This window comes from Triticum aestivum, chromosome 3A, assembly GCF_018294505.1.
Source record: "Triticum aestivum cultivar Chinese Spring chromosome 3A, IWGSC CS RefSeq v2.1, whole genome shotgun sequence".
Classification (NCBI taxonomy): Eukaryota; Viridiplantae; Streptophyta; class Magnoliopsida; order Poales; family Poaceae; genus Triticum; species Triticum aestivum.
In genome coordinates this window covers 736,086,159-736,158,247 of record NC_057800.1, presented here as the reverse complement: position 1 = coordinate 736,158,247, position 72,089 = coordinate 736,086,159, and the positions used below count along the sequence as shown (strand labels likewise).

The 72,089-nt window shown below is 46.1% G+C and overlaps 1 protein-coding gene across 2 annotated transcripts; it reads left to right on the top strand.

The window, feature by feature from the left end:
• Window positions 1-38,081: 38,081 nt before the first annotated feature.
• LOC123063614 (uncharacterized) lies at window positions 38,082-46,070 on the top strand. Of its 2 annotated transcripts, none has more exons than XM_044487472.1 (16): window positions 38,082-38,642; window positions 38,726-38,966; window positions 39,594-39,898; window positions 40,115-40,291; window positions 40,484-41,248; window positions 41,329-41,423; window positions 41,512-41,574; window positions 41,670-41,758; window positions 41,845-41,940; window positions 42,155-42,811; window positions 43,536-43,610; window positions 44,296-44,366; window positions 44,455-44,512; window positions 44,857-45,055; window positions 45,168-45,233; window positions 45,338-46,070. In XM_044487472.1, the coding sequence occupies exons 1-16, from the start codon at window positions 38,341-38,343 to the stop codon at window positions 45,832-45,834; spliced, it is 3,756 nt and encodes a 1,251-aa protein (XP_044343407.1). In that variant the 5' UTR covers window positions 38,082-38,340; the 3' UTR covers window positions 45,835-46,070. The 2 variants fall into 2 exon arrangements, with proteins under 2 accessions (XP_044343407.1, XP_044343408.1); XM_044487473.1 differs by having other exon boundaries at window positions 38,083-38,636.
• Window positions 46,071-72,089: the final 26,019 nt, after the last annotated feature.

Sequence of the window (72,089 nt, the reverse complement as noted above, 5' to 3'; positions counted from 1 at the left end):
AGACTCGCACTCGGGGGCTTAGCTGCAGCCCGGTGCTTGCCTAAGTGTTTAAAATCCTACCGAGTGGAGAGCAAACCTCCCACTCGGGGGCTTAGCTGCAGTCCAGCACTCGTCTAAGTTCTCTCACTTAGACACTTAGCTGCAGTACGGCACTCGCCTAAGTTTGAAAAAATCCTACCGAGTGAAGAGCGATCCTCCCACTCGGGGGCTTAGCTGCAGTCCAGCACTCGCCTAAGTTCTCTCACTTAGAGACTTAGCTGCAGTCCGGCACTCGCCTAAGTTTGAAAAAATCCTACCGAGTGGAGAGCGATCCTCCCACTCGGGGGCTTAGCTGCAGTCCAGCACTCGCCTAAGTTCTCTCACTTAGAGACTCAGCTGCAGTCCGGCACTCGCCTAAGTTTTAAAAAATCCTACCGAGTGGAGAGCGATCCTCCCACTCGGGGGCTTAGCTGCAGTCCAGCACTCGCCTAAGTTCTCTCACTTCGAGACTTAGCTGCAGTCCCGCACTCGCCTAAGTTTGAAAAAATCCTACCGAGTGGAGAGCGATCCTCCCACTCGGGGGCTTAGCTGCAGTCCAGCACTCGCCTAAGTTTGAAAAAATCCTACCGAGTGGAGAGGGATCCTCCCACTCGGGGGCTTAGCTGCAGTCCAGCACTCGCCTAAGTTCTCTCACTTAAAGACTTAGCTGCAGTCCGGCACTCGCCTAAGTTTGAAAAAATCCTACCGAGTGAAGAACGATCCTCCCACTCGGGGGCTTAGCTGCAGTCCAGCACTCGCCTAAGTTCTCTCACTTAGAGACTTAGCTACAGTCCGGCACTCGCCTAAGTTTGAAAAAATCCTACCGAGTGGAGAGCGATCCTCCCACTCGGGGGCTTAGCTGCAGTCCAGCACTCACCTAAGTTCTCTCACTTAGAGACTTAGCTACAGTCCGGCACTCGCCTAAGTTTGAAAAAATCCTACCGAGTGGAGAGCGATCCTCCCACTCGGGGGCTTAGCTGCAGTCCAGCACTCGCCTAAGTTCTCTCACTTAGAGACTTAGCTGCAGTCCGGCACTCGCCTAAGTTTGAAAAAATCCTACCGAGTGGAGAGCGATCCTCCCACTCGGGGGCTTAGCTGCAGTCCAGCACTCGCCTAAGTTCTCTCACTTAGAGACTCAGCTGCAGTCCGGCACTCGCCTAAGTTTTAAAAAATCCTACCGAGTGGAGAGCGATCCTCCCACTCGGGGGCTTAGCTGCAGTCCAGCACTCGCCTAAGTTCTCTCACTTCGAGACTTAGCTGCAGTCCCGCACTCGCCTAAGTTTGAAAAAATCCTACCGAGTGGAGAGCGATCCTCCCACTCGGGGGCTTAGCTGCAGTCCAGCACTCGCCTAAGTTTGAAAAAATCCTACCGAGTGGAGAGGGATCCTCCCACTCGGGGGCTTAGCTGCAGTCCAGCACTCGCCTAAGTTCTCTCACTTAAAGACTTAGCTGCAGTCCGGCACTCGCCTAAGTTTGAAAAAATCCTACCGAGTGAAGAGCGATCCTCCCACTCGGGGGCTTAGCTGCAGTCCAGCACTCGCCTAAGTTCTCTCACTTAGAGACTTAGCTGCAGTCCGGCACTCGCCTAAGTTTGAAAAAATCCTACCGAGTGAAGAACGATCCTCCCACTCGGGGGCTTAGCTGCAGTCCAGCACTCGCCTAAGTTCTCTCACTTAGAGACTTAGCTACAGTCCGGCACTCGCCTAAGTTTGAAAAATCCTACCGAGTGGAGAGCGATCCTCCCACTCGGGGGCTTAGCTGCAGTCCAGCACTCACCTAAGTTCTCTCACTTAGAGACTTAGCTACAGTCCGGCACTCGCCTAAGTTTGAAAAAATCCTACCGAGTGGAGAGCGATCCTCCCACTCGGGGGCTTAGCTGCAGTCCAGCACTCGCCTAAGTTCTCTCACTTAGAGACTCAGCTGCAGTCCGGCACTTGCCTAAGTTTGAAAAAATCCTACCGAGTGAAGAGCGATCCTCCCACTCGGGGGCTTAGCTGTAGTCCAGCACTCGCCTAAGTTCTCTCACTTAGAGACTTAGCTACAGTCCGGCACTCGCCTAAGTTTGAAAAAATCCTACCGAGTGGAGAGCGATCCTCCCACTCGGGGGCTTAGCTGCAGCCCAGCACTCGCCTAAGTGTTTAAAAATCCTACCGAGTGGAGAGCGATCCTCCCACTCGGGGGCTTAGCTGCAGCGCAGCGCTCGCCTAGGTGTTTAAAAATCCTACCGAGTGGAGAGCGATCCTCCCACTCGGGGGCTTAGCTACAGCCCAGCGCTCGCCTAAGTATTTAAAAATCCTACCGAGTGGAGAGCAACCCTCCCACTCGGGGGCTTAGCTGCAGCCCAGCGCTCGCCTAAGTGTTTAAAAATCCTACCGAGTGGAGAGCAAACCTCCCACTCGGGGGCTTAGCTGCAGCCCAACGCTCGCCTAGTGTTTAAAAATCCTACCGAGTGGAGAGCAAGCCTCTCACTCGGAGGCTTAGCTGCAGCCCAGTGCTCGCCTAAGTACAAGGCACAACCCAATCCGCGAGTCGACTGCTACCTTCCCCTTCGGAGCTGCGCCGCAAATACAAGGTTATTCCGAGTGAGGATCAAGATCCACTCGACGAATCAAACCATGAAGATATTCAACGAGAAATCAAGATTAGATAAAGCCTAAAAGGTCCCAGACCTCAGGCCAAAGTAATCGAACTCTCAGCTCGACGGAGTTTAACGATTACAAAATCCACTCGGCATTCCGAGGAAAATTTAAAGTGGAGCTTAAAAGTTTTTCACTCCTCAGGTGGAGGACTGGAAGGGGCGACGAACTCGTCCAAGTCGATCCCGTCTGCAATACGGGTGGCAGCAGCGATGAAAGTCTCCATGAAATCTTGAAAGTTGTGCTTCCTGGTATTGGCAACTTGGATAGCGGCCAGCTTCTCTTCTCGCGCCTCCTTGCAATGGCGTGGACCAGAGACAGAGCCACATCAGCACCACACCGAGCAGAAGACTTCTTCCACTCCTGCACTCGGTCAGGGATTCCGTTAAGTCGAGTCATCAAAGACTCGAGATCGTTTTGGAGCGTAGCCTCTGGCCAAAGTACCGGGTCGATCCGTGACATGGCAACCTTCAGTCGAGCCAAGTAGTCCACGACACCGTCAATGCGAGATTCCGGTCGAAGCAGATTCATGGCAGCTTCATCTTTCATGGGAGAGTTGATTGGATCCAAACCTGTTTCGATCCGCCCAGTCTCCTCTTCAAAGTTCTGGCAAAGCTCTACATACACGATCCAAGGATAAGTCAATTTTCATAGACTAAGTCGACACAAAAAAAACCAGTCGGAACTGAATGTGCACCTTCAAGCTTGATGTACAACTTCTTGGCGAGGCTCCTCAAGTAGCTCTCCAGGTCGTCCCTCCTGTGAGCGATGCCTTCCATCTTCTCGTTCAGGGTGAGGTTCTCCTTCTTCCAACGTGAACACTCCCTGTTGGCTTCATTCAGAGCGGTCTTCAGCTTGGTATTCTCTTCTTCTAAGTGGTCGACCGAAGCCATCTTCTGTACGGCCAGAGCGGTCTTGTCATCAGCCTCCTTACGGGCGGCAGCCTAGTCCTGATCCTTCTTCGCCAGAGCTTCGTTCAGTTTTTCTGCGAAGAAATGATGATTGAATCGGAAATAGCAGAAGGATACTCAAGCCTAAAAACTAACCAGTCGACAAAGTCATCTTACCTCCGGCGCCGTCTCTGACCTTCTGCAGCTCTGTTCTGGCCAGCTCTAGATCAAGGTTCAGTTGAATCTTCTGCTTCTCCAACTCAGTATAGCGAGCTACAAGTTCGCAGGATTTCTGTAAAAGAAAAATTAGTCGACAGACGTCCAAGATAAGTTGCTTCCGAGTAACTAAGGGACAATGACGACGTTTCTAAGACCACAGCCGAATCAAAAACATTCGACAGTAGTCTCGGGGACTACACCCAGTGGGTGCACTCAGCGTGCCCCCACTGGTTCGACCAAAAAAAAAGATCTTTGGGGAAAAACCGAGTGAAGAAATACAGCTACAGCAACACAATGTAAAGACTACAGTCGACTGCCAGCAGTCCACCGTAGTCTCGGGGACTACACCCAGTGGGTGCACTTAGCGTGCCCCCACTCGTCCAAGAATTGGCAGACACACCCAGTGGGTGTACAGATACAGATACAAAAGATCTTCGGAAAAGAGACTCTTCAAAAAGCAGATCATAACAGACCAAGTGTCGAGTCGACTGACCTGGACGTTGCTCTGAAGAGCCAAACTCGCGTCATAGGCTGCTTGGCTGGCCTCCCGAGCCATCTTCACTTGCTCCATCATGATCCCCGCCTGGCGTATAGCCTCCTTTGCAGCAGCCGCTTGGTCCTCAGGGATGGGGTACGCAGCAAAAAGCGAAGGTGGATCCGCAGTCGACGCCGAAGGCCGCACGCTCGTCAGAGGAATGGCGAAAGTCACAGAAGCCCGAGTGGTATCACCACCATCCCGAGCCATGGCCTCAGACGCCGGAGCAGGTTGGGGGGTCTTGTCAGCCGTCGACCTCTTGTTCCTCCTCATTCTCAGTGGTTCGTTGTCGTCGTCATTCGGGAGGTCAACAACATGAGGAGGGGCTACAAAGGAAACATTCAATCGACCAGGGTTGCAATAAATGTTTAGTCGACTCAAAGCGGAACGTCAGTAATCGTACCAGGGTTGGAGGTAACAGCATCCTCCATCTCTTGGTCATCGTCCTTGGTGGAGATCTCAGAAGTAGCAGCACTGCAAGCCTCGAAAGTCAGTCGGTTGGCTCAATGGATCGACCAAGGATCCGTCCACGATCGACAAAGGAAAACAAGTTTTATTATTACCCATAAATGGTGGGGACGGCCATCTTCATCTTGGGCAGAGCCTTGGGCGGCTTGGACGGCGCTGCGCGCGGGTGCTTGGGAGCCTTTCCAGTCGGCATAGGAGAAGAGGTCCGAGGGCGTTTCGACGACTGCCCAACAGGAGCAGTCGCACTACCACGCTCCCGCGCTGGATCATGTGTGAGCTTGGATCGCCCCTCCGGGCGGGGGGGTTCAACCTCCTCCTCCTCCTCTTCGCTGGAGTCGACGTTGTCGCCTCCCTCTCCTTCACCGTCGGACTCCCACTCGCCTTGATCGTCCCCGCTCTCACCTCCGCTCGCCTCCCCTTCCTTAATTGACCCCTGTGCCCCATTGGGCGTCGAGTACATCTCAGTAGTCGCCTGAAAAACAACAGACAAGGCAAAGGTCAATCGACCAACTCAAAGAAGACCAATGAAGAAAAACAAGATCTCAGTCGGGAGCATAGATACATACCTGGTCCACGTCGTACGAGTTGTCGAGTGGAATTACCCTCCTGGCTCCTCGGGGGTTGTCCTTGTTTCCTGTGATGCTCGACAGCCACCCCTCCAGCATCTCATCAGTGACCTCCTCCGGGTGGATCCGAGTGGTGTCGTCAAGACCCGAGTATAGCCACATCGGATGGTCACGAGCCTGGAGCGGTTGGATGCGCCTCCGGAGGAAGACCTCCAGCAAATCCATGCCCGTCACGCCCTCACGGACAAGCTCAACCACTCGACCGGCCAGCACTTTGACTTGGGCCCTTTCCTCCGGCGTCACTTTCAGAGAAGCAGGTTTTTCAGCTCGGTCGAGTGAGAAAGGGGGGAGACCAGTCGACTGTCCTGGGGTCGCCTGGTCCTGACAGTAGAACCAGGTCGCCTGCCAGCCACGGACCGACTCCGGGAAAGTAATGGATGGAAAACAGCTCTTCCCCCTCGTCTGGATCGCCAAGCCCCCGCACAACTGGATCACCTGCGTCCTCTCGTCACTCGACTTGGCCTTCTTGACCGATTGAGAACGGCAGGTAAAGATGTGCTTGAAAAGCCCCCAATGGGGGCGGCAACCCAAGAAAGCCTCACACATGGATATGAAAGCGGCAAGGTATACAATGGAGTTGGGAGTAAAGTGGTGGAGCTGCGCTCCGAAGAAGTTCAAGAAGCTCCGGAAAAAAGGATGGGGCGGCAGAGAAAACCGTCGGTCGATGTGGGTGGCTAGGAGCACGCACTCACCATCGCGGGGTTGAGGTTCGATCTCTCTCCCCGGAAGACGCGCAGCCTCGTGGGGAATGACTCCCCCCTCGACCATGTCATCGAGATCCTCTTGCCGGATCACTGACGGCATCCAATCGTCCTGGATCCATCCCTTGGGCAGAACGGACCTTGAGGAGGATCCGCCCCGAGCATATCTTTTCCCCTTCCCCTGCGCTGCCGCCTTCTTCACGCGCTCCAGAGCGGAGGACTTGCCCTTCGTCATCGTCGCCGGCGAAGTCTCGCGCGGGCCTGCTGCGCTGAGGCGAGAACGGAGGTGGCGGAAGGACTTGCAAAGGGAGAGAGGAAGAAGAAAGGAGGAGAAGAGAGTGCACTGCCTGGAAACCCTGAGCCGGCGATTTATAAGGGGCCGCTCCCGAGTGGCTGACTGGTAGGCCCAAACTATCCAGTCAAATCCCGCAGCGGACGCGCGCACAGTACATGGCGAAAAAGGCGACGCGGGGATCGAGGAGCTTCCGCTTTATTGCTTCCGATTACTGCGGCCGCTCCCGTCCCGTGCGCTTCCCAAAATCCAAAATCCCACGACATCCGCGGGCTGCAGAACAACTTGTCAAAACGGAAGACCCCGCCCGCGCCGACGCTCGGTATGTCACAAATAAAGAAATTCACTGGATGAAAGGCCTGGAATGGATCAAGGCGACTGAAAAAGGTTGGCAACGTCATCCGTGACGATTAACCCAAAACGAGGCGCTCACGTAGCCCAAAGAACCATTCGGAAAGATCTCCAACTCTTTCCCCACTCTAACCTCGATCCATTCGGGGGCTAATGATGAAACCATGTACCTAGGGTAGGGGCACGGACCTGTCCAAGGAGCCCTACCCTAGGACATCCCTAGGAGAAGTCACCTTTCAATCGACTTGAAGGTATCCCACTCGACGGATTCACTCGACCAGAAAGCTATCACTCGACCATGAAGCCAATCACTCGACCGCCAGGAGACCTATAGTCACTCCGCAGGCAAACGGTCAGCTGTTAAGTAGTCTTTATGATCATTATAGCACTTTATTAGGGGGGTTACCAGTAACGCCCGACCTTAAACGTACCTGAAAACCCTGCATTACTGAGGGCAGGAGGGGGCCGGCGAACTCTATATAAGCCACCCCCCTCCTCAGTATGAAGGGTTCGCACCCCTGTTATTCACACGCCAGTAATCCAGTCGACCGTCTTCGGGCACCGAGACGTAGGGCTGTTACTTCCTCCGTGAAGGGCCTGAACTCGTACATCTTGGTGTGTTTACAACTTCCCAATAGCTGAGATCTAGCCTCTCCATACATACCCCCCTACATCACTGTCAGAGTTAGAACCACGACATGCATGGCATGTCTCTTGCGTAATATTGATTGTACCTTGCTGAAATCATATTTTTATATACTTTCGTGTCAGGTGGTATCAAGCTTGATCATGAAATCTTGGAAAGTATAAACACCATTCTTGCATGTGTGTGAACTTACATGCAAACTCACCCAAGGTGCCAGGTACAATGATTTTTCACCAACCAGTTCAACGCCGCCTTCTTGACTGTTATTGGGAGTTTGGGACATATTCAGTACTAAAACCTAGATGAGTTCACATGCAGGTTTTTCTTTCAGATTGCTTTGTATGTGTTGACTTCTACCCAGCTGCTGGGATGAACTTCCATCCAAGACATTTCAACTTTTTATAAAGATGCATCAAATATATTTTCCCAAAAAGGTCTACCATCTGCTGCTATTCATGCATTAGTAGTAGTCGTAATTTAGTTCACCAACTTATAGGATTTGTGAAGCATTCTAACTAATTCACGAGTGCTCAGCCTTGCTCTGTTTCAATTTTCGAATCAAAAGTGTGTTAAATTTCCATTCCAATTAAGAGACATTTGCATGGATATGGGTAACCAATTGGTATATGTATGACAAGACAAAAACAGATCATATTGTTTGATTCATATAGCTGAATTGTTTTGGAGGGAAGTATTCTGGTGAGTCTGTAATCTACCTGTGAACATGTTGTTTAGTTATGCATATTTACTCACATGCGGTAGTACCCTAGGAGATAAAAAAGGAAAGAGATCAGGGCATATGCTGCGTTCTTTGATGGATTTGACATTAAGTTGGGCCTATAAAGATGAAGTAATCATTGAACTATCACACATGTTGCAAGGTGCTATATTATCCCAGGGAGTCAGGTACACAAGCTATAGGAAGAGGACATAGATTCATAATGAAATAATCTTCGTGATAACATTATTTGAGAGAGAGAACAAAGTTCAGTCAACAATAACAGGGTGCAATCATCAAGTGTGCTTATGCACCGCTCTACATGCAGCAATAAAATCTGTTGATTATTCAGCTCAATCGATTCTTGGTTTGTTACAGAACAATAACAATAGCTGCGAAGGATCATAATTTGTATGTACCTCTGGATTTCATATACTGTTGTTGATATTGACATGAACTATGTTCTGTGACGGGGTTTTTTATATATTTTTGCTACATGAGTTGGTATAAATTTTAAATCAGAACAGTCAGAAGTTAGCAGATGGAGGCAATATAGGTTATTTCTTTCGAGCATGGAGTTTTTGCACAAGAGTTTAAATGCTCCCTCATGTACTGTAAAATCAAAATAAATAGTACTAAAAAACAGGAAACACATAATTGTGCACGCCATGTTCTACTAAACTCCAGAATCTCTCTTATATCAAAAACTATATGAGCAGAAATGGCATGAAACTTATGGATTAATTTTCTTTTTGCATACATGCCGAGCTGGGAGTCATAGGGTATTAAACTGTATAATCCCTCTTATAAGAAAAAATATGAGCTGAAATGTCATGAACCTAATGGATTAATTTTCCTTTTGCATACATGGTGAGCTGAGAGATCATAGGGTCTTATAGGCCATTGATTGTTTGTATTCAGTCCAACTAGGACACATTTTTGCCATGTTATGGCCACTACTCACCTTCGCTAGCTCCTTCAAGGATGTTTTGACCTATACTCCTTTGTTATCTACAATGGGGTACTAATCCATCAGAGGCCATTCACTTTCCTTTCAATAAATTAAAAGGTGGATCTCACCTTATTTTCAACAAATGTCAAAATAGAGAATCTAAAAATAACTTGGTCAACATGAAAAAAAAATGAAAGGGTGCCTCATTCAGGTTTAACTATACTTTGTTGATATTCACACTGAACATTGTTGCCATTTAATTACAGTCCAAACCATCTGAATGATTTGTTGTTGTTGTTTAGGAAAAATAGCTAGCCCGTGCAAGTTGCACGAGAAGAAATAGTGGTATTGGTACTGGTGTGATCATCAATGGTAAGTACAGTTTGGGTTGAAGATTTGTAGCTGATGTAAGTACCTCGAGGAGGAGGTTGCGGGGGAATTGCTTGACGGAGAGCACGTCGGCGACGATGGTGTCGGGGCGGAGCTTGGCGACGGGGATGGCACGGATGACAGACTCCGTGGAGAGGATGGAGCTGCAAACCAGCAGCACGTCCGGCTGCTCCTCGCACAGTGCCTCCAAGCTTTTGTTGTTGTCAGCATTTCACAGCATGATCGATCGATCCCCTTGCAGTTGCATCCCGACCGGAATCGAAGAAAGATAGGTTCGTGGGTTGGCATGGCTGGTCACCCCAAGAAGCGAATCCTGTGGGCGGAGCAGTAGTCCGAGTAGTCGGATCTGGAGGTGGCCAGCACGGCGTGGCCCTGCCGCTGGATGCCCCTGGCGATGAACTGCCTGAAGTTGCCGAACCCGATGATTCCCACGCGCAGCGCCGCGGGATCTTGCGCCTCCGTCGAGGACACCGATGGTGACGGCGACGGCTCCTCATAGGCGCCGCGCCACGAGGAGGCGAGCTGCTGCTCCTGCTCGGTGGAGGTCGTGGCGTCTCTCGGGGGCTTGGCGCTGGCAGCGGCCGGCCTGACCCACAGTTAGGCCGGGGGAGGCAGGGGCGTAGCTACGTACAGCTAGCCGGTGTCACTGGCACCGGGTCCAATCTACACTTGCTTAGGATAATCCATTGATTTAGTGTGTGGGTCATTGGTTTTTTGATGTGTTCTTCTATGTGGACACCGGGTAATTTTCAGTCTGGGTCCGCCCCTGGGGGGAGGGCCAGCGACGGGGCGGGGGAGCGACGCGTCCGGCGACAGGGCGGGGGAGCGACGGGGCCGGCGACAGGGTGGCGAGGGAGGGCCGGCGACGGGGCGGGGGAGTGACGCGGCCGGCGACAGGGCGGGGGAGCGGCGGGGCCGGCGACAGGGTGGCGGCAGGCGAGCCTAGAGCGCCATCGACGGGGCTGTTCGGTGTGTGGATGAGATGCGAAGGTCGTTTTTTTACCTGGATGGGTGGGTAGAGAGAGGGAGGGGATAACCCCACAGTTTTTTTACCTAGAAAAAATAACCCCATCTATTTGCCATCTGCCAGCAGATGGCAAAGAATCTTTGCCGTCTGCTGGCAGATGGCAAAGTGGTGGGGCTGGTATGCCGTTACACGCTTGACGGTCACAGGATTTGCCAACCTCTTTGCCATCTGCTGGCAGATGGCAAAGAATCTTTGCCATCCACTAGCAGATGGCAAAGAATTGGCTGATGGCAATCATGTTCTTTGTCGTCTGTCAGTTCTTTGCCATCTGTTTTTTATAAGCAGATGGCAAAGACGTTCTTTGCCATCAGCTGGCAGATGGCAAAGAGTTGGCTGATGGCAAATTCTCTGTTTCCAGTAGTGATAGATATAGATAGATTTTTGGTGTTGCTAATTTGTTTTTTTTGTCAGATGCAAAATCAAAAAGAACAGCTCCGTCTATGCATTGGACTACAGAAATGAAATCTGTAAAATTTATTCCACTAACTTTTATTGAAAAATATATTCATGTTTAAGTGGCAAGGACACTACAACAGCCAAGAACAAATGATGTAAATAATACAAGATCAATCTATTGTACGACAGAAGTATAGAGTGTACAGCACAAACGACAACTCTACATGACTAGTACAATGCCCGTGCGTTGCCACGGGCAAAATACAGGAAAATAAATCAAACTGATGACTAAGTGACATGAGTGAAGTCCTACGAATATATATCATATTTTATGAATTTCTTTAGCAGATACTACAAGAGCAACTATGCATCGACCGCATGTTTTTTATCAGTACTAAAATTTGTGATCATTGTTTTCATCCTCCTCTTTGTCTTCCTCCTTCTGTCCCAATGACCCATCCTCCAACGCTGGTCGTGGTCGATGTCAATATCGCATCTTGTCGGAGGTAGTCTTGCCAACGCATGGTTTCGACTTTGATATGCGGTAGCATGTTTCCTTTTTCATTATTATCTTTTAACGGATGAAATGTGCTACAAATATTTGATGTTGTGTGTCTATGAATGCATACAACATTTACACAAAGAAGACATTATATAGGGGGAGATCGTTTTCTTTCTTCCGGTCCAAGAAAGAGGACCCTTTGGCTAGGGCTTCTTGTGCCTCCCACCGGTGCCGCCATCGGTCTACCTCATATCCTGTGGTCTTAGGGCCATGTAGGCGTGGTGGATCCTGGCCCTTGCCGACAGGAGGGCTCCATTTTTTTCTTGCTCTTTTGAGTTTTGTTAGGCTTTGTGTCTTACTCGGAGAGGTGAGGCGGCAGCAGCTCCCTGAAAATGGAATAAGGTTCTCCCCTCCTAGTCCCCGTCCTGTTGGTGTTTCTAGCATCGTCGGGTGGCGTGTGAAGATTTATCTTCGGCGGATCTCGTGGGATTCGGTCGGCCTTTGTCTTCAGTGGATCCATGTGGATCCTGTCTTCGCTCGTCTGTGTTCGTGTGTCTATAGGTTGGATCCTTCCGATCTACGCTTCCTTTCATCGACGACGATTGTTGTTCTGGTGCGCTGGTTCTATGGGGTCTTAGCACGACGACCTCCTGACTGTTTACTACAAAAAGGTCTGCCTGGCTCCAATGAGGGTGGGGCGAAGACGGCGGCACGCCTTCGACTCACTCAAGTGCTAGCAGATGTCGCTAGGTGGTCTATGGACGTATATCTACTTTGACAGTTGATGAATAAATCAAAATTTATCCTCACAAAAAGAAAGACATTGTTTCAAATATGTAAACAGTTAATGATGTATTTATGTTCGGATATAGGATACATCTACACACTTGTTGGGGAATGCAGTAATTTCAAAAAAATTCCTACGCACATGCAAGATCATGGTGATGCATAGCAACGAGAGGGGAGAGTGTTGTCTACGTACCTACGCAGACCGACTGCGGAAGCATTGACGCAACATAGAGGAAGTAGTCGTACGTCTTCCCGATCCGACTGATCCAAGCACCGTTACTCCGGCACCTCCGAGTTCTTAGCACACGTACAGCTCGATGACGATCCCCGGGCTCCGATCCAGCAAAGCGTCGGGGAGGAGTTCCGTCAGCACGACGGCGTGTTGACGATCTTGATGTTCTACTGTCGCAGGGCTTCGCCTAAGCACTGCTACAATATGATCGAGGTGGAATATGGTGGCAGGGGGCACCGCACACGGCTAAGGAACAATCTCAAGGATCAACTTGTGTGTGTGGAGGTGCCCCCTTGCCTCCGTATATAAAGGATCCAAGGGGAGGGGCTGGCAGGCCAAGGGGGGCGCACCAGGAGAGTCCTACTCCCTCTGGGAGTAGGATTCCCCCCCCCCCCAATCCTAGTTGGAATAGGACTCCTTGAGGGGGGGAAAGAGAGAGAGGGGGGCCGGCCACCTCTCCTAGTCCTAATAGGACTAGGGGAGGGGGAGGCGCGCGGCCACCTTGGGCTTCCCCTTTCTCCTTTCCACTAAATCCCACCAAGGCCCATATAGCTCCCGGGGGGTTCCGGTAACCTCTCGGTACTACGGTAAAATCTCGATTTCACCCGGAACACTTCCGATATCCAAATATAGGCTTCCAATATATCAATCTTTATGTCTCGACCATTTCGAGACTCCTCATCATGTCCGTGATCACATCCGGGACTCCGAACTAACTTCGGTACATCAAAATGCATAAACTCATAATAACTGTCATCGTAACGTTAAGCGTGCGGAGCCTACGGTTCAAGAACAATGTAGACATGACCGAGACACCTCTCCGGTCAATAACCAATAGCGGGACCTGGATGCCCATATTGGCTCCTACATATTCTACGAAGATCTTTATCGGTCAGACCGCATAACAACATACGTTGTTCCCTTTGTCATCGGTATGTTACTTGCCCGAGATTCGATCGTCGGTATCCAATACCTAGTTCAATCTCGTTATCGGCAAGTCTCTTCACTCGTTCTGTAATACATCATCCCGCAACTAACTCATTAGTTGCAATGTTTGCAAGGCTTATGTGATGTGCATTACCGAGAGGGCCCAGAGATACCTCTCCGACAATCAGAGTGACAAATCCTAATCTCAAAATACGCCAACCCAACATCTACCTTTGGAGACACCTGTAGAGCTCCTTTATAATCACCCAGTTACGTTGTGACGTTTGGTAGCACACAAAGTGTTCCTCCGGTAAACGGGAGTTGCATAATCTCATAGTCATAGGAACATGTATAAGTCATGAAGAAAGCAATAGCAACATACTAAACGATCGGGTGCTAAGCTAATGAAATGGGTCATGTCAATCAGATCATTCAACTAATGATGTGACCTCGTTAATCAAATAACAACACCTTGTTCATGGTTAGGAAACATAACCATCTTTGATTAACGAGCTAGTCAAGTAGAGGCATACTAGTGACACTAAGTTTGTCTATGTATTCACACATGTATTATGTTTCCGGTTAATACAATTCTAGCATGAATAATAAACATTTATCATGATATAAGGAAATAAATAATAACTTTATTATTGCCTCTAGGGCATATTTCCTTCAGTCTCCCACTTGCACTAGAGTCAATAATCTAGATTACACAGTAATGATTCTAACACCCATGGAGCCTTGGTGTTGATCATGTTTTGCTCGTGGAAGAGGCTTAGTCAACGGGTCTGCAACATTCAGATCCGTATGTATCTTGCAAATCTCTATGTCTCCCACCTGGACTAGATCCCGGATGGAATTGAAGCGTCTCTTGATGTGCTTGGTCCTCTTGTGAAATCTGGATTCCTTTGCCAAGGCAATTGCACCAGTATTGTCACAAAAGATTTTCATTGGACCCGATGCACTAGGTATGATACCTAGATCGGATATGAACACCTTCATCCAGACTCCTTCGTTCGCTGCTTCCGAAGCAGCTATGTACTCCGCTTCACATGTAGATCCCGCTACGACGCTTTGTTTAGAACTGCACCAACTGACAGCTCCACCGTTTAATGTAAACACGTATCCGGTTTGCGATTTAGAATCGTCCGGATCAGTGTCAAAGCTCGCATCAACGTAACCTTTTACGATGAGCTCTTTGTCACCTCCATATACAAGAAACATATCCTTAGTCCTTTTCAGGTATTTCAGGATGTTCTTGACCGCTGTCCAGTGATCCACTCCTGGATTACTTTGGTACCTCCCTGCTAACTTATAGCAAGGCACACATCAGGTCTGGTACACAGCATTGCATACATGATAGAGCCTATGGCTGAAGCATAGGGAACATCTTTCATTTTCTCTCTATCTTCTGCAGTGGTCGGGCATTGAGTCTGACTCAACTTCACACCTTGTAACACAGGCAAGAACCCTTTCTTTGCTTGATCCATTTTGAACTTCTTCAAAATCTTGTCAAGGTATGTGCTTTGTGAAAGTCCAATTAAGCGTCTTGATCTATCTCTATAGATCTTTATGCCTAATATGTAAGCAGCTTCACCGAGGTCTTTCATTGAAAAACTTTTATTCAAGTATCCCTTTATGCTATCCAGAAATTCTATATCATTTCCAATTAGTAATATGTCATCCACATATAATATCAGAAATGCTACAGAGCTCCCACTCACTTTCTTGTAAATACAGGCTTCTCCAAAAGTCTGTATAAAACCAAATGCTTTGATCACACTATCAAAGCGTTTATTCCAACTCCGAGAGGCTTGCACCAGTCCATAAATGGATCGCTGGAGCTTGCACACTTTGTTAGCTCCCTTTGGATCGACAAAACCTTCTGGTTGCATCATATACAACTCTTCTTCCAGAAATCCATTCAGGAATGCAGTTTTGACATCCATCTGCCAAATTTCATAATCATAAAATGCGGCAATTGCTAACATGATTCGGACAGACTTAAGCATCGCTACGGGTGAGAAGGTCTCATCGTAGTCAACCCCTTGAACTTGCCGAAAACCTTTTGCGACAAGTCGAGCTTTGTAGACAGTAACATTACCATCAGCGTCAGTCTTCTTCTTGAAGATCCATTTATTCTCAATTGCTTGCCGATCATCGGGCAAGTCAACCAAAGTCCATACTTTGTTCTCATACATGGATCCCATCTCAGATTTCATGGCTTCAAGCCACTTTGCGGAATCTGGGCTCACCATCGCTTCTTCATAGTTCGTAGGTTCATCATGATCTAGCAGCATGATTTCCAGAACAGGATTACCGTACCACTCTGGTGCGGATCTCGCTCTGGTTGATCTACGAGGTTCAGTAGTATCTTGTCCTGAAGTTTCATGATCATCATCATTAGCTTCCTCACTAATTGGTATAGGTGTCGCAGAAACAGTTTTCTGTGATGTACTACTTTCCAATAAGGGAGCAGGTACAGTTACCTCGTCAAGTTCTACTTTCCTCCCACTCACTTCTTTCGAGAGAAACTCCTTCTCTAGAAAGGATCCATTCTTAGCAACGAATGTCTTGCCTTCGGATCTGTGATAGAAGGTGTACCCAACAGTCTCCTTTGGGTATCCTATGAAGACACATTTCTCCGATTTGGGTTCGAGCTTATCAGGTTGAAGCTTTTTCACATAAGCATCGCAGCCCCAAACTTTAAGAAACGACAACTTTGGTTTCTTGCCAAACCACAGTTCATAAGGCGTCGTCTCAACGGATTTTGATGGTGCCCTATTTAACGTGAATGCGGCCGTCTCTAAAGCATAACCCCAAAACGATAGCGGTAAATCAGTAAGAGACATCATAGATCGCACCATATCTAGTAAAGTACGATTACGACGTTCGGAAACACCATTACGCTGTGGTGTTCCGGGTGGCGTGAGTTGCGAAACTATTCCACAATTTTTCAAATGTACACCAAACTCGTAACTCAAATATTCTCCTCCACGATCAGATCGTAGAAACTTTATTTTCTTGTTACGATGATTTTCAACTTCACTCTGAAATTCTTTGAACTTTTCAAATGTTTCAGACTTATGTTTCATTAAGTAGATATACCCATATCTGCTTAAGTCATCTGTGAAGGTGAGAAAATAACGATATCCGCCACGAGCCTCAATATTCATCGGACCACATACATCTGTATGTATGATCTCCAACAAATCTGTTGCTCTCTCCATAGTACCGGAGAACGGTGTTTTAGTCATCTTGCCCATGAGGCACGGTTCGCAAGTACCAAGTGATTCATAATCAAGTGGTTCCAAAAGTCCATCAGTATGGAGTTTCTTCATGCGCTTTATACCGATATGACCTAAACGGCAGTGCCACAAATAAGTTGCACTGTCATTATCAACTCTGCATCTTTTGGCTTTAACATTATGAATATGTGTGTTACTACTATCGAGATTCATCAAAAATAGACCACTCCTCAAAGGTGCATGACCATAAAAGATATTACTCATATAAATAGAACAACCATTATTCTCTGATTTAAATGAATAACCGTCTCGCATTAAACAAGATCCAGATATAATGTTCATGCTCAACGCTGGCACCAAATAACAATTATTTAGGTCTAATATTAATCCTGAAGGTAGATGTAGAGGTAGCGTGCCGACCGCGATCACATCGACCTTGGAACCGTTTCCCACGCGCATCGTCACCTCGTCCTTCGCCAGTGTTCGCTTAATCCGTAGTCCCTGTTTCGAGTTGCAAATATTAGCAACAGAACCAGTATCAAATACCCAGGTGCTACTGCGAGCTCTAGTAAGGTACACATCAATAACATGTATATCACATATACCTTTGTTCACCTTGCCATCCTTCTTATCCGCCAAATACTTGGGGCAGTTCCGCTTCCAGTGACCAGTCTGCTTGCAGTAGAAGCACTCAGTTTCAGGCTTAGGTCCAGACTTGGGTTTCTTCTCCTGAGCAGCAACTTGCTTGCTGTTCTTTTTGAAGTTCCCCTTCTTCTTCCCTTTGCCCTTTTTCTTGAAACTAGTGGTCTTGCTGACCATCAACACTTGATGCTCCTTTTTGATTTCTACCTCCGCAGCTTTCAGCATTGCGAAGAGCTCGGGAATAGTCTTGTTCATCCCTTGCATATTATAGTTCATCACGAAGCTCTTGTAGCTTGGTGGCAGTGATTGGAGAATTCTGTCAATGACGCAATCATCTGGAAGATTAACTCCCATCTGAATCAAGTGATTATTATACCCAGACATTTTGAGTATATGCTCACTGACAGAACTGTTCTCCTCCATCTTGCAGCTATAGAACTTATTGGAGACTTCATATCTCTCAATCCGGGCATTTGCTTGAAATATTAACTTCAACTCCTGGAACATCTCATATGCTCCATGACGTTCAAAACGTCGTTGAAGTCCCGATTCTAAGCCGTAAAGCATGGCACACTGAACTATCGAGTAGTCATCAGCTTTGCTCTGCCAGACGTTCATAACATCTGGTGTTGCTCCAGCAGCAGGCCTGGCACCCAGCGGTGCTTCCAGGACGTAATTCTTCTGAGCAGCAATGAGGATAATCCTCAAGTTACGGACCCAGTCCGTGTAATTGCTACCATCATCTTTCAACTTTGCTTTCTCAAGGAACGCATTAAAATTCAACGGAACAACAGCACGAGCCATCTATCTACAATCAACATAAACAAGCAAGATACTATCAGGTACTAAGTTCATGATAAGTTTAAGTTCAATTAATCAAATTACTTAAGAACTCCCACTTAGATAGACATCCCTCTAATCCTCTAAGTGATCACGTGATCCAAATCAACTAAACCATAACCGATCATCACGTGAGATGGAGTAGTTTTCAATGGTGAACATCGTTATGTTGATCATATCTACTATATGATTCACGCTCGACCTTTCGGTCTCTGTGTTCCGAGGCCATATCTGCATATGCTAGGCTCGTCAAGTTTAACCTGAGTATTCTGCGTGTGCAAAACTGGCTTGCACCCGTTGTAGATGGACGTAGAGCTTATCACACCCGATCATCACGTGGTGTCTGGGCACGACGAACTTTGGCAACGGTGCATACTCAGGGAGAACACTTCTTGATAATTTAGTGAGAGATCATCTTATAATGCTACCGTCAATCAAAGCAAGATAAGATGCATAAAAAGATAAACATCACATGCAATCAATATAAGTGATATGATATGGCCATCATCATCTTGTGCTTGTGATCTCCATCTCCTGAGCACCGTCATGATCACCATCGTCACCGGCGCGACACCTTGATCTCCATCGTAGCATCGTTGTCGTCTCGCCAATCTTATGCTTCCACGACTATCGCTACCGCTTAGTGATAAAGTAAAGCATTACATCGCGATTGCATTGCATACAATAAAGCGACAACCATATGGCTCCTGCCAGTTGCCGATAACTCGGTTACAAAACATGATCATCTCATACAATAAAATTCATCATCATGCCTTGACCATATCACATCACAACATGCCCTGCAAAAACAAGTTAGACGTCCTCTACTTTGTTGTTGCAAGTTTTACGTGGCTGCTACGGGCTTAAGCAAGAACCAATCTCACCTACGCATCAAAACCACAACAATAGTTTGTCAAATAGACTCCGTTTTAACCTTCGCAAGGACCGGGCGTAGCCACCCTCGGTTCAACTAAAGTTGGAGAGACTGTCGCCCGCAAGCCACCTATGTGCAAAGCACGTCGGGAGAACCGGTCTCGCGTAAGCGTACGCGTAATGTCGGTCCGGGTCGTCTCGTCCAACAATACCGCCGAACCAAAGTATGACATGCTGGTAGGCAGTATGACTTATATCGCCCACAACTCACTTGTGTTCTACTCGTGCATATAACATCAAACCATAAAACCTAGGCTCGGATGCCACTGTTGGGGAACGCAGTAATTTCAAAAAATTTCCTACGCACATGCAAGATCATGGTGATGCATAGCAACGAGAGGGGAGAGTGTTGTCTATGTACCTACGCAGACCGACTGCGGAAGCGTTGACGCAACGTAGAGGAAGTAGTCGTACGTCTTCCTGATCTGACCGATCCAAGCACCGTTACTCCGGCACCTCCGAGTTCTTAGCACACATACAGCTCGATGACGATCCCCGGGCTCCGATCCAGCAAAGCGTCAGGGAGGAGTTCCGTCAGCACGACGGCGTGGTGACGATCTTGATGTTCTACTGTCGCAGGGCTTCGCCTAAGCACTGCTACAATATGATCGAGGTGGAATATGGTGGCAGGGGGCACCGCACACGGCTAAGGAACGATCTCAAGGATCAACTTGTGTGTGTAGAGGTGCCCCCTTGCCTCCGTATATAAAGGATCCAAGGGGAGGGGCTGGCCGGCCAAGGGGGGCGCACCAGGAGAGTCCTACTCCCTCTGGGAGTAGGATTCCCCCCCCCCCAATCCTAGTTGGAATAGGACTCCTTGAGGGGGGGAAAGAGAGAGAGGGGGGCCGGCCACCTCTCCTAGTCCTAATAGGACTAGGGGAGGGGGGAGGCGCGCGGCCACCTTGGGCTTCCCCTTTCTCCTTTCCACTAAAGCCCACCAAGGCCCATATAGCTCCCGGGGGGTTTCGGTAACCTCCCGGTACTCCGGTAAAATCTCGATTTCACCCGGAACACTTCCGATATCCAAATATAGGCTTCCAATATATCAATCTTTATGTCTCGACCATTTCGAGACTCCTCGTCATGTCCGTGATCACATCCGGGACTCCGAACTAACTTCGGTACATCAAAATGCATAAACTCATAATAACTGTCATCGTAACGTTAAGCGTGCGGACCCTATGGTTCGAGAACAATGTAGACATGACCGAGACACGTCTCCGGTCAATAACCAATAGCGGGACCTGGATGCCCATATTGGCTCCTACATATTCTACGAAGATCTTTATCGGTCAGACCGCATAACAACATACGTTGTTCCCTTTGTCATCGGTATGTTACTTGCCCGAGATTCGATCGTCGGTATCCAATACCTAGTTCAATCTCGTTACCGGCAAGTCTCTTCACTCGTTCTGTAATACATCATCCCGCAACTAACTCATTAGTTGCAATGCTTGCAAGGCTTATGTGATGTGCATTACCGAGAGGGCCCAGAGATACCTCTCCGACAATCGGAGTGACAAATCCTAATCTCGAAATACGCCAACCCAACATCTACCTTTGGAGACACCTGTAGAGCTCCTTTATAATCACCCAGTTACGTTGTGACGTTTGGTAGCACACAAAGTGTTCCTCCGGTAAACGGGAGTTGCATAATCTCATAGTCATAGGAACATGTATAAGTCATGAAGAAAGCAATAGCAACATACTAAACGATCGGGTGCTAAGCTAATGAAATGGGTCATGTCAATCAGATCATTCAACTAATGATGTGACCTCGTTAATCAAATAACAACACCTTGTTCATGGTTAGGAAACATAACCATCTTTGATTAACGAGCTAGTCAAGTAGAGGCATACTAGTGACACTAAGTTTGTCTATGTATTCACACATGTATTATGTTTCCGGTTAATACAATTCTAGCATGAATAATAAACATTTATCATGATATAAGGAAATAAATAATAACTTTATTATTGCCTCTAGGGCATATTTCCTTCAACACTGCCTCCCATTCATTATCGCTCGATGCACCTTCATGTTTCTCAATATCAATTACACAAACACAACTTGTTGTTGACAAAGCGAAAGAAAATGGTTGTGAGTGAGGGCAGACATTAGGATATGTTGAGTGTGCCATCAAAGTTTAACCCTTGAATCGATCTAAAAAACCGTACACCAAATATTTCCATATGTTGAGTGTTGTCTTACACATGATAAGAAACCCTTTGGTACAATAAGACAAAAAAAATACTCACGTGTAGTTAATCATGAAAAGAGTAATGTGTGATTGCAAATACAACCAAGTCTAGTCCTATACACATCCCTTATTCTCTAGAATTTGCCACTAAACCTAATATGGGAAATCTTGAACTTCAAATAAAAGTATACATACATTTAAGATAAACTATTGTATACTCTTGAAACCTTCTTTTAGATAATTGTTAGATTCTACCTTTTAGCACCCGGACAAGATATGTAGGGATGTTAAAACGGGCCAAAGCACATTGATATACACTGTTCTCCATGAGTCCACAATTTTATCCACCAAGAGTTGTAGTTTTTCAATTTTAGTCTTCTTGGAACTAGGGAAATAAAATTTAGTGAAATGCTTTTGAAGAGATAACATATCAAAAATTGATTTAACTTTGTTAAAATAATCCAAACTAACTGTATTCACAATATGTCATGATGAGATCGAACTTTGTAATAATAATGTTATATTTTACTATTTTTATTAAGTGTAATAGAAAACTATACTGATGTGCCTTATCTAGGCCATGAAGCTCCTATTGATGTTGGGCGGATCGACTACTTTAATTTATCAAATGATACTATGAAATTCGAATATCAACATTTGGTATAGTGTAATCCGGGGCCAACCGTAGCACAAATATGCACTTCCGGCCGGATCTAGTCATATTAATAATTACCTTTCTTTTGACAATCCAGATTCAACCGTTGGAGCCTCTCGATTACTTCCCAAATTTCTAATGCTCATTTGCCGCCACAACCTCATCAGCCAAGAAAAAATTGGGAGCAGTCAGATATAGCACCTTCGTCTGTTCGATCACGATGAAGACGGACGAGAAGCGTTGCACCTCTTTGGTTGCAACAAAGATGAACTAGAGGCTGCACAGGAGGATGGTGTGCGCCACGGCGCCTCACCTCACCACAATCTGAGGTTATGGCTTCGCTTTCGTTTCCTAGTCAAATTATCAGGTTGTCAAACTGAGCATATGCTTAAAAATCTAGCCGGTACAAACGCAATTGAAGTGGTAAACGGAATAAGCTTTGCAGTCAATTAAAAAATTTAAAAAAACAAATTTACAAAAATATCCCACAATTGGAGAATTCAATGTACTTCATATTCAAACACAATTTCTTATTCAAAATGCATGTAACGTCTTGAAATATGTAATGTTTAGTGGTATATAAAAAGAAAATAATCATCACATTGAGATGTCAGGAAAATGTGAAACAATGTATATATCAACAAAAATAAAACAACTACTACCTACTTCCAGAGTAATAAAATATACTAACAAAAAGATTGACCATAAATGTTGATCTCAGACAAGTGCACATGGCTAGTTGGAGTGCACTTTGGCAGAAGTATCCCAGTTTGTATATCGTTCCAAGGAAGTGGGTAGGCGAGTGTTATGATGAATGTTTCTGTCACACTTGAGGTGTCACTAGTCTCGAGTGAATTGATAAGTATGGTATCCGCAAGACTTAAGATGGCCATGGTGAAAAGGTGTTTGTAATGGAAAGTAACAAAACAAGAGAATAGAGAATTGCAACTAAATAACATAAAAGTAAAAAAAGCATGAGGTAAACGGTGTTTCCTATAATGGAGAGGTTAGGTGTGGAGAGGTTCAGTTGATGGTAAATAGTGAAAGTGCGTTGTGTAACATTAATGTGGTGTTACCCTTCGTATTGAGTGTTCGATGATACGTCCATTTTGCATCACTCTTTCTTATTATATTTTCCTCTTTATTATTGATGTTTTGCCCATTATTCCTAAATTATAATGCCTTTCCCCTTTAAATTGTATGAACTACACGGAGAGGGAAATTACCGGAACACTCAAAAATAGGAGAAACATGATGGCAACAAAGAAAGCAAATTTCCAGAGCTCAGTAAATAGCAAACAAAACCCAAAAATCATTTCCGACGAAATACCCATGGAGCCAGAAGATGGGGCCAGTGGAGACCATGTAGTCATCCCCTGGTTACGTGGTGTCACTACAGCAAAACTGCCTAGCAGTGGCAGGCGCTAAAAGTTCATCAGTGGCGGGCAACACTGTTAGGGCACGAACGGGGGTCCATGTGGGACGCGGCCACCCTTGGTCGCGTGGTGTCACTAATATACAATTGTTTGTTCATCAATGGCGGGCAAAGCTGTCAGGGCGTCCGCTGCTGACTCCTGTAGGAGTTGTTGGGATTCCCCCAAAGAGGAAGGGTGTTGTAGAACAGCAGCAACACATTTGCCTTGGTTAGGGAACCAAGATTATCAATCCAATAGGAAGATCTGCTACTTGTAATAGGCGTTGGGATTCCCCAAAAAGGAAGTGTGAGGTAGTGTAGTAGAAAAAACTATTTCTCTCAATTAAGAACCAAGGTTTATCGAACCAATAGGGGACGTCACACAAACAAGATAAATGGTACCTGCACACACACCAAACAAATACTTGCACCCAACAACAGCAAGTGAGTTGTCAAACCCCTTGTTCTCGCCAATTGCAAGGATTAAATCTGATAGTGGTAAATAGATAAAATAAATAGGAAAATAAAAGTAAATAAATTGAAGCAAGTATTTTTAGGGTTTTAGTGTTGAAATATTAGGGTGGGCCTAGGGTCCATCTAACAATTTCAGAAAATCTACAAGGGCCCTCTGGATTATTGAAGGAAATATGCCCTAGAGGCAATAATAAAGTTATTATTTATTTCCTTATATCATGATAAAAGTTTATTATTCATGCTAGAATTGTATTAACCGGAAACATAATACATGTGTGAATACATAGACAAACAGAGTGTCACTAGTATGCCTCTACTTGACTAGCTCGTTAATCAAAGATGGTTATGTTTCCTAACCATGGACAAAGAGTTGTTATTTGATTAACGGGATCACATCATTAGTTGAATGATCTGATTGGCATGACCCATTCTATTAGCTTAGCACCCGATCGTTTAGTATGTTGCTATTGCTTTCTTCATGACTTATACATGTTCCTATGACTATGAGATTATGCAACTCCCGTTTGCCAGAAGAACACTTTGTGTGCTACCAAACGTCACAACGTAACTGGGTGATTATAAAGGAGCTCTACAGGTGTCTCCAAAGGTACATGTTGGGTTGGCGTATTTCGAGATTAGGATTTGTCACTCCGATTGTCGGAGAGGTATCTCTGGGCCCTCTCGGTAATGCACATCACTTAAGCCTTGCAAGCATTGCAACTAATGAGTTAGTTGCGGGATGATGTATTATAGAACGAGTAAAGAGACTTGCCGATAACGAGATTGAACTAGGTATTGAGATACCGATGATCGAATCTCGGGCAAGTAACATACCGATGACAAAGGGAACGACGTATGTTGTTATGCGGTCTGGCCGATAAAGATCTTCGTAGAATATGTAGGAGCCAATATGAGCATCCAGGTTCCGCTATTGGTTATTGACCGGAGACGTGTCTCGGTCATGTCTACATTGTTCTCGAACCCGTAGGGTCCACACGCTTAAGGTTTCGATGACAGTTATATTATGAGTTTATGAGTTTTGATGTACCGAAGTTAGTTCGGAGTCCCGGATGTGATCACGGACATGACGAGGAGTCTCGAAATGGTCGAGACATAAAGATTGATATATTGGACGGCTATATTCGGACACCGGAAGTGTTCCGGGGAAGTTTCGGATAAAACCGGAGCACCGGGGGGTTACCGGAACCCCCCGGGGGGTTAATGGGCCTCATGGGCCTAAAGTGGAGAAGAGGAGGGGCTGCGAGGGCAGGCCGCGCGCCCCCTCTCCCCCTAGTCTGAATTGGACAAGGAGGGAGGGGCGGCGCCCCCCCCCCTTTTCCTTCTCTCCTTCCCCCTATCCTACTTGGACAAGGAAAGGGAGGGGAGTCCTACTCCCGGTAGGAGTAGGACTCCTCCTGCGCGCCTCCTACTAGGGTCGGCCGCACCCCCCCCCCCTTGGATCCTTTATATACGGAGGCAAGGGGCACCCCTAGACACACAAGTTGATCCACGTGATAATATTCTTAGCCGTGTGCGGTGCCCCCTTCCACCATAGTCCTCGATAATATTGTAGCGGTGCTTAGGCGAAGCCCTGCGACGGTAGTACATCAAGATCGTCACCACGCCGTCGTGCTGACGGAACTCTTCCCTGACACTTTGCTGGATCGGAGTCCGGGGATCGTAGACAACACTCTCCCCCTCCTGTTGCTATGCCTCACCATGATCTTGCGTGTGCGTAGGAATTTTTTTGAAATTACTACGTTCCCCAACAGTGGCATCCGAGCCTAGGTTTTATATGTTGATGTTATATGCACGAGTAGAACACAAGTGAGTTGTGGGCGATACAAGTCATACTGCTTACCAGCATGTCATACTTTGGTTCGGCGGTATTCTTGGACGAAGCGGCCCGGACCGACATTATGCGTACGCTTACGCGAGACCGGTTCTCCCGACGTGCTTTGCACATAGGTGGCTTGCAGGTGACAGTTTCTCCAACTTTAGTTGAACCGAGTGTGGCTACGCCCGGTCCTTGCGAAGGTTAAAACAGCATCAACTTGACAAACTATCGTTGTGGTTTTGATGCGTAGGTAAGATTGGTTTTTTGCTTAAGCCCGTAGCAGCCATGTAAAACTTGCAACAACAAAGTAGAGGACGTCTAACTTGTTTTTGCAGGGCATGTTGTGATGTGATATGGTCAAGACATGATGCTAAATTTTATTGTATGAGATGATCATGTTTTGTAACCGAGTTATCGGCAACTGGCAGAAGCCATATGGTTGTCGATTTATTGTATGCAATGCAATTGCGATGTAATGCTTTACTTTATCACTAAGCGGTAGCGATAGTCGTGGAAGCATAAGATTGGTGAGACGACAACGATGCTACGATGGAGATCAATGTGTCGCGCCGGTGATGATGGTGATCATGACGGTGCTCAGGAGATGGAGATCACACGCACAAGATGATGATGGCCATATCATATCACTTATATTGATTGCATGTGATGTTTATCTTTTTATGCATCTTATCTTGCTTTGATTGACGGTAGCATTATAAGATGATCTCTCACTAAATTATCAAGAAGTGTTCTCCCTGAGTATGCACCGTTGCCAAAGTTCGTCGTGCCCAGACACCACGTGATGATCGGGTGTGATAAGCTCTACGTCCATCTACAACGGGTGCAAGCCAGCTTTGCACACGCAGAATACTCAGGTTAAACTTGACGAGCCTAGCATATGCAGATATGGCCTCGGAACACAGAGACCGAAAGGTCGAGCGTGAATCATATAGTAGATATGATCAACATAACGATGTTCACCATTGAAAACTATTCCATCTCACGTGATGATCGGTTATGGTTTAGTTGATTTGGATCACGTGATCACTTAGAGGATTAGAGGGATGTCTATCTAAGTGGGAGTTCTTAAGTAATTTGATTAATTGAACCTAAATTTATCATGAACTTAGTACCTGATAGTATCTTGCTTGTTTATGTATGATTGTAGATAAATGGCCCGTGCTGTTGTTCCGTTGAATTTTAATGCGTTCCTTGAGAAAGCAAAGTTGAAAGATGATGGTAGCAATTACACGGACTGGGTCCATAACTTGAGGATTATCCTCATTGCTGCACAGAAGAATTACGTCCTGGAAGCACCGCTGGGTGCCAAGCCTGCTGCTGGAGTAACACCAGATGCTGTGAACGTCTGGCAGAGCAAAGCTGATGATTACTCGATAGTTCAGTGTGCCATGCTTTGCGGCTTAGAACCGGGACTTCAACAACATTTTGAACGTCATGGAGCATATGAGATGTTCCAAGAGTTGAAGTTAATATTTCAAGCAAATGCCCGGATTGAGAGATATGAAGTCTCCAATAAGTTCTATAGCTGCAAGATGGAGGAGAACAGTTCTGTCAGTGAGCATATACTCAAAATGTCTGGGTATAATAATCACTTGATTCAAATGGGAGTTAATCTTCCAGATGATTGCGTCATTGACAGAATTCTCCAATCACTGCCACCAAGCTACAAGAGCTTCGTGATGAACTATAATATGCAAGGGATGAATAAGACTATTCCCGAGCTCTTCGCAATGCTGAAAGCTGCGGAGGTAGAAATCAAAAAGGAGCATCAAATGTTGATGGTCAACAAGACCACTAGTTTCAAGAAAAAGGGCAAAGGGAAGAAGAAGGGGAACTTCAAGAAGAACAGTAAGCAAGTTGCCGCTCAAGAATAAACCCAAGTCTGGACCTAAGCCTAAAACTAAGTGCTTCTACTGCAAGCAGACTGGTCACTGGAAGCGAAACTGCCCCAAGTATTTGGCGGATAAGAAGGATGGCAAGGTGAACAAAGGTATATGTGATATACATGTTATTGATGTGTACCTTACTAATGCTCGCAGTAGCACCTGGGTATTTGATACTGGTTCTGTTGCTAATATTTGCAACTCGAAACAGGGACTACGAATTAAGCGAAGATTGTCTAAGGACGAGGTGATGATGCGCGTGGGAAACGGTTCCAAAGTCGATGTGATCGCGGTCGGCACACTACCTCTACATCTACCTTCGGGATTAATATTAGATCTAAATAATTGTTATTTGGTGCCAGCGTTAAGCATGAACACTATATCTGGATCTTGTTTGATGCGAGACGGTTATTCATTTAAATCAGAGAATAATGGTTGTTCCATTTATATGAGTAATATCTTTTATGGTCATGCACCCTTGAAGAGTGGTCTATTCTTATTGAATCTCGATAGTATTAACACACATATTCATAATGTTGAAGCCAAAAGATGCAGAGTTGATAATGATAGTGCAACTTATTTGTGGCACTGCCGTTTAGGTCATATCGGTGTAAAGCACATGAAGAAACTCCATACTGATGGACTTTTGGAACCACTTGATTATGAATCACTTGGTACTTGCGAACCGTGCCTCATGGGCAAGATGACTAAAACGCCGTTCTCCGGTACTATGGAGAGAGCAACAGATTTGTTGGAAATCATACATACAGATGTATGTGGTCCGATGAATATTGAGGCTCGTGGCGAATATCGTTATTTTCTCACAGATGACTTAAGCAGATATGGGTATATCTACTTAATGAAACATAAGTCTGAAACATTTGAAAAGTTCAAAAAATTTCAGAGTGAAGTTGAAAATCATCGTAACAAGAAAATAAAGTTTCTACGATCTGATCGTGGAGGAGAATATTTGAGTTACGAGTTTGGTGTACATTTGAAACCAAGCGGAATAGTTTCGCAACTCACGCCACCCGGAACACCACAGCGTAATGGTGTGACCGAACGTCGTAATCGTACTTTACTAGATATGGTGCGATCTATGATGTCTCTTACTGATTTACCGCTATCGTTTTGGGGTTATGCCTTGGAGACGGCCGCATTCACGTTAAATAGGGCACCATCAAAATCCGTTGAGACGACGCCTTATGAACTATGGTTTGGCAAGAAACCGATGTTGTCGTTTCTGAAAGTTTGGGGCTGCGATGCTTATGTGAAAAAGCTTCAACCTGATAAGCTCGAACCCAAATCGGAGAAATGTGTCTTCATAGGATATCCAAAGGAGACTATTGGATACACCTTCTATCACAGATCCGAAGGCAAGACTTTTGTTGCTAAGTTTGGAAACTTTCTAGAGAAGGAGTTTCTCTCGAAAGAAGTGAGTGGGAGGAAAGTAGAACTTGATGAGGTAACTGTACCTGCTCCCTTATTGGAAAGTAGTGCATCACAGAAAACTGTTTCTGTGACACCTACACCAATTAGTGAGGAAGCTAATGATAATGATCATGAAACTTCAGAACAAGATACTACTGAACCTCGTAGATCAACCAGAGTGAGATCCGCCCCAGAGTGGTACGGTAATCCAGTTCTGGAAGTCATGCTACTAGATCATGATGAACCTACGAACTATGAAGAAGCGATGGTGAGCCCAGATTCCGCAAAATGGCTTGAAGCCATGAAATCTAAGATGGGATCCATGTATGAGAACAAAGTGTGGACTTTGGTTGACTTGCCCAATGATCGGCAAGCAATTGAGAATAAATGGATCTTCAAGAAGAAGACTGACGCCGACGGTAATATTACTATCTACAAAGCTTGACTTGTCGCAAAGGGTTTCGACAAGTTCAAGGGGTTGACTACGATGAGACCTTCTCACCCGTAGCGATGCTTAAGTCTGTCCGAATCATGTTAGCAATTGCCGCATTTTATGATTATGAAATTTGGCAGATGGATGTCAAAACTGCATTCCTGAATGGATTTCTGGAAGAAGAGTTGTATATGATGCAACCGGAAGGTTTTGTCGATCCAAAGGGAGCTAACAAAGTGTGCAAGCTTCAGCGATCCATTTATGGACTGGTGCAAGCCTCTCGGAGTTGGAATAAACGCTTTGATAGTGTGATCAAAGCATTTGGTTTTATACAGACTTTTGGAGAAGCCTGTATTTACAAGAAAGTGAGTGGGAGCTCTGTAGCATTTCTGATATTATATGTGGATGACATATTACTGATCGGAAATGATATAGAATTTCTGGATAGCATAAAGGGATACTTGAATAAGAGTTTTTCAATGAAAGACCTCGGTGAAGCTGCTTACATATTAGGCATAAAGATCTATAGAGATAGATCAAGACGTTTAATTGGACTTTCACAAAGCACATACCTTGACAAGATTTTGAAGAAGTTCAAAATGGATCAAGCAAAGAAAGGGTTCTTGCCTGTGTTACAAGGTGTGAAGTTGAGTCAGACTCAATGCCCGACCACTGCAGAAGATAGAGAGAAAATGAAAGATGTTCCCTATGCTTCAGCCATAGGCTCTATCATGTATGCAATGCTGTGTACCAGACCTGATGTGTGCCTTGCTATAAGTCTAGCAGGGAGGTACCAAAGTAATCCAGGAGTGGATCACTGGACAGCGGTCAAGAACATCCTGAAGTACCTGAAAAGGACTAAGGATATGTTTCTCGTATATGGAGGTGACAAAGAGCTCATCGTAAACGGTTACGTTGATGCAAGCTTTGACACTGATCCGGACGATTCTAAATCGCAAACCGGATACGTGTTTACATTAAACGGTGGAGCTGTCAGTTGGTGCAGTTCTAAACAAAGCGTCGTGGCGGGATCTACGTGTGAAGCGGAATACATAGCTGCTTCGGAAGCAGCAAATGAAGGAGTCTGGATGAAGGAGTTCATATCCGATCTAGGTGTCATACCTAGTGCATCGGGTCCAATGAAAATCTTTTGTGACAATACTGGTGCAATTGCCTTGGCGAAGGAATCCAGATTTCACAAGAGAACCAAGCACATCAAGAGACGCTTCAATTCCATCCGGGATCTAGTCCAGGTGGGAGACATAGAGATTTGCAAGATACATACGGATCTGAATGTTGCAGACCCGTTGACTAAGCCTCTTCCACGAGCAAAACATGATCAACACCAAGGCTCCATGGGTGTTAGAATCATTACTGTGTAATCTAGATTATTGACTCTAGTGCAAGTGGGAGACTGAAGGAAATATGCCCTAGAGGCAATAATAAAGTTATTATTTATTTCCTTATATCATGATAAAAGTTTATTATTCATGCTAGAATTGTATTAACCGGAAACATAATACATGTGTGAATACATAGACAAACAGAGTGTCACTAGTATGCCTCTACTTGACTAGCTCGTTAATCAAAGATGGTTATGTTTCCTAACCATGGACAAAGAGTTGTTATTTGATTAACGGGATCACATCATTAGTTGAATGATCTGATTGACATGACCCATTCCATTAGCTTAGCACCCGATCGTTTAGTATGTTGCTATTGCTTTCTTCATGACTTATACATGTTCCTATGACTATGAGATTATGCAACTCCCGTTTGCCAGAAGAACACTTTGTGTGCTACCAAACGTCACAACGTAACTGGGTGATTATAAAGGAGCTCTACAGGTGTCTCCAAAGGTACATGTTGGGTTGGCGTATTTCGAGATTAGGATTTGTCACTCCGATTGTCGGAGAGGTATCTCTGGGCCCTCTCGGTAATGCACATCACTTAAGCCTTGCAAGCATTGCAACTAATGAGTTAGTTGCGGGATGATGTATTATAGAACGAGTAAAGAGACTTGCCGGTAACGAGATTGAACTAGGTATTGAGATACCGACGATCGAATCTCGGGCAAGTAACATACCGATGACAAAGGGAACGACGTATGTTGTTATGCGGTCTGACCGATAAAGATCTTCGTAGAATATGTAGGAGCCAATATGAGCATCCAGGTTACGCTATTGGTTATTGACCGGAGACGTGTCTCGGTCATGTCTACATTGTTCTCGAACCCGTAGGGTCCGCACGCTTAAGGTTTCGATGACAGTTATATTATGAGTTTATGAGTTTTGATGTACCGAAGTTAGTTCGGAGTCCCGGATGTGATCACAGACATGACGAGGAGTCTCGAAATGGTCGAGACATAAAGATTGATATATTGGACGGCTATATTCAGACACCGGAAGTGTTCCGGGGAAGTTTCGGATAAAACCGGAGCACCGGGGGGTTACCGAAACCCCCCGGGGGGTTAATGGGCCTCATGGGCCTAAAGTGGAGAAGAGGAGGGGCTGCCAGGGCAGGCCGCGCGCCCCCTCTCCCCCTAGTCCGAATTGGACAAGGAGGGAGGGGCGGCACCCCCCTTTTCCTTCTCTCCTTCCCCCTATCCTACTTGGACAAGGAAAGGGAGGGGAGTCCTACTCCCGGTAGGAGTAGGACTCCTCCTGCGCGCCTCCTACTAGGGCCGGCCGCACCCCCCCCCTTGGATCCTTTATATACGGAGGCAAGGGGCACCCCTAGACACACAAGTTGATCCACGTGATCATATTCTTAGCCGTGTGCGGTGCCCCCTTCCACCATAGTCCTCGATAATATTGTAGCGGTGCTTAGGCGAAGCCCTGCGACGGTAGTACATCAAGATCGTCACCACGCCGTCGTGCTGATGGAACTCTTCCCCGACACTTTGCTGGATCGGAGTCCGGGGATTGTCATCGAGCTGAACGTGTGCTAGAACTCGGAGGTGCCGTAGTTTCGGTGCTTGATCGGTCGGGCCGTGGAGACGTACGACTACATCAACCAAGTTAACGCTTCCGTTGTCGATCTACAAGGGTACATAGATCACACTCTCCCCCTCTCGTTGCTATGCATCACCATGATCTTGCGTGTGCGTAGGAATTTTTTTGAAATTACTACGTTCCCCAACAATTATATGACAATGGGTGTGGTGGGAAGTTTAGTGTCATACCTCTAGTTGGAGAGAAGTTGGACCTCCTTATAAGGGTTTCTCTTCCACATGCTATTGGAGACGAGAAGTGGTTCCGGTGCGCTCCTCCTCCTCCACCCGCCTCACCACGCCTCGCCTCGCCTCATCATGACGCGTCGTGCCGCGGGGATGAGCTGAGCCAAGCTCACACCTATGCGCTTATTTTTGCCGGTTAGGAATGGAGAGACTTTGATATCCGGGCCATGATCTGAGACGCCAGATCGTGGCTGTCATCGACTCGGACTTAGGTCCAGCCCACGTCTCTCCACGCGGCCGTGCCTATATATTGGAGGCGCTGTGGCCAACCCTAGCCGCCACGTGAAACAGATCGCATCTGCCTCCATGCCCACTATCATTCCTTTTGCTGTTGTTGTCGCCGGTGATCCCATCCCGTCCACCGCGTACATAGTTGACGGGAGAGTAGGCCTTCGAAACCCCGTTTCTTTGGATCCTGTACGGGAGAGGGGCGATTAGGTTTTTGGGGAGCGTCTCCTACGCGACTACTCGCCGCCGCTGGTCCATGTCCGCGCCATCACCATGTCCACCGCCAACGGAGTCAACCGTGCCGCCGCTGAGAAGCTTGAAGCCGAGAAGAAGGCCACCGAGGATGTCGCTGCTGCCATTGCGGCCTCTGCATGGCCGATCGGAGGGTATAACTCGTTTATCCCTCTCTCTGTTTATTACTGTTTTAGTCGTACTAGTGATTTGTGTATATGCTTCTACTTTCTGTCTAGTACGCGTTAATATGATCAAATATTAGTATGTGCTTAGTACTGTTTACGCCATGCTCATGATTTATTCTTGGATTAATTTCATCGAAAAATTGCTTATTTCCTCAGCATTTAGTAAATATAAAGTGAATGGACCCGAGGGCCATAGGTTTGCTACCTCTTGAGCACTACGTTGGTTTTCCCTTAAAGAGGAAAGGGTGATGTAGTAAAGTAGCATAAGTATTTCCCTCAGTTTTTGAGAACCAAGGTATCAATCCAGTAGGAGATCACGCTCGAGTCACACGCACCTACACAAACAAATAAGAACCTCACAACCAACGCGATAAAAGGGGTTGTTAATCCCTTCACGGTCACTTACGAGAGTGAGATCTGATAGATATGATAAGATAATATTTTTGGTATTTTTATGATAAAGAGTAAGTAAAGATGCAAAGTAAAATAAACGGCAATAGAAATAGCTAAGTGTTGGAAGATTAATATGATGGAAAATAGACCCAGGGCCATAGGTTTCACTAGTGGCTTCTCTCAAGAGCATAAGTATTACGGTGGGTAAACGAATTACTGTCGAGCAATTGATAGAATTGAGCATAGTTATGAGAATATCTAGGTATGATCATGTATATATAGGCATCACGTCCACGACAATTAGACCGAAATGATTCTGCATCTACTACTATTACTCCACATCGACCGTTATCCAGCATCCATCTAGAGTATTAAGTTCATAAGAACAAAGTAATGCTTTAAGTAAGATGATATGATGTAGAGGGATAAACTCATGCAATATGATATAAACCCCATCTTTTTATCCTCGATGGCAAAAATACAATACGTGCCTTGCTGCCCCTGCTATCACTGGGAAAGGACACCGCAAGATTGAACCCAAAGCTAAGCACTTCTCTCATTGCAAGAAAGATCAATCTAGTAGGCCAAACCAAACTGATAATTCGAAGAGACTTGCAAAGATAACCAATCATACATAAAAGAATTCAGAGAAGATTCAAATATTGTTCATAGATAATCTTGATCATAAACCCACAATTCATCGGATCTCGACAAACACATCGCAAAAGAAGATTACATCGAATAGATCTCCAAGAAGATCGAGGAGAACTTTGTATTGAGATCCAAAGAGAGAGAAGAAGCCATCTAGCTAATAATTATGGACCCGAAGGTCTGAGGTAAACTACTCTCACATCATCGGAGAGGCTATGGTGTTGATGTAGAAGCCCTCTATGATCAATGCCCCCTCCGGCGGAGCGCCGGAAAAGGCCCCAAGATGGGATCTCACGGGTACAGAAGGTTGCGGCGGTGGAAGTAGGGTTTTGGCTCCGTATCTGATGTTTCCAGGGTATATGGGTATATATAGGAGGAAGAAGTACGTCGGTGGAGCAACGAGGGGCCCATGAGGGTGGAGGGCGCGCCTGGGGGAGGTGGGCGCGCCCCCCTACCTCATGCCTTCCTTGTTGATTGCTTTACGTAGACTCCAAGTCCTCTGGATCACGTTTTTTCTGAAAATCACATTCCCGAAGGTTTCATTCCATTTGGACTCCGTTTGATATCCTTTTCCTTCGAAACACTGAAATAGGCAAAAAAACAGCAATTTGGGCTGGGCCTCCGGTTAATAGGTTAGTCCCAAAAATAATATAAAAGTGTATAATAAAGCCCATTAAACATCCAAAATAGAATATAATATAGCATGAAACAATAAAAAATTATAGATACGTTGGAGACGTATCAAGGTTCACTAGAGGCATCTCTCTCATGAGCATAATACAGTGGGTAGACAAATTACTGTTGGACAATTAATAGAATAGCGCATAGTTATGATGATTCTTCATGGCATGATCACTATATAGGCATTACGTCCGAGACAAATAGAACAAAATCCATCTGTATCTACTACTATTAATCCACCTCTTGATTGCTATCCAGCATGCATCGCAAGGTATCAAGTTCATAATAAACAGAGTAATGCTTGAAGCATAATAGCATAATGTAGACACAACAAGATGTTACCTTTAGTAGCAACAATACAAATACATGTCTTGCAACTCGTTCTATCATAGAGTAAGGACACCGAGAGATTGAACCTACTACCAAGCACCTCTCCCACTGAAGATAAAATCAATCTAATTGGCCAAAGAAGATGGATAGATCGGAGAGAAATACAAGGCTATAAAATCACACACAAATAAATCTTAGAAAAGACTGAAATACTTTCAATGAATAATATGATCATAAACCTACAATTCATCGGATCCCAACAAACGCACCGCGAGAATTATATCAAATAGATCTTCGAAGAGATTATTGTATTTAAGATCAAAGAGAGAGAAAAAGCCATCTAACTACTGCTATGGACCCGTAGGTCTCGTGGGAAGTACTCACACATCATCATGGAGGCAGCAAAGTTGATGAAGATCGCCTCCCCAATGGTTTTCCCCTTCGGTAGAGTACCAACAATGGACTCCAGATGGGACTAGGGAATAACAGAGGCTTGCGGCAGTGGAGGAATTGTTTCGGGTCTTGCTCTAGGGGTTTCTGGATTTTAGGGAATTTATAGCGCTGTAATTAGGTCAAACGGGAACACGTGGGACCCATAAGCTCATAAGGCACGCCTCCCCCACTGCTTCCTTCTACCTTGAATGGTGTGTCAGCACACCAAATTATATGACTATATTCAATATGCCCTGATGTCCATAGTACCGTACTCAGACGACCCTACCCTTAAAGAATAGTAGGATTACATTTATCGTTCCAGCTGTAAAAACACAATTTCTAGTTTGACTGAATGAGATTCATGCAATAGGCATCAGTAGGGAGTGCGAAAGCAGGGCGTGCCACCTGAGCTTGTGCCTCCCTCGATCATCATCCGGTGCATCCCCGAACTTTGAGGGTTTCTTCTGGTTTAGAAAAAATCACCGTGAAGTTTGTCGTGCTTGGACATCATTTCGTATGTTTTTTCTGCGAAAAAAGAAATAGGGAAAAAATAGGAACTGACACTCACTAAGTTAATTGGTTAGTGCATAAAAATGATATAAAATGGCATATAAAGCATAGAAGATTGATAATATAATAAGATAAACTAAAAAAATAGATAAACCGGAGACTTATCAAGCTCCCTAGTTTCTTCTTCTTGGTGATAACCTAAATGTACTTATTTCGAGAATGAATCCAACATAAACGATTATGATCAATTCTTATGCTGCTAATTTCTTCCTCTTCTAAGTGTGTTGTCTTGATATAACTAACCATGCTCATTACATGGTTGGCGAAGTTTTCTCCTCAGCTCAGTAAACCCCTATGCATGCATGTATCCAAATGAAGAATCGTACATATTTTGCCAGAAGCTTTGACTGTCAAATTTAAGGAGGTTTTCTATTTGAAAGATGGGAATCTCTTGTTATCCATGGCAGCGGGATTGTTGATTTTTATTCCCCAAGGTAGGATGTCTACATCGATGAAACTAAGGAATACTTATAAATATCTTACTCATTTCCTCCGAATCATCTCAAGGATGAATCTATGTTCTTAACTTTTTAAAATTTTCCCTACTTGACATATTTTGGTCTCACTGGAAATGGAACTGCAAAATGTGGATATAAAAATGAAAACCCTTGTGGCATTGTTTGTGTATGTGCAATCCATCTCAAGCCTAGGGTAGTAGTTCAACACTATGTAGGCACTCCCCGTATTTATTCTAAAGATTTTTTTGTATGTCATTGTTTGTGTATGTGCAACCATCTCAACCCTAGGGTAGTAGTACATCACTATGTACACACTCCCATATTTGTTTTAAAGATTTTCTTATATGTCTTCTACATGTAATCTATTCGTTGTAGAAAGACATTAGTAGCTACTTGTATGGATCTAGGGTATCTTCACATAGATCACACGTGTAATGCATCTGTTGAGATCAAATATTATGATTGGTGTTTCATTGTAGATTTTTTCTTTTGCATGGTACAACTTTAGTACTCATTTGCTCTTAATCGTGCTATGGGACTTGCTAATTTTCTTTTATACTACTGACTTGGGGATTAGAAGGACGTAGGGTTGACGGGCAGAGTTCAGATTTGCAAGGCAATGGTTATTATGTGCATTGATTTCTCTTCATCCTCCCATTCCGCATGTTATCCTCCTTGACGTTTACCGATGCGTGTTCATTTTCCATTTTCGATCCCGCTCTCCATTGGTCCCCTCTACGTGTAACTCTAGCAAAGTTAAGTTGCGAAATGTGAGTGACCAGTTCTGCGGGATGCAGAGCGACGTGCTACTTTCAACGAAATTAATAAGCGATAAAGATGCGCTTGGACCCATTCCCGATCTAAACTCGTGGTTATTATGTGTAGTGATTTCCCTCGCCCCCTTTGTGTTATTCGCCTTAAATCCTCGATCCTCTTGAATAATTACCCCACACGACATTTTTATGTTCCATTTCGCCTCCAACTATCCACCTTATCCTCCACTAGCAGTAACTCCAACGAATTTAAGTAGCAACATAGGTGGTCAGTTTCGGGAGAGAGCGTGCGACTCATGATTGCCGCGAGAGAGCGTGGTTATTAAGTAGGGACATGGGTGGGCACGTGCACTCGTTTCCAACGAAATTAGTTACGGCTTGATATCATATTTTGGCTTTGAGGCCCAATAAATCGAAGAAAGTGAGCTTGAAAAAAACGTTTTGTTGTATAGAAAACCTAGGTTGTACTACACTACCCTTGAAAAAAATTGTACTACAAAAGAGAAATGAAATGATGATTGACCAAATTGACCCCGGGTCCAAGAGTGTCAGAATTTGCCCTCGTGCCTAAAAAGGACCGATCTTTCTCTCCCATCTGTACCCGCAACCCGGCCGAATTCCCCCACGCGCTCCCCCTCGCCGCCGGCGACCTCCGCTTCTAGGGTTTTGCCCCCCGGCCCGCCCCGAATTCCCCCAACCCGCGGGCCCCTCGATCCCCAATCCGGCTGATCCCGGCCGCTCGACGGCCGGATTGGCCGCCCTCGTCCGGCCGGTCGGCGGGATTCGTTCTTGACCTTGATGCAGTGCAGCTTCGGAGGGGGCTGACGACGAGGCGCGATGTCGGGAGGAGGAGGAGGAGGCTCGAGGCCCGCCGCCGCCGCGGGGGGCTTCCCCGCGAGGGGGGCGCCGGGGGCCGCGACGGAGCCGCCGTCGCTCGCGCAGTACATCTCGCTGGATCAGTTCCCCGTCGGCGAGCACCGGCACTCGCGCTCCGCGGAGCTGCGGCGGGCGCTGGCCGACTCGGCGGAGCAGCCGCTCGCCGCGCTGGCGCAGGGCAAGCCGCTCCCCCCCGCGGCCGCCGAGGAGCTCCGGCGGATCCGGGGCGGCGTCGCGGAGTCGTCGGCCAGGGCCAAGTACACGTTGCTCCTCGTATCTTTTCGCCGTGCTTTTCTTTCGCGTGCATTGCTGCTCCGGTGGGGCCTGAAATGGAATGGGGTTGCAGGGACAGGGTGAAGTCGTTGCAGGAGTCCATCCAGAAGCTGGACAAGTACAAGAACGTGGTCACGCGGCGCCGGCAGAGGAGCGACGGCGCGTCGGTGGATAGGTCGTCGGGGAACGTCGGCAGCTCTCTCAGGATCGGGGCTCAGAACAGCGGGGATAACCCCGCCCAGAGGCTCGAGGAGAGGGCTAAGAGCTCGACCATGAGCAAGCGTGTCCGGTCGTCGCTGACGGCAGATGCACGGGTTTGTACTTCTGCTACTTCACCGATGCTTTCAGTCAGCAATTCCATTTCGCTTGTATGCCATTGCTTCCACGGTTGTAGTTAGTTTGAGTTGGTACTTTGGGTTATGCGTTATGACATATTAGAGGTTCCGTTATTCCTCTTCTAAACAGATAAATTTGTGTGAACTGGTGGTTGGCATGGCATGTCAGTGTGCGTGCGCAAATCACATGGGACAACAGGTCATGGAAGTGATTTCATCTTAAATGACAAATCTTTGTATACTTCTATGATGCTGATAACTATGCGCTTAGGCCCAACTATTCCTTCAGTGTATCGAATTTCATGACTGAATTAAAACATTGTGGAGACAGAACCGTTAGGTCGATTAATCTTTGAGTGGACCAGTTCCCCTAGGTAGAGATGTGTCAAGATTGAGCAACACTTTAATACCATGTCTCTCTACCGAATTCCCTTTTGTTGCTCAGTGGTTGAGTTAAAGTCCCCACACTTATTTTTTTTGTGGCCTGTTCAATTGTTAGACAATAGTGCATTTTTACTTTTTTTTGACTATGAGTGCGTTCATCCTTATTATGTCTTCAAAGGCTACCATTTGCTTTTGTTTTGACTCTTTGGCCGCATATTTCAGTTGGAAGGGCGTGTTAGTGTTTCTACAAGGCAAGGAGGTCCTTTGGTTGATACTGAGAAAAACCCATCTTTGGAGAAGGACAAAAGCTCCGTTAGAATTGCCAATGCCACATCAGGGTTTTCTGAAGACAAATTACGAGGCCTAGCTCCTGGTGGTGAAGGATGGGAGAAAAAGATGAAACGTAAGCGTTCTGTTGGAACTATGCTCAATAGAGGCAGTGATGTAGACCGAGATGTTAAACCATCAGTTCAACATAGATCAAACAGTGAAGTACGTGGACGATCTAGTGATGCTATTCCATTTAGGTAATCTTCGTGCACTGTCATCAGCTTTGTTATGTATTTATAGTTTTTCCACATAAGCTTCAAATGGATCATTATGGAGATGCATTATGAGGTTAAGAATGCTATAGCTTCAGAGGTCCAACCTCAGATTATTGTCTTCAGGTTCATGACCATGGTGAGTCATCTCCGCATTCAGGGGCACTTATCTTATCCGTCCTTTTAATTGTTGTATGACAGACATGGAGCTTCTGCTGGAGCATCTGGAGGTAGCAAGATGGATGGAAGCTCTCAACTGAGTAGTTCTGGCTCACGGTATCTTCTGAAGACAGAGATGGATTCCACCCCTCTTCCAAATGAAAGACGAGAGCGCCATGGTGGGCTAGACAAAGAACGGGTTTTGGTGAAAGGAAACAAGTAAGCATTGATAGCTTGATGTCAATATTGTAGCAACACATTCTATAACATGATCAGACTGATTTGAATGGTTGAAACCTCTTTGTGCTGCTGTAGTTCATGTAGTTTCGAACTTTCAATTTTTTTTTGCAAAATATGAATAGTTATGTGCTTCTTCATTCTTCTGATGTTTTGTATCCATCGTGATTCCAGGGCACATATTTCCGAGGATATGCAACCAGGAACCTTAAGTCCTGTGACCAAGGGTAAAGCAACCAGAGCACCAAGAACCAGTTCGCTTGTCGGTATCCACTCATCATCTACTTTGCTACGCTCAGCTGGAGGAGTTGATGAATGGGAAGAAGCACCGTGCACAAATAAAGCCTCACCATTGGCAAGCACCACAAATCGCAAGCGTCCCATGGCTGCAACTGCCTCTTCACCTCCTGTTGCTTGGGTGGGTCAACGTCCACAGAAAATGTCACGGACAAGAAGAGCAAATGTTGTATCACCGGTGTCAAATTTTGATGAACCCGTATCTGAAGGATCACCAGTTGATGTTGCTGTTAGGCCAGCTTTAGAAACGCCTGGCCTTTCACTTCCAAGGGGTGCAGCTAGCAATAATTCACAAGCTGCATCTAGAATGGATAATGTTACATCTCCAGCTGGTCTATCAGAAAGTGAAGGGTCTGTTGCTACTGAACACAGGAATAAGGAAAAAGTCACAAACAGTGGCGACTTTGAGAATGAGGGGGCAAATTCAGCTCATATGGCATCAGACTTGATTTTCTCGTCCAAGAAAAGCAGGATTCCGTTGAAAGAAGAACTTGAAGATGGTAGTATTCGTCGTCAAGGAAGGAGTGGAAGAGGCACTATGCATGTTAAAGGGTGTTCATCCATACCAAAAGAGAAGTTGGACAGCACTGAAACGAGGAAGTTGGTAAAGAGCGTAAGACCTGCATCTGAAAAGAATGAAAGGTGCTTAATGACTGAATTCTAGCGAACACATGTATTGTATTTTGTATCTGAAACTTATGGTCTTCTTTAATTTGGTGCAGTAAGTTAGGCCGTCCTCCAACAAAGAAAGGCTCGGACCGCAAAGCATCATCTCGTCACCCAGAAATTCTGAATTGTGGGTCAATGGATACTACAGGTTTGCTGATAGACATTTTAATTTACCATTGAAGATCTTTGGTTTCTTTCTCTGAAAGTTGATCCTGATGCTAAGCTGTTTGTTGTAGGTGAATCTGAAGATGACCGAGAAGAACTTCTAGCTGCCGCAAATGCTGCCCGTGGTGCAATAGGTGTGCAATTGCACACATCGTAGTTATCTATTTGCCATGCAAAGAGCTGCAATTTCATGTCTCATGGTTGATGAATTCTTTATCCTTTTCTGCAGTTGGTGCATATGCTGGCCCTTTTTGGAAGAAAATAGAACCCATGCTTACTTTCATCAGCTCTGAAGATTTATCCTTCTTGAAAAACCAGGTTCGATTTTATTTTCCTTACAAGTTGGTATAATGGACCTGTTGCCTTGTTGGGATGAATCATCACTTACCGGAGTCTCTGGTCAGATAATATTCTTGGAAGAACTTGAGATGGGCATGTCTAATAAGCACGATGAAGATAAGTTAAATGCATCAGCTAACTACAATGGGCCACCATCAATGGTACTTTACCTTCTGCCACTCCTCTACTCTTATCGTGGAAGATGTTTTCAATAAATCCTCAACTTTTGTATTCCTTTATATGTCTACTCCCTACTCTTATCGTGCAAGATGTTTCCAGTAAAATCCTCAACTTCTGTATTCCTTTATTTGTCTACCCTGTACTGCAAAGATCTGAATTTGATACCCATGTTTTATATATTATTTTCATCTGTAGGTTGAGCATTCCTCCCAGGTTCTGCCTCCATCCAATTCTTCTTTGTTGCTGGATCAAGGGGAAGCAAATGGTGTTGGACCAAGGGAATCTGTTGACATTTTGTCTTATAATAATGGCGAGAATCATAACAACACATCTCAAAAGGCACAGGGGCAAGGAATATTTGGTGAAATGGCTCCCCTGACAAGTAGACTGCTCTCTGCCTTGATTGTAGAAGATGTTGATGACTTTCCCGAGTCCAATGGTGTCCAAGGAGATATACTTCTGGAATTCTCAAATGACTACCTTCCTCGTGCTGCCTCAGTTGAATTTGAAGCTACGGGGCTAGAATCCAGTTTTGGAATGTCTCCTGATTTCAAGCATTCAAACAGTAACCCAGCATATAACAGCATGTCCAATGGTTTCGCAGTTTCCAGTAATTTGAGGGGCTCATATAGTCAAAGTTCAGTTTGCAGTGAGAATCTATCAGATGGGATAAATGTTATAGGGTACCCAGAAAACGGCTCTTTGCATGGATCAGTACCGCAGATTACACAGCAGTATCAAACTCCCGGAAAAGATTTATCTTTACCATTATATGGATATCAGTATGCGCAGATGTCTTTGCATGATAGGACTTTGGTCGAGTTGCACAGTATTGACATTTTTCCAGAGATGGTATGGTTTCTAAAAGCCCGATTCATGATAAGTTGTCTATTTGAAGGTTATTTCTTTGTCATGTACTCCCTCTGTTCCATATTAGTTGTCGCTCAAACAGATGTATCTAGCATTGAAATACGTCCAGATACATCCGTTTCAGCGACAACTAATATGGAATGGAGGGAGTAGTTAGCTACAATTTTTATATGGAAATGCTAAAAATCTGATGTCAGGATGGCAAGTTATGTTGTCGCGAGGATGGCAATATCTTTTAGCAAGCATGGCAATTCCTGGCAAAAAACTGAACATGGCAAGGATTTGCCATGCTTGCTAAAGGAAATTGCTATCCTTTCTTATTTGATTCCATTTTTTGTTTCTTTTCGTTTTCTTGGGAACTGACAAGAGATTATCAGTACATTATGTACATGATATAAGCCAATTACTTTAACTAGATCAGACAAATTTTGGAAGTATGCCGTGATCAGGGCTGAAAGCAGGCTGTGAATTCGAAACCTTGAGGGGGTGTGGTTCAGTGGGTGTTGATCTGTCGTGAGAGTGTCGACCCTCATTTTGCATCGTATGTTCATTTAGGGTGAACCAACTGCAAACATATTTTGATGATCCTTGAGAAAACAGATGCATCATAGATCGTCACCTCATTGTTTTCAGTAATTGCGTGTTATTCCATATGTTTACTTATTAACTCAAATCATGGTCGTGGCGATATTTTTTCTGACTGCAGCCAGAGCTGGACGAGGGAGAGGATGAGGATATTAATAAAGTTATTTTGGAGCTGCAGAAAAGACTCTTTGATCAGGTGGGTATAGTCAGCATTCAATTTTGGTTAAACTCAAACGATCATTCGGATAATTAAAGTTATCAAGTCATCATTTCATCCTCTCTAGAGTTGACATGAAGTTACTGTGAAAACTTAGAGCATACTGAACTAGCATTGGTATTAGTAGTTCTAGAACTTGCATTTGAGGCTTCAAGCTTAAGTAGTGAGACTGATGAGAATATTATGGTGGAATTGCTTGATATGTTGAGTCTCATGTGACAAATTGATAGTACCTGAAACTAGTGAAATAGCAGGTCTCACCCACTTAGCAGATTTCAATAGATAAGTGGTTCGGTGAGAAAGTCACTTTTTTGGGCTGTTTGAATATGGCAATATTGCATAACTTGGAATTGTTTGAGTCAATTTGAAACGGTCCCACATAGGGAGCTTTAAACCAAATGAGATTATGCACCACACTTCAACTAATTCTAGCAGCCTTATCCTCATTTTTCACGTGTTGATGATTTCCTTTTGTCATTGGATTTACAGCAGTTCTATGCATTAAAAACATTAAAAAATGCATAATGCAAAAAATACCTCCCTGCACGTGTCCTTTTGACAACATTCAGTTTGGCATATTTCTTAGTACTTGCGCAACTTGCACATTTTTGTAGGAAAGGATATGCTTTTCTAATTAATATGTATGCTTCTCGACTTGTTTCAGGTGAATCAGAAGAAATGCCAATTAAATAAGCTAGAAAAAGCAATTCGAAATACTAAAAACATGGAGGAAAGGTATTAATGGTTCTACCTATGTCTATTTTTTATTAATGTAACTGAGTAGAAACTATTGCGGTGTCTAATTCCAAAATTTTGTTTGCAGGAGCCTGGAGCAACACGCAATGAACAAATTAGTAGAGAGGGCATACAAAAAATTGCTGGTACCTGAATACTTTATTAGTTGTATTACCACCTACTTTTTGTTAGCATTAAATTTTTTAAGGAATTGGACGATTAGGGCATTCTGCTTCCCATTTCGTGTCTTAACTGATTGCTGAACAACTGAGGTGGGTGATGTGATGCATGTTGGCCTGGCACCTTCATAGTGTAGTCTTGTTGATAGCAATGTTTGGCCTGGCACTCACTATTAGTCCATTCTGTATAACTAGGAAATATTTTATTGGTTGGTTTCCAGTGTTGCATGTTTCTTTCTATGCATGGTTTTTTTGTTTACCACTTCAGAAACCACTACAAGTAGTAACCTTAACCTTGATCTTTTTCACAGGGTGGTCGAGGTAGTTCTAGTCACAAGGGCGGTCTCAGTAAAGCAGCCAGTAAGGCTGCAAAACAGCTTGCATTGGCTTTTGCAAAGCGAACACTTGCCCGGTGCCAGAAATTTGAGGAAACAGAGAAAAGCTGCTTCAGGGAGCCTTTCCTTTGGAGTGTGCTGTCCGCGCCTTTGCCAAAGAGTGACCCAGTTGATGGTAATGCACATGCAATTGTGGATATCGAAATAAGCCACACAAACCCGCCTATTTATTTGACACTATAGTTGTAAGAACTTCCATATAATTAATCTGCCTTCTTATGCTCCAGGTGTCCCTCCAGGATCTGCAGATAGGCCAAAGGCCCTAAAGCTTGACAGAAGCCCATTGAGCCAAGGTATTTCTAGCACCCTTGAACAAATTTTACTTAACTTTGGCATGATGATTTTGTCAGAGATCCTTTTTCATGAGGTATCCCAACTTCTGCTGATCCTTTTGCAGGTAGCACAAAATTGAAAAAGGGCGAGAGAGAAAGGGACCAGAGCAGAGATGGGTCTGCCAAGAACTCCAGCTCGAAATCAGGCAGCGGCCGGAACTCGTCTGGCAGCGGCCGGAACGAGCGCAAGACCAAGATGAAGCCAAAGCAGAAGCTAGCGCAGCTATCAACATCTGGAAATGTCCTTGGCAGAGTCACAGAGCCATCCAACTCCAGCTTCCCATCACCGTCGCCGCGAGAATCCAACGAGTGGAACAACCCTCTGAGCACAAGACCTACCCAGCAACCAAGGAACAGCGCGGCCAACGTCGCTCCGGAGTCCCTGGACGCCCCCATGAACCTGCCACCGATGGACCCCATGGTGGACATCCTGGACGTGCCGGAGGGCAACGACATTAGTGCCTGGTTCACGGACGGCCTGGACGACTCGCTGCAAGACTTTGATTTCTCCGGAGGCCTGGAGATCCCGGACGACGATCTCACCCAGCTAGGGTTCATGTGAGATGAGAGCTATAGTAAATATCATTATATATATGTGCATATAATTGGATGATTCTTGATGCTGTGTTAGCAAGCGCTACCTTGCTGGTTTGCCGCACTAACCACCTTAGCTGATGTAACTAACCCCAATTGGTATTGGTGAGCATCATGAGGTGACAGCATCTATTAATCTGCAGTTTCAGTCTTGAGCATCATGTGAAGACTATATATATGCTTCACGGAAAGTAATTTTGGCAATTTTTCTTTTCTTTTTTGCGGTGAAATTTTGGCAACAAGTTGCCCATGCTCCCCATGTTTCATCTCTATTTTTGTTTTTCGAGTTTTGAATATTGTTCACAAATTTAATGGGTGCAAGTGGAGTACTATATAATTTGCATATTAAAAAAGTCATAACAAAAATACTCGGTATAAAATAATGTGAACTGTACAAAAAGAAACACTGCATGTTATTATTAGTGAACTTGGCACTGTTCATCTGAGTATTTGTCCTTTTTTGTGTAGTCACAAATGGTTATATTATTGGATGAATTGTTACAAGTGCACAACTGCATGGCATTACTAACATCTACAGTATGCATCATTTCACATTTGATAGATACTAGAATATGGGTTTGCAATGGCGAATAGTTTGCACAACTTTTCTACCTTACAGTCAGGCGATTGTGCTGATCAATGTACATTATATAAATTTAGTATCACTTAGTCCAACACTACAAAAGAGTGACTGCAGTTTGAAAACGTAAATATGACATTGTCATAATTCTTTTTTCTAAACAGAGTCCAATGACTTGCTTTCTTAATCAATTAATCACAAGAGAGTTGTCCAGTTAATCAACGAAAAGATAGGCGAAAATCATTACAGACACGACCACATGCAGACTACTCCCAAAGCATGAAACCCTGCGACCGCAAAGGCGGCTCCTCAAACACTAGCAACGTGCTAAAACTGCAAGCCATCAACATAAAGAACAAAACATCACATATGAACCCTAGCGAGAACCATTTGAGCAAAACTTCGGGCAGCAGCAAAATCACCGTGACAACTAAAACCATGAAAATATGCAGAGAATAAGGTCATCCGTCAACATTTGGATCGAATAAAGCTGACTAGACAACCTTAATTTGCATGTAACCAGCATAGGGAAGACAACGCGCCCTTCACCATAGAGAAGAGGCGTGAACGCGAAGGATGACTTTATGTGCAAGTCAGCACCGTCACCATCCCATGTCCCAACCGTAATCACCAAGGAATCCCCTGCCGACACCACCATGACAAGACGCGAGAGCTCGAGCACGCCATCCTCCCCGACTGTGATGGCGGTGCCAGACACGTTGTTGTCGAAAATCACAATCTTCATCTGTCAACAACAACAAGAAGGTCCTTTTCTGGTTTCCATCTCGAGGACCTTGTAACACCCCGGATGTGACTTCCCAATTTGTACTCCAACTCTTGCCGTTTCCGGCGTTAAGTTATTTTATTTTCTCGGGTTCGGGTTTTTGTCTTCGTGTGTTGTTATCGTTGTCATGCATCTCATATCATGTCATCATGTGCATTGCATTTGTATACGTGTTCATCTCTTGCGTTCGAGCATTTTCCCCGTTGTCCGTTTTGCATTCCGGCGCTTCGTTCTCCTCCGGCGGTCATTTCTACCTTTCTTTCGTGTGTGGGAATTAAACATTTCCAGATTGGACCGAGACTTGCCAAGCGGCCTTGGTTTACTACCGGTAGACCGCCTGTCAAGTTTCGTACCATTTGGACTTCGTTTGATACTCCAACGGTTAACCGAGGGACCGAAAAGGCCTCGTGTGCGTTGCAGCCCAACACCCCTCCAATTTGGCCCAAAACCCACCTAAACCCTCTCCATCATCTAGAGCGTTCGATCACGATCACGTGGCCAAAAACCGCACCTCATTTGGACACTCCTAGCTCCCTCTATGCCTATTTAAAGACACCCCCGAATTTCTCCTTCCCCTTCCTCCCGAAAACCTAGATCCAAATCATCATCGTCGCCCGCCGGACAAAACTCCCACACCGACGGACGTGTCCGGTCCGCCCCGCCACCACCACGTGGCAAGCCGCCACTCGCCGCCACCTTCTCTCTCCGCGCCGGCCCGGGAGGCCCAGGCGAGGCCCCCGCGGCCCGGATCCGCCGCGCCGCCCCGCGCGTCGCCCCGCCGCCGCCTTCTCCAGCTTCGGGCACCGAGCCGCCGCGCCTCCGCGCCGGCCGCAGCCCTCGTCGCCGGCCGGAGCAAGCCGGCACCGCCCGCTCCTGCTACGGCGGCCGGGCCTGCCTCGCCGGCCACCGGCATCGCTACCGCTGCCCCGGACGTCTTCCCCTCCTCCGGCGTTGTAACGCCCGGATAATTAAGCTACAGTGATCCCATGCTAATGGTGCCACGTCACCACGGTTACTGCTACTAATTTATCGTTAGAACAAAAACCGGTCCTAAATTCAAATTCAAATTAATGATAACAATAAAAGTTTTCAAAAATTAAAATAAAAATGTTTGGTTTGTACTAAATATTACAAATGTAATTATGGTGCAACAAACCCATTTTTATAAAATGTCTAAATAATTTAAAATGAGTTAAAACAGAAAATAAAATAAATAAAAGAAAAGAGATAAAACAGAAAAACAAAAGATAAAAAAAAATAGAAGAGAAACCCCCCCGGGCTTCGGCCCAGCTGACCACAGGCCCAACTGGGCCAAACCCCCCCCCCCCCCAGGCCCAGCCGGCCACCCACCCCCTCACCTTATCCGCTCCCCCTCACCCCCGAAACCCTAACCATCCACCCACTCGCCCCCCCCCACTCGCTCCCCCTCCCGATCCAGATCGGATCGGGACCGAACCACCCCGACCCCCCTGCCATCGCCGCCACACGCCTCGCCGGCGTCGCCTGTCCCCGCCGCCACCAGACGCCACCGCGTCGGCCCCCCCTGCGCCCCTCGCCGCCGCCCGGATCGAACCCCATCGTCGCCCCGAGCACCGTCGTCGGCCGGCTCCCCGCGCACCCGTCGCCGCTCGCTGCGCCTGACGCCGCCCGGAGCTCGTCCTCGCCGGCGCCCCTCCCCACCGGCCTGCCTCCTCTACGACGTCGTCACCGTCCTCCTCCTCGCCCCCCGTTGCCCCGAACCCCACGAACCCCCCTGTGAGCACCCCCGTTCTTCTCCTCCGCCTCGCCCCGCACGCGTTCAGCAGCGCCGTCCCGACGCCCGCAGCGTCGCGCCCGCACGCGCGGCACCCGCGCCGTGGCCGGCTCCCTGCTCATGACCGCGCCCGTGGACGCACCCCCGGCCTCCTCTTCTCTCCCCGACTCCGTCGTCCGTTCCGTCGCGTCGACGGGATTGCCGAACGGCACCACGGCCACCGCACCGCCTTCCCCCTCCTCCCGCTCGCTCGCACGCCCATGGTCGCGCGCCCGCGCCGACCGCAGCTGCGGCTGCCCTTCCCCGCCCCCCTGTGTGCCCGCGCGCCTCGCCGCGGCCTCGTCCCCTGGCTGCGCTCAGCGCTCCCTGCCGACGCCCGTCCGCGCGGCCCCACTCCGGCGTCGCCTCCGGCTGCCGCGCGCACCACCGCGGCCTCGCCCCGCTCCGGCCATGGCCACGCCGTGGCCACCGGCCTCCCCTGTTCCCGTACCCTCCCGGGTCTGCCTGCACCTGGGCGTGCGCCCGTTCGGGTCGTGCGTTGCGCCCGCAACCACTAGCGACCAGACCCGCTAGGCCCTCTGGGGCCAATGACATGGGGGCCCCAGCCCCAGAACGATTAAAAAAAAGAATTAAAAGAGAATTAAAAAAATATATAATAAATAAATTAATAATAAAATTAATTAATTAATTAATTAATTAATTAACTAATTAATTAACTAATTAATTAACTTATCTAATCTTGTTTAGTTTAACTAATTAAGATTAATTAACCTAATAACTAATTAACCTAATTAACTACTGTTAATTAAACTTAATTAGGTTAATTAGTTAACAGTGTATGACGAACGGGACCCACCTGTCAGGGTTGACTCAGTCAACCCCTGTTGACTGCTGACGTCAGCATGACATCATGCTGACGTCATAAATACATTTTTCGAATTAATTAAATAAATAATTAAATTCCAAAATTGTTAAAATCTTTTAAAAATCATATCTTTTAATCCGTAACTCGGATTAAAATATTTTCAACATGAAAGTTGCTCAGAACGACGAGACGATTCCGGATACGCAGTCCGTTCGTCCACCACACCCCCCTAACCTATCGAACCCGCAACTTTCCCCCTCCGGCTCCTCTGCCCGAAAACACGAAACACCGGGAATACTTTCCCGGATGATTCCCCCTTGACCAGTACCACCTTATACCACGTTAGGGCACACCTAGCATCGTTACCTGTCATGTCATGCCTCGATATGCATCTGTTTACTTGGTATTCATTGTTTCTTCCCCCTCTTCTCTCCGGTAGACTACGAGACCGACGCTGCTGCTGCCCAGTTCGACTACGGAGTTGACGACCCCTCTCTCTTGCCAGAGCAACCAGGCAAGCCCCCCCCCTTGATCACCAGATATCGCCTATTCTTCTCTATACTGCTTGCATTAGAGTAGTGTAGCATGTTACTGCTTTCTGTTATACCTATTCTGATGCATAGCCTGACATTGTGCTACACCTGTTGATACCTTACCTGCAATCCTAAATGCTTAGTATAGGATGCTAGTTTATCATCATTGGCCCTACATTCTTGTCAGTCTGCCTTGCTATACTATCGGGCCGTGATCACCTGGGAGGTGATCACGGGTATATACTATACATACATACATACTATACAGATGGTGACTAAAGTCGGGTCAGCTCGAAGAGTACCCGCGAGTGATTCACGGATTGGGGGCTGAAAGGACCTTTGTCCCGACGGCCCTCTGTGTGGATCTTTGGGCGGAGCGACAGGGCAGGTTGAGACCGCCTAGGAGAGAGGTGGGCCTGGCCCTGTTCGGCGTTCGCGGACACTTAACACGCTTAACGAGATCTTGGTATTTGATCTGAGTCTGGCTACGAGCCTATACGCACTAACCATCTACGTGGGAGTAGTTATGGGTATCCCGACGTCGTGGTATCAGCCGAAGCACTTCAGACGTCAGCGACGGAGCGGCGCGCGCCGAATTGGACTGGAACGCCACTAGGCTAGGTCTGCTTTCGGCCGCCCTCGCAACGTGCAGGTGTGCTCAGGGCGATGGGCCCAGACCCCTGCGCGCTTAGGTTTAGACCGGCGTGCTGGCCTCTCTGTTTTGCCTAGGTGGGGCTGCGACGTGTTGATCTTCCGAGGCCGGGCATGACCCAGGAAAGTGTGTCCGGCCAAATGGGATCGAGCGTGTTGGGCTATGTGGTGCACCCCTGCAGGGAAGTTAATCTATTCGAATAGCCGTGATCTTCGGTAACAGGACGACTTGGAGTTGTACCTTGACCTTATGACAACTAGAACCGGATACTTAATAAAACACACCCTTCCAAGTGCCAGATACAACCCGGTGATCGCTTTTCCGCAGGGCGACGAGGAGAGGATCGCCGGGTAGGATTATGCTACTCGAGATGCTACTTGGAGATGTTACTTGGAGATGCTACTTGGAGGACTTCCATCTACTCTCTTCTACATGCTGCAAGACGGAGGCTGCCAGAAGCGTAGTCTTCGATAGGACTAGCTATCCCCCTCTTATTCTGGCATTCTGCAGTTCAGTCCACTGATATGGCCTCCTTACACATATACCCATGCATATGTAGTGTAGTTCCTTGCTTGCGAGTACTTTGGATGAGTACTCACGGTTGCTTTCTCCCCCCTTTTCCCCCTTTCCTTTCTTTCTGGTTGTCGCAACCAGATGCTGGAGTCCAGGAGCCAGACGCCACCGTCGACGACGACCCCTACTACACCGGAGGTGCCTACTACTACGTGCAGCCCGCTGACGACGACCAGGAGTAGTTTAGGAGGATCCCAGGCAGGAGGCCTGCGCCTCTTTCGATCTGTATCCCAGTTTGTGCTAGCCTTCTTAAGGCAAACTTGTTTAACTTATGTCTGTACTCAGATATTGTTGTTTCCGCTGACTCGTCTATGATCGAGCACTTGTATTCGAGCCCTCGAGGCCCCTGGCTTGTATTATGATGCTTGTATGACTTATTTTATTTGTAGAGTTGTGTTGTGATATCTTCCCGTGAGTCCCTGATCTTGATCGTACACATTTGCGTGCATGATTAGTGTACGGTCAAATCGGGGGCGTCACAAGTTGGTATCAGAGCCGACTGCCTGTAGGAATCCCCATTCCACACTCCTTGGCCGAAGTCGAGTCTAGACATTGCAAAACTTTTACTAACATGGCTGTGCGGCCCATGGGCCCACGTCGCCATTGGGTGGTACTAGGATCTTTTACTCCTCGACCTTTACTCTGGGATTCTGAACTCTCTTCTATTCGGGTTAAACGATTTTTACAAAAATCTAACTTTAGGTTCTCGAAAATACTTTCTCCCGGAGAGGCCCTTCAGTCCAGATGATCACCGACTGCACCAGAAGATTTCGAAGATACTCTCCGATTTTCTCTTGAGACCTTGTGCCCGTTGCCTTTGCAATTCCCTACCACTGAAATATCCCTATGGATAAATACTTACACCTGTCGTGCTTACTTTTATTCTCAGTCGATCTTGTTATTACAAGATACCCTGAGAATATTTTGTGCCTACTGCCTTGCAGTTCTTTGCCACCTGAATACCCCTAAGAATAACTTCTCGCACCTTCCGAGTATCCGCTCATCCCCAGTTGTTCTTGTGTTTCACAAAAGTCTTCAAAATAATATTCGATCTTCCGAAAATCCTCTGGAGCCTTTGGCTCTTGAAATTCTTGCTTGCTTGCATTATGGTTAATCCCATAACTCTCGTAGTCTTATTGACATTCCTTGTCATTATCTTTTTTGAGTCTGTTGACTCAATATGTTTGCGAATACACGCAATCATCTTTGATCCTTATAAGTTACTTTTCCGGCTGAGCTGCCATTCTTTTAACTGGAATTGGTTCTCGACCAATCCAATTGTCGTCGATTGTACCCCTAAGTCTATTCAGCTTATCCATCCTTGATCAGAGCATTTGCTCCTGATCCCTCGATTTGAAAATCATAATTACTTCGCTAATTAAGCGTTGAACTATTCAGATGTTCTATAAACCGATGCATTTGCAATCTTTCTTCCTCTGATTGGGTATCGATACTCATATCAGCCCCATTTTGGATCGCCATATCCACTGTTGGATTATTACCCGACAGTGTCCTTCATAATTAATCACTTTGTGAGTTCTTTCTCCGATACATAATGCCTTTGGTAAATTGTATCCTTTCCTTTTGTCAACCATGCTCTGCTTTCGGGCTGATGATATTTACTCTTGAAGCTTATGGTATATGTTCGTAAGAAGCCCCGATGGGATTGAACCAACGCCTTCCCTCATCGGTGTGAACCCGGAAGTTTTCACGAGTCATACTCATCTGGTATTTCACCAGGTAAAACTTTCAACACTAATGCCTTTATCAAAGCGAATAGTGAATGGAAGGTTATACATTGAAGAAGTGGGAGTCGACCTTGAACCTTGCGTTCATGCCCAGGGACACGATGTATAACTTATCATGGAAGCTGCTCGTAAAAATAATTATTCCTTTGGTATAAGTTCATCTTATATCTAGGATCTGGCCTTTTGCAACCGTGGTTCCGACCATGATTGTTCTTCTTTGTTCTCCTTTCTCGGACAAGTCAAAATAATTGTCTTCTATGGATCAATACACCAGTCCAACCTTTACTTTGATCTTGTGTCGAGTATTACCCCCCTGGTATCTCGAGATTATCATGGAACTGCATAACTTTTTATGAGTTCTTCATCAAGTGCTACCTTCCCACTGATTCCAATTTTTCGCGGGCTCTGAGTTATTGAACACTCAAAGACACCGATAACTGAACCGAGTCCGCTTTACGGTTCAACAACTCTTCCGTAAGCTTCTATAAGTACGAGTTTGTACCCAATGGCGTGATCATTTTAACTGTGCTACCCGGTCCTTCTTCTCGGAGCACAATTTTCGACGATGAACTAACCTTACGTCGATCCTCATCGTCATATCATTTCGCCTTGAACAACAAGCTTGAGTTCGAGTTTGTGTCTTACCCATGGTTCCAATAACCTTTCGCTTCATCACCCCTTTCAACTTGATGTCATCGCCGATCGATTACATCTTCATGAGATCTCTTGACAAATGTGTCGTGATCATCATGAGCATTATGAGCTCTTCCAGGATATCGATTGAATTCATGATGAGAAATACCATCCTTGCCCTCGGTGATCTGTATTATCATCGACCACTTTATTGACTTCCCTCCAACACAAACTTGTCGTGTTTTGTGTTATACCTTGAGTTCCTTGCTATCCAGCATCTGTTCTTCTTTACCTTGGAGTATTACCCTTTACATGTCAAGAGTGTGGCAAGAAATTCACCACCCTTAAGAATTCTTGACACAAGGGATACTTATTAACATCACCATTCTTTCCTTGGTCCTCGTGTTGTTTCTAACCGGAAAACCGACAAATGGTCTGTGAGGTGTAAATTCTAAACTTCTAGCAACCCTATTGCTTTGAAGTTTATTACTTATTGAATCATCATTCGAACATTGATCGTGCTACCTAGTCCAGATTCCTGGGTACACCCTTCTATCATTGTTCAGTTGTGTATGTTTCCCTCGAGCATACATCATTACATCGTTTGATCCGCCAAATGATTATCTCCTTGTTCACGTAATTGTGGAAATCCATCTTTTTGGAATTCTCGGTGAATGGTCGCTGAGTCCATCATCCACATCCTCATCTTCTCCTTGGTTAATGATGAACTATTGTTTCGAAACTTGCTTCTATAGTTCATTTCCCGAGAATCTTACAATGTCATCTCGCCAATTGTGTTACACCTTTTCTTCTCAGACATCCTGAGTCTGACATATCCTAACACCAATCAGATCTGAATCTCGGTCAGATATGATGGTTGGGACATGTTTCCAAGAGTTATAACAATGGTCTTTATTCGTGCCTAGCACACCTGACCGGAGGCCCTATTGTTATAGATTCCTTTTAGCAAGGTTATCCATTCTTCCATGAGGAAATTGTAAGACTTATCCTATAAGTTGTTTCCGATGAATCCATTGAGTATCTAAAGTCTGACCTTGATTGAAGACCTTGTCAATGCTATCTCGAAGCATGTCTGTGGTACTCCGATTTTCAATAAGAACCTTTGAAGCACAAATGCTAAGTTTTCCTTATTAATTACCCCAACACCGTTGTATGGGTAATGTCATAAATTTCTTCCCCCTTTACTAAAGAGTTTTCTACATTATATCCTATCATGGATATCATGCTCTGCTTGTCCTTGGGAAGGATATAATCTTGAAATGTGTGTTTAAACACGTTTTCCTTTCCATTGTTCTGTTTAAATCTGATAACCATATTTTCCTTTCCATTGGTTGGTTTAATGTTTCTTGTGATCTATATGATCTAAGCAGTAATATTCTCCTGCATATGTAAACACCTCGGTGTACAATTCTGTCAGTAAGACCCTGTTACTATTGTTGATGACATTCCGGTAACCACCGATGGATGAGAACCTTGCCTATTGGTCCGCCTCGTTCAACAAGCAGGAAAATGGCTCTCTTCGTCCCTCGCCCTTGGTGCCGATGTTATTGCCGACATAATCGACAGGTTACCCTCTGACATGCCTTGCTATCATGACCATGTAAGATGTCACCAGTCCTCCTAATTTTATCCCACATGGTGGGCCCATAACCCACAGTCCCACAGGATCGAAACCTGACTCTCTTGTACACCCTGTTGCCCAAGTTATTCCTCACGCTTGGCTTCGTATGTAATTCACGAGCCACCTTCCGTGTGATCCTCAATTCTGGTATTAAACACAATACTTATTTCCGTTGTTTTGAACCCCCTTCACACTCTGTTTTAGGCAACGAACGATTGCCTATCCGCTTGAAACTTCTCATGGTACCTCCTTACTTGCTCTCGATATTTTCTTAAGTTTTAGTTCGAGAGTTACTTTCCGCCACCTTCCCCGATGTTAGCTACCAGGTAGCAACCTTGTAGAGGTCTGATCTTTTGAAGCTACCCCTTACCCTTTTCGTAAGTACGATGGAGATCCCAAAGAAAGGACGTTGACATCACCATGATGACCTAAAGCGGAGAAATGAAGATGTCAATGTAATGGATCGACCTCTTCAAGAAGAGCAACCAAGACTCAGAAGATTCGTTAGGATTTCATAACCAGACCTTTCCCCCTTAGTCCCCCTCTTAAATCTCGGGACGAGATTTCTTGTAGTGGAGGAGATTTGTAACGCCCGGATAATTAAGCTACAGTGATCCCATGCTAATGGTGCCACGTCACCACGGTTACTGCTACTAATTTATCGTTAGAACAAAAACCGGTCCTAAATTCAAATTCAAATTAATGATAACAATAAAAGTTTTCAAAAATTAAAATAAAAATGTTTGGTTTGTACTAAATATTACAAATGTAATTATGGTGCAACAAACCCATTTTTATAAAATGTCTAAATAATTTAAAATGAGTTAAAACAGAAAATAAAATAAATAAAAGAAAAGAGATAAAACAGAAAAACAAAAGATAAAAAAAAATAGAAGAGAAACCCCCCCGGGCTTCGGCCCAGCTGACCACAGGCCCAACTGGGCCAAACCCCCCCCCCCCCAGGCCCAGCCGGCCACCCACCCCCTCACCTTATCCGCTCCCCCTCACCCCCGAAACCCTAACCATCCACCCACTCGCCCCCCCCCCCACTCGCTCCCCCTCCCGATCCAGATCGGATCGGGACCGAACCACCCCGACCCCCCTGCCATCGCCGCCACACGCCTCGCCGGCGTCGCCTGTCCCCGCCGCCACCAGACGCCACCGCGTCGGCCCCCCCTGCGCCCCTCGCCGCCGCCCGGATCGAACCCCATCGTCGCCCCGAGCACCGTCGTCGGCCGGCTCCCCGCGCACCCGTCGCCGCTCGCTGCGCCTGACGCCGCCCGGAGCTCGTCCTCGCCGGCGCCCCTCCCCACCGGCCTGCCTCCTCTACGACGTCGTCACCGTCCTCCTCCTCGCCCCCCCGTTGCCCCGAACCCCACGAACCCCCCTGTGAGCACCCCCGTTCTTCTCCTCCGCCTCGCCCCGCACGCGTTCAGCAGCGCCGTCCCGACGCCCGCAGCGTCGCGCCCGCACGCGCGGCACCCGCGCCGTGGCCGGCTCCCTGCTCATGACCGCGCCCGTGGACGCACCCCCGGCCTCCTCTTCTCTCCCCGACTCCGTCGTCCGTTCCGTCGCGTCGACGGGATTGCCGAACGGCACCACGGCCACCGCACCGCCTTCCCCCTCCTCCCGCTCGCTCGCACGCCCATGGTCGCGCGCCCGCGCCGACCGCAGCTGCGGCTGCCCTTCCCCGCCCCCCTGTGTGCCCGCGCGCCTCGCCGCGGCCTCGTCCCCTGGCTGCGCTCAGCGCTCCCTGCCGACGCCCGTCCGCGCGGCCCCACTCCGGCGTCGCCTCCGGCTGCCGCGCGCACCACCGCGGCCTCGCCCCGCTCCGGCCATGGCCACGCCGTGGCCACCGGCCTCCCCTGTTCCCGTACCCTCCCGGGTCTGCCTGCACCTGGGCGTGCGCCCGTTCGGGTCGTGCGTTGCGCCCGCAACCACTAGCGACCAGACCCGCTAGGCCCTCTGGGGCCAATGACATGGGGGCCCCAGCCCCAGAACGATTAAAAAAAAGAATTAAAAGAGAATTAAAAAAATATATAATAAATAAATTAATAATAAAATTAATTAATTAATTAATTAATTAATTAACTAATTAATTAACTAATTAATTAACTTATCTAATCTTGTTTAGTTTAACTAATTAAGATTAATTAACCTAATAACTAATTAACCTAATTAACTACTGTTAATTAAACTTAATTAGGTTAATTAGTTAACAGTGTATGACGAACGGGACCCACCTGTCAGGGTTGACTCAGTCAACCCCTGTTGACTGCTGACGTCAGCATGACATCATGCTGACGTCATAAATACATTTTTCGAATTAATTAAATAAATAATTAAATTCCAAAATTGTTAAAATCTTTTAAAAATCATATCTTTTAATCCGTAACTCGGATTAAAATATTTTCAACATGAAAGTTGCTCAGAACGACGAGACGATTCCGGATACGCAGTCCGTTCGTCCACCACACCCCCCTAACCTATCGAACCCGCAACTTTCCCCCTCCGGCTCCTCTGCCCGAAAACACGAAACACCGGGAATACTTTCCCGGATGATTCCCCCTTGACCAGTACCACCTTATACCACGTTAGGGCACACCTAGCATCGCTTCCTTGTCATGTCATGCCTCGATATGCATCTGTTTACTTGGTATTCATTGTTTCTTCCCCCTCTTCTCTCCGGTAGACTACGAGACCGACGCTGCTGCTGCCCAGTTCGACTACGGAGTTGACGACCCCTCTCTCTTGCCAGAGCAACCAGGCAAGCCCCCCCCCCTTGATCACCAGATATCGCCTATTCTTCTCTATACTGCTTGCATTAGAGTAGTGTAGCATGTTACTGCTTTCTGTTATACCTATTCTGATGCATAGCCTGACATTGTTGCTACACCTGTTGATACCTTACCTGCAATCCTAAATGCTTAGTATAGGATGCTAGTTTATCATCATTGGCCCTACATTCTTGTCAGTCTGCCTTGCTATACTATCGGGCCGTGATCACCTGGGAGGTGATCACGGGTATATACTATACATACATACATACTATACAGATGGTGACTAAAGTCGGGTCAGCTCGAAGAGTACCCGCGAGTGATTCACGGATTGGGGGCTGAAAGGACCTTTGTCCCGACGGCCCTCTGTGTGGATCTTTGTGGCGGAGCGACAGGGCAGGTTGAGACCGCCTAGGAGAGAGGTGGGCCTGGCCCTGTTCGGCGTTCGCGGACACTTAACACGCTTAACGAGATCTTGGTATTTGATCTGAGTCTGGCTACGAGCCTATACGCACTAACCATCTACGTGGGAGTAGTTATGGGTATCCCGACGTCGTGGTATCAGCCGAAGCACTTCAGACGTCAGCGACGGAGCGGCGCGCGCCGAATTGGACTGGAACGCCACTAGGCTAGGTCTGCTTTCGGCCGCCCTCGCAACGTGCAGGTGTGCTCAGGGCGATGGGCCCAGACCCCTGCGCGCTTAGGTTTAGACCGGCGTGCTGGCCTCTCTGTTTTGCCTAGGTGGGGCTGCGACGTGTTGATCTTCCGAGGCCGGGCATGACCCAGGAAAGTGTGTCCGGCCAAATGGGATCGAGCGTGTTGGGCTATGTGGTGCACCCCTGCAGGGAAGTTAATCTATTCGAATAGCCGTGATCTTCGGTAACAGGACGACTTGGAGTTGTACCTTGACCTTATGACAACTAGAACCGGATACTTAATAAAACACACCCTTCCAAGTGCCAGATACAACCCGGTGATCGCTTTTCCGCAGGGCGACGAGGAGAGGATCGCCGGGTAGGATTATGCTACTCGAGATGCTACTTGGAGATGTTACTTGGAGATGCTACTTGGAGGACTTCCATCTACTCTCTTCTACATGCTGCAAGACGGAGGCTGCCAGAAGCGTAGTCTTCGATAGGACTAGCTATCCCCCTCTTATTCTGGCATTCTGCAGTTCAGTCCACTGATATGGCCTCCTTACACATATACCCATGCATATGTAGTGTAGTTCCTTGCTTGCGAGTACTTTGGATGAGTACTCACGGTTGCTTTCTCCCCCCTTTTCCCCCTTTCCTTTTCTTTCTGGTTGTCGCAACCAGATGCTGGAGTCCAGGAGCCAGACGCCACCGTCGACGACGACCCCTACTACACCGGAGGTGCCTACTACTACGTGCAGCCCGCTGACGACGACCAGGAGTAGTTTAGGAGGATCCCGGGCAGGAGGCCTGCGCCTCTTTCGATCTGTATCCCAGTTTGTGCTAGCCTTCTTAAGGCAAACTTGTTTAACTTATGTCTGTACTCAGATATTGTTGTTTCCGCTGACTCGTCTATGATCGAGCACTTGTATTCGAGCCCTCGAGGCCCCTGGCTTGTATTATGATGCTTGTATGACTTATTTTATTTGTAGAGTTGTGTTGTGATATCTTCCCGTGAGTCCCTGATCTTGATCGTACACATTTGCGTGCATGATTAGTGTACGGTCAAATCGGGGGCGTCACAGGCGTGCCTCCTCCCAACTCCGGCGAGCTCCAAGTTCCCCCGGCGATCCTCGAAGTCCGTGCATGAACAGTAACTCCGGCGAGATCCGGATCTGGATCTGAGATCCACCTCGGTTGACTTTTTGCCCGAAACCCTAGCTCATGTGCTCCTGTTCATTGCATCGTAATTTTGCATCCGTAACTCCGTTTTGGGCATATAGCATATAAAAATGTTCGTCTCAGAGAGTGCATCGTTTCATTCCATTGCATCATTTTCATTTGAGTTCATCTTGATGCCCGAAATGCTGTTAGAAGAGTGCTACTTGGGATAATTGTCAGATCTGCTGCTCCATTTAGATATTTGTCATTTTTGCCATGATTACTGTGTGCATGATATGCCCATGAGCTCTACATATGTTTTGTTAAGGGTTTTGCCATCTTTCCAGAGGTGTAACCCATGTATTTTTGTGATGTGTGTGGTGACTAGCACAAGCTTGCAAAGTGAGGCACTTGGTAATGCTGATTTCAGGGACTTAGCATTTCCACCAAGTCCTTGACCTGTTTATCTCATATTGCCATATGTTCATGATGTTTTCTAGTGATCCGTGCCTCTTTTGAGGATGATCAGTAAGGATGTTTTATTAATCTTGTAGTGCTCTATCCATCCATGTCTTTGTTTGCAATTTTGGAGCACCCTAGCTTGAGTCAATCGAGCTCTACTTTTGCTACTTCGTGAATCTGGGCAGATTGTCTACTTGTTAGCGATTTTGCCGATGATGTTGTAGTTGACCCGTGCATGCTATGCTATTGTTCTTGCCATGTCTAGCTTGCATTTTGTGTATTCTTGATGGGTGCATGCTTATATCGTCATGACTTGCTCCGTAGTGAGTGCATCGAGCTCGTAAACATGCCTACTTGAGATCTGTTTCAGCATGTGCCAGTTTTCACTAAGTCTGAAAACTGATTATGCTTTTGCTATGTTCACATGCTTGCTAGTATGTTTTCTGATCCCTTTTGGCTCAAGGTCACTAAGGGACTTTTGTTAAGCTTTTTGAGTAGCTCCATGCCATGTTTTACTTTGCCATGTTCAGGTCCTGTAGCATGTAGTTTTGTTGCTCCGAAGTGTGCTACCTGATCTAAAATTCCAGACAAGTGTTAATTTCACTAAGTCTGAGATCTGTTTACCATATGCATTTTTGCCATGCTTGTTTGAACCTGTTAATGGATGAATTGGCCGTAGCTCAGTGCTAGACTTTTGTTAAGCATCTTGAATGCATCCCTGCCATGTATTTTGTTGCCATGTTTGGGTGCTGTAGCATGTTCATCTCTTTGCATTTAGATGGCTACTTGCTGTAAATCACAAACCGATGTCATATTTGAATTGCTTGCCATTTCCAAACCGTAACTCCGATTCCGGCGTTCTTTATATCGTTTTCAAGTGATTTCATCTCATCTTTCCAGTGGCACACTTGGATTTCCAAGTTGAGGCCAGGTTCTTGCATCTCTTGTCAAATCTTGCATATGCATCCCGCATCGCATCCCGCATAGCATACCATGTTTGCATCATATTGTATGAGCCTTGCACGTGGTTGATTGTGTCCTTGTTGCTTGTTTGTCTTGTTTGGGTAGAGCCGGGAGACGAGTTCGCTAATGAGGAGCCCGCTGAGTTTGCTTTCGAGGATCCAGTCAACTCTGACAACTTTGCAGGCAAGATGATCATACCCTCAAAATCACTACTATCTTTGCTATGCTAGATTGCTCGCTCTTTTGCTATGCCAATGCTACGATGCCTACCACTTGTTTTCAAGCCTCCCAAATTGCCATGTCAAACCTCTAACCCACCATGTCCTAGCAAACCGTTGATTGGCTATGTTACCGCTTTGCTCAGCCCCTCTTATAGCGTTGCTAGTTGCAGGTGAAGATTGGAGACCGTTCCTTGTTGGAACATTTATTTACTTATTGGGATATCATTATATTATCTTGTTATCTTAATGCATCTATACACTTGGTAAAGGGTGGAAGGCTCGGCCTCTCGCCTAGTGTTTTGTTCCACTCTTGCCGCCCTAGTTTTCGTCATATCGGTGTTATGTTCCCGGATTTTGCGTTCCTTACGCGGTTGGGTTATAATGGGAACCGCTTGATAGTTCGCCTTGATTAAAGCTTTTCCAGCAATGCCCAACCTTGGTTTTACCATTTGCCACCTAGCCTCTTTTTCCCTTGGGTTTCCGGAGCCCGAGGGTCATCTTATTTAAACCCACCCCCCCCCCGGGCCAGTGCTCCTCTGAGTGTTGGTCCGACTGAGCTGCCTGCGGGGCCACCTCGGAGAAACTTGAGGGTTGGTTTTACTCGTAGCTAGTCTCATCTGAGTGTGCCCTGAGAACGAGATATGTGCAGCTCCTATCGGGATTTGTCGGCACATTCGGGCGGTGTTGCTGGTCTTGTTTTAACCTGTCGAAGTGTCTTGAAGAACCGAGATACCAAGTCTGATCGAAACGTCTCGGGAGGAGGTCTATTCCTTCGTTGACCGTAAGAGCTTGTCATGGGCTAAGTTGGGACTCCCCTGCAGGAATTTGAACTTTCGAAAACCGTGCCCGCGGTTATGGGCAGATGGGAATTTGTTAATGTCCGGTTGTAGATAACTTGAACCTTAACTTAATTAAAATGAATCAACTAAGTGTGTTACCGTGATGGCCTCTTCTCGGCGGAGTCCGGAAAGTGGACACGGTGTTGGAGTAATGCTTGCGCAGGTTGCTCTCTAGTTTCTCGCTCGCGCTTTGCCTCCTCTTCCCGCTCTCTTTTGCGAACAGGATAGTCACCATATATGCTAGTCGCTTGCTGCAACTCCACATATATTTACCTTGCCTTACCTATAAGCTTAAATAGTCTTGATCGCGAGGGTGCGAGATTGCTGAGTCCCTGTGGCTCACAGATTACTATTACACCAAATGCAGGGCCTGATAATTCCGCTCCAGGTGACGCGCTCGAGCTCAAGTGGGAGTTCGACGAGGACTCTCAACGATACTATGTTTTCTTTCCTGATGATCAGTAGTGGTGCCCAGTTGGGGGTGATCGGGACCGTGTCGCATGTTGGGTTATCTTTTATTTTGGCGCCGTAGTCGGGCCATGAGTGTTTGGATGATGTAATGTTATTTATGTATCTTGATTGACGTGGCGAGTGTAAGCCAATTATGTTCTCTCCCCTTTATTATTTATATTACATGGAATGTTGTGAAGATTACCTAACTTGCGACATATGCCTTCAATGCGATTATGTCTCTAAGTCGTGCCTCGACACGTGGGAGCTATAGTCGCATCGAGGGACCTGGATCTCGACGGTGCACTCATCACGCTCCGGACTATTGAATTCATGCTTCAGCCAACTCATTCAAAAGTCCAAACTGACGGAGGGAAGCGGGCCGCATGATCTTTTTATTTTAATACTGCGTCGGCATGGTCTTGAACTCAAGACCTTTTGGCTCTAATATCATATTGAATTCATGCTTCAGCCAACTCATTCAAAAGTCCGAACTAATGGAGGAAGCCAGACGATATATTTCAACATGGACCGCCGCGTAGCGCAGCTCGACGACGCTTGTAGGAGGAACGCCTCGTGCTCAGTCTCCGCCAGCATCTTGAGCTTTACCCCTGACATGTCCGCCACCATAGATTTGAGGTGGAACGTCTCCATGTGAAAAGGGGTCACTCGGCCACTAATGGCAGCTGCCACCGCCGCGTCATTCCTCAAAATGGGCATATTTGAAGGACCCATCGGCAACTGGAAGGCCGGGTTGTTGATCTTCCTCCTCAACACCATCATCGTTCGGGCTAATCTGCTCTGCCTCCGCTCCCGTAGTGATGTCCTTCATGATCTGATCGACGTTCAAGTCCACAACCGTCCGTCAGCCGTCCGTCTTCTCCTCGAGAAGCCCGAGGCGCTCTACGCGGCCTCTCAACACCAGCAAGGTCTCGCTCTGCCGAGGGCAAAGCTCTTTCGACGGGTGCTCCAAAGGCCAAGCTTCTCGACGATTTCCTTCAGGTAGGTCCGCCAGCCTTGGAGTTCTGCCAGCAGCTGTGCCTTGCTATGGATGCACTTGTCGTCTGCCCAGCGGCCGCAGAGGCAGTCCGTGCTGCTCCTTATCCACGCCATGAAGCTCCCGTCGCCGTTGGAGGCCGCCATTGATACCCTATCTCCGGCTCTCCGCGACAATGATCAAGGGCGAGTTTTTGGGGATTGCTCACCTTTTATATTGAAAATCACCAGAATCGGTCGATACGATGAGTCCCACCTAACACTTAATAACACAGCCCAGTTTAACGTACACGAAGAGGTAATCACCTCATGATCAGACCCATCTAAAAAATAATTTGACCTTGCGATGTACTCTATGGAATCGAAATTAGTATCCTTGGGAGCTCGTACCCAGGAATATATATAAAAATAATTGTTGAGAGTACACTTCTCTACTTATTATCTTGGCCTTTCCCTCTATTTTTTACTTTACAATTTCTTTTGAACTTTTTATTATATTAGGTTTATTCTTTGTTTTCATTTTGTTGTTATTCCTTTTCCTCACTTTGTAATGTGTGTTTTTCTTTTAGTTGTTTTTCTTTTATTTTACATGAATGTTTTTTCTAAAATACTAAGCCTTTTCTTTTGGAAGCCCCGAACCTTAATTTTTGAATACCCTAAAAAATACAAGCAAGCATGTATACACATCCTTCTAACCAGCTAGCTAGATATCAGGAGGAAGAAGCCACATGCTATCATATCGACAATCTTCCATGAAGTAACCTACCGATCTGATCTTGAAATAGTCGGCAATGCTCTTGATGTAATGTTCCTTGTGATACTTAAGGTCGCCATCGCTTTGCGAGATCGTCAAGAACACCTCATCACCATTGACTGTATTGCTTAGACGTAGGTAGCGGCGGTTGCAGTAGTAGATGTGATTTCTCTCTATGTCGCCAAGCCTATCTGCTGGCATGTGCACCACCTTGGAAAATTTCTGTCCCAAGAATAAGGCATGGTCGCCCAAGCTGGTCACCTCAGACCAAGTGGTAGCGTCGATGAGCTCGAACATCCTAAAGAAAGGCCTTGGGGAAAAGCACCGCCGGTTAATCATCACAATCGTACACTTCCCATGTAGATCCACGATGTAACATGCGTACTCATTGCAAGTGCTCCACGGTGATGGACGGTCTACTCTAAGCATGTTTATCCGGTACTTTTCGGTGACCACCGGAGCGACATCCTTCTTCACACGGATCACAAATTTGATGAGTTTATCGCAACCCGGTTGAATGCCATAGAGCTCACCATTGCAAAAGGCAATGTCCATGAATTCCGACATATGACATCCATATATGGTCCACCCGCCAAGTGGACAACCAACCCTGCAAACCGCGATTCCGCAGTTGTTGGTCATGGCGGCCATGATGCAGCCGTCCGAGGTGGGCGTCTTGGAGAAGACGATTTTCATGACGACCGGGCTGTAGTCGTCACCACGCGCATGGTACAGGCAGGCGATCCTCTTCTGTTTCTCAGAGAGCGCCACCTCGGCGCCGGTGAAGACGTTGACGATCCTGAGCGACGGCTGCTGGTGCTGGGAGAAGACGACCCAGCCTCCGTCGTAGCCACCGACGAGGCACGTCCCGACGTCCCCGCATCGGTGCTGGACGCGCATCGCAGCGCCGTCCTCGGGGCAGTGCGCGCGCCACGTCCTGTCTCCAGCGTCGCACGGCGAGACCAGCAGCCATGGCAGTGCAGGCACCCGCTGCTCCGCGGCGACGGCGGCGCGCCATGACCTGCAGACTTGCGTGGGCATCTCGCCTGCCGGCGCTCCCTCTATCGATCGGTTACGACTCACGAGGAGAGAAGGAAACGTGGGAAGACCGGAGATATTTGTTGGGTGCCGTGCATGAATCGAATCAGATTCAGATATGTATATACTATATATAGTCCTCCAAGCCTGGAGATATATGTTGGCACCGATCCAAAGTTCGGTGTTTCTTCGGTACTGATTTTTTTTGGGTACTGAATTAATTATAAATTTCCAGCTAGATATCTGCTATTTATTCTTGGAAAATGTTTAGCTTCAACCGGCTGATTTCTCGAAAGAAATCCGCTGCCTCAGCCGGGTGCCACCGTCCTGGTGTGGACCATGCACCGCTTGATAGCCGCTCACCTCCAACCTTTTCTCTCCACTAGTAAGCTTGCACGTGCAACGCACGACAATACAATATAAAAAAAATCCCATCCATCTAGTTAGACTTATGAACGAAAAAGAAAAACATTCTACATAAATTTTCAGACGCAAGATTTAACCAAATAATTGCAGAGAAAATATTTTGATAAGGTGTCCGAACCTCTGTAGTTGCAAATTCAATGTACAGACAAACATTTTTTGTTGTAATAAGTGCTTGGTCATCCAAAAATCTAATACACTTTAGATCCTTGTTAATCATCTCAAGCATCAGATAAAGTTATATTCATGTGAAGCAAATTGATTATATAAGAATGTTTTGTTTCGTCGCACAAAAGTACAATATTCCATTCACGAAATCCTTAAATATGAGCGTGCGAGCGCGCGCACACAAAAAAAATGAAGTATATCCATATTACATCACAAAAACAAGTATTTTTGTATTACATCTTAAAGAAAGTACACTTATATTCCATCGCAAACAAGCATATTATTTTTGAAAAGTTGACATGAGCAATGTCATATCTATTGGTAGGAGTAGATAGTTTTACAATCAGGTCCATACAGCCAAGCTCCCAAAACCGCAGCCCCGTCATTCTGAACAAATCTAAGAAAAGCATGTTACCTCATTCTCACTAACTCTCTTATCATTCCCTAAAAAAACTAATTCTGATCTTGAATGTGGCGTCACTGATTCCCCTGTAACTTCTGAGGTCTCACGCATGTATAATAACCAGTGAAAAATCTCCTACTCCGCACGACATGTCAATTGTGTTCTCGCAAGAACGGCACCAATCTGCAAACAAATGACTCCAAATATACTAAATATGCAGAATTTTCCTAATAAAACAATATTTCAGCCAAGTACAAAGGGAAGAAACAGTCCCTTTTTAACAAATGCTTGGCAGCTAAATTATTACGAAGAACAATGGAACTTCACATGTTTGTTCAGAATACAGACTCCATATGATACAGTTCAGAAAATGAGTTCCGCCAAAGAATGATAGTTCAGTTCAGAAACATGATTTTTTTTGTTATGTGTGTGTGTGTGTGTGTGTGTGTGTGTGTGTGTGTGTGTGTGTGTTGTGTAGTGTGGGTCCATTGAAAATTCAGTAGTAAATTAATTCTAAAATGAATCATCTAATGAAAAAAAGCATCATAATTAACTATTTAACTGTCCCACTTGTGTATTTCGTGACAAAGAATACCTATTTGCATGAATATGGGATTCTTCAGAATTTCAAATCTAGTTATGACATGGTATGAGCAGCATATGGAGTTCTTAGAGATTGCATTTTCAGTAGAAATACTTATGAACAGACATAATAAATTCTCGTTTTGTACAAACCAACTCCAACTCCAGTGGCTATAAATGGTGCTCCATTTAGTAACCTCGCCCAAGATAATTGAATAGTGATACTTCCAAGTAGCTTACAAGCGAAACATTGGATACCAATAATGAATCATATATGGATTCAGATACTCTAAAATAATATATGGAAGTAATTACACATGCTCCTTCAAGCTATCTTTTCTAGATATTGTTTAGCAAATTATTATTCAAAGCATTACAAAGAGTTCTATAAATGATTATAAAACACATGATATGCGACATTCATACAAGCTGACTATATACTTTAAGCATGTTCAAGGTAAATCTGTCTAGATATGAGTTACATTCATGAATATAAATTAAATCTACTACTTATGCTTATGCACAACACATCAGAAAGATGACAACTACACCTGGATCATGGAAACTTAGGAGCTTCATGGCTTACACAAAGACATGCCATTGCTTGTAGGGTCATTGTTCACGCACATCTGTGACGACCTAATTAAGAGATAAGAAGCCCTCCACCACCGGTATGCCTCCGTGAGGCCATCGCCATGCACAGCTGCCAAAACGTCCTATATTTAGGAACCGGGGAAGTACTTGACCAAAAAAATTAACATGCTACAACATATCAGAACATAACCACGGAAAAGAGGAACTTAGAAAAAAAATATAAGAGGCAAACTGAAATCAAAGGCCCATCAGAAAATGTAAGAAAGTGGACGACACCAAGTGACTGAAGACTGTAAAAAGGGAGCGACACCGAGGCAAATTGAAATCAAAGGCTCATCAGCAATCATAATTACCGGCCTCCTGTGACGCCTCGTCACCCGATCAAGACAACACTTTCTTCACCTTCGCCTTCAACTTCTGTGGCCTCAACTATTACTCGATCGAGCAAGGGAACCCACCAGCCTACGATATGTAGCATCCACAGATCGATCTAAGCAAAGATATATCATATATGAGGCAACCAAGTTGTCTACACTGGTTTCTTAAGATATTCCTAGAACCTATTAAAATCTGCATGGTCTTTTTGCAAGTTAATTTTGTAGGGATGGCATAAACAATTTTATGCATAAAGGATGAGAAACATGGGACATACCTTATTTCTTACTAAAATATCCATAGAAATAGTAATGGCCAAATTTACATCCCAGAGACGTGTCCATTGCTAAAACTAAAAAATGTGGTACTTTGAAACATATGTAGCAAGTACAACTACAACTAAGACGAAATTTGCACACACCTGTGTGTGTATGCACAGTACTATTCATAACTGATTTGCAAACCAAAAATTGATAAATCGCTCCTGGAAAGCACTATCCGAAATTATTACATCAGTATACTGCAGGATGTACAAACCACTTATAAGCTGCATTAAACTGAGACTGGAGAAAATTTTGTAGTGGAAATGGCACTACACTATTCAGTTGACTCAAAAGAAAATCATAATGAGGATGTGTGCACCTAGAACATTGCTCATCAACCAATTGAGCAGACTCTGTATGGCTTTTAGTGGAAATCCCACCTTTTTTCTTCAGAAAATACATACCCAAAGAACAGAAGAATTCAACAAGTTTGGCATATGAAAGCAACCATCTATTCATCCATAAATGTTTTCTTGGAACGGCCCGCCATCCTGCATTTGCCAATACATGTCAGAGGTGCATGCTAATTGATAGTCAATAAAAGCAATTCCAGAGCAGAGCTCGAACTTACAGTAAGCAGAGGTCGATGATTATAGGCTGAGTTCAAAAGTTGTATTGTTCTCATAAAAAATAATACTGTAACAGGCAGGTCCGTGAGCAGTGACGAATCTAGAAAAAAATGGAGGGCGGGCTGGGCTGCCTGGGTCATGCAAATATGTGTTGAATTGGGCCTGCAAATAGTTGGACTGGGCCTTAAAACTAGTAATAGAAACAAATTTTACAGTGCTGGAGGGGGGGCTTGAGCCTGTTAAAGCCCCCCCAGTAGAATCGCCCCTGTCCGTGAGGAAGAATGTCCAAAAAAACTGTTAAAAATGATTCTGAGCCTGAATAGTACATGAACATATGCCCAAAATGTAGTTCACCTCTTTGCAATGGTTACAGAAGAAATAAAGCTCAGTAGTTTTTCTTCTAGAACTCCAGTTCCTATGGATCAAGCAAGTAAATGAACACCACTCAACAAAGCATATGCGCTCATGTTCATTGTCACTGAAAAGTAAAAAAAGGAAAAGTGAGATAGTACTTAGTGTGGCGGCAGGTGTCCAGAAAAGAGCAATCTCCTAGATTTGTATCAGTATGTAGAGCAATAATAAGGCGAAAGTAAACTTGCTCCAAATGAAAGAAAAAGTTGGACCTAATTGTCATTAATAGCTAAAAAAATATCTACTGAAACCAGTACTGTTTCAAGCATAGTATGAAGAAAATTTTACATAAAGACCTTAAATAGGAAAAAAAAACCAAACTGGTATTATATTTGCATCTCTGAACTGAATAAACATTTAACAACTATATTATTTTTCAGTTCAAAGACATGTGTTAGATAATGTCCATCAGTAGTCAGAACAGGTCACTGAGAACACCTCAATTTTGCACCATCGAGAAGCATACAGAGATCTTCTTGTCCAGGAAGCTCGTTCTCGTGCACCATCACTTCCTCACTTGACAGAACAAATTAATCCAGCAAGTTAGTGATCCTAAAAGATTAACACCACAATCTTTGAGGCAATAACACAAGCACCTGGTGCAGCGGAGAGTGGTGTGCGCGTGGGTCGCCTGCTCGTGGAGGTGTCGAAAAGCCAACGAGGAGCGCGCCAGTTCTGCGTGGTGGCAGCGGGGAGGTCCGGCGAGGGGAGCAGGGAGGGAGGCGATGAGGCCCAGCGATGTCGGCATCTGGGAGGTTGTTGGTGATGTTGGTCGGGAAGTGACGCGACGTGCGGGCAACAATGGGGTGCCGGGCGGCTGTTGGAGGTGGATGGCGAGGCTCCGGCCGCCGTCCTTCGAGGACCCTTGGTCGGCCAACGACGGATCTGGCGACCTGGTCTCCCGCATCCATGGAGGCCACCAAGCAAAGAAGGACGGCATCGATGGGCCACTCCCTAGACCTCTCGGCGCCCGGCGCCCTCAGGAGTAGGGGCGGCGACCGGAGCAGCCGTCGGCATGGGAGTGGCGGCGGCCGGCGCGGGAGGCAGGCCGGCGAGGGAGGGGAGGCGTGCTGCCGGCGTGGGAGGCGGGGGCGGCGAGGGACGCTTGCGGCCGGCGTGGGAGGAAGGAGTAGCGGAGAGGTCCCGCGGGCGTGGGCGTAGTGCGCAACGGGTTTTTTTTTCTCGAAAGGGTGCGTGGGTTAATGATCGTGGCTTAAGCGTGACTTGTTGCATTAAACACGGAGATATTTTAGACCCTTGGATCTAGAAAATAGATGGTTCGTGTTATTTGGATCTGCCTCTTTTTTTTTTTGAGGGGTAGTAGATAGGGGTAGTAGATGGCATGGTGGGTAATTAAAGCGTAAAACGCGTTTAGTATGCTGGAGGGATGTAGACCATCAAATTGCAAGGTTTCGATGGATAGGATGATCTGGTTCTCCGCCCTCTCTTTCTTTTATAGTGGTAGTAGATTATGTCTCATGCCTTTCTCCTTCACCTATATCTCCCTCCAACTGCCAAGCTCTTTGCTGCTACTCGGGCATACCTCGATTGACGATGCTGAAGGGGATATGAGGGGCACCTAGGTGCTTCAGGGGACGCCCGCGCTGCTGCGATGGAGGTCTTGTGGACGCAGCAAGCGCCTTGTGTGTCTCCGGTAAATCCTCAGATACATCAGGCGAGCCGCTCACTAGGATTGCAACATAACCGGTACTGCGGAAACGTAGTCTGTGTTGCAGGATCCTAGTTGCTTCAAAAACATCCCTCGTGCTTCAACAAGAACGGCGGTGCAGCAAGACAAGGCAACCTCTGTGGCGGGATGTTTATTAAACATGGCATATGTTGCAGAAGTCCATGTGGCAACAAAAAAAATTGGCAAGACAATATTTGTTGCAAATGTTTCCGCAACACGAGCTCTATTGCAAAGATCCGCAACACAATCTCTATTGCAAATGTTTCCGCAACACGAGCTCTGTTGCAAAGGCTTCTGCAACACTATGTTTGTTGCAATGATGAGGACGGGGCTGGGCCGCTGGATGACTCCAAATCTAACGACCGCCGAGCCGGCGGCTGACGCATAGCAGGCCCCTATATTCTTTTGAGATTTTCAGTTTTTCAAGATGTAAACTTGCCATGTATGTACAGTTGTACACTTGTGTATGGCTTGGATTGCTAGGCCTACTTTGTTTTCTTTACACTAGATAATTGTCATAGAATAACTTGAGGCATGTCGATCCGTCGAGCATAGGAAATCACACAAGCACAAACATGACACCCGAATTTTTGTCTAGTCACAATAGTTATATTATTTGATGAATT

What these genes read in the sequence shown, in the direction of transcription:
- LOC123063614 (XM_044487472.1), top strand. Translation starts at nt 38,341, where the DNA reads ATGTCGGGAGGAGGAGGAGGAGGCTCGAGGCCCGCCGCCGCCGCGGGG. An exon ending in TGGGTCAATGGATACTACAG is followed by an intron (nt 41,424 to 41,511) that starts GTTTGCTGATAG and finishes TGTTTGTTGTAG; the next exon opens with GTGAATCTGAAGATGACCGA. An exon ending in ACAATGGGCCACCATCAATG is followed by an intron (nt 41,941 to 42,154) that starts GTACTTTACCTT and finishes TTTCATCTGTAG; the next exon opens with GTTGAGCATTCCTCCCAGGT.